Source organism: Cryptomeria japonica, chromosome 8 (genome assembly GCF_030272615.1).
Source record: "Cryptomeria japonica chromosome 8, Sugi_1.0, whole genome shotgun sequence".
Taxonomy (NCBI): Eukaryota; Viridiplantae; Streptophyta; class Pinopsida; order Cupressales; family Cupressaceae; genus Cryptomeria; species Cryptomeria japonica.
This window is the reverse complement of record NC_081412.1, coordinates 158,861,353-158,933,441: the sequence shown is the minus strand read 5'-3', so window position 1 is coordinate 158,933,441 and position 72,089 is coordinate 158,861,353.

Genomic DNA, 72,089 nt, shown 5'->3' with positions numbered 1-72,089 from the left:
TTAGTTTTATGCATTGGCTGGAAAGACAACTTGGCTTATGTACATTTCTTCTTTGAAGACATACACTTGTTTTAGTTTTTTTGATCACTCATTATTTAACTGCAATTAAATAATACAATAATATGATCAGGTGTGATCAACATATGATATTCTTAGTTCTTTTCGCACGGTTATCTTCTTGTTATTTGTTCAATATTTGGAAAATAATTTACATTTCGTTAAAGAATGTAGTGTAGCTGTATATTATGATTGAAGGTATTCAAATTATGCAAATTGATCATATTATATTATAGCGACCTCATTTAGGAAGAGCTATTGATGACCGTGAGCATCTTCATATTCCTTGGACTAACAATGTACAATTTTCTCTCATTGAGAAGTCAGTGGATATATTGGCTCAAACATTGAACTTATATCAAATTTATCAACCAGAGAGAGCCACCAATTTGAATTAAGGCAATTCATAGGATTATTTGCAAATTCATCTCCATGCACATAGAAAACTAATCCTAGACACATCAATTTATGTTTGACAATCAATAACTTTGATAATGGTGATTCTGATTTTAGAATTAACGATCTATGGCACAACCTGAGTTCAAATTGTATATAGTCACTCACCTTGAAGCTGTCAAGTTGTATGAAAAAACAACCACATATCAATGCAATTAGGATAAAATGCATGACTACTAGTAGACGATGTGTGATGGAAAGGGTCGAAGGCCACACTACCATCAGAGATCTATGGGCTTGAAAATGGAACAACTTAAGAATGTTGGTGGATTGTGTGGAAGACTAGCTAATAAAGAGATAATTTCTTTTATATTTGAATCATGCTCATGATTTTCATGTTATTATTAATTCATTATATTGGGATGTTGAATCATGTTTGATTCTAACATTGATGTTTCTCTTTGAGATAGTCTTGAACTATTATGCTTCAAGCTTCAGAGGGAGCTTGGGAATAGACATGAGAGCCTATACAATATTTCAGCTCATTCCTTCACTTGAGAAGATGGCTGAAGGTGTGCCATGTTCATAATGATTGTTCTATGGGTTCTTTTCATAGAAAGTGAAAGTAAGGGAAAAGGAAATTAGTATTTCTCATTTTGATTTATGAAAACTTATGATGGTTTCTTTCCTTAGTGGATTCTTATATTATGTAATCATCATAAGATTTTGTTGTCACAATTTATATTAAGGATTAAGAGGGAGTTATATGTTCCCTACAATCCTCAGTAAAATGCTTTGATGAAAGAATTGACAATATTTTATAAGCTTAGGATTTTGTAAGCATGATACTAATCCTAACGGTTTAATGTTGAAATCCTAAGTTAGTTTCAGAATTTGAAATAAAACTAGGCCTAATACATTACTCTCTAGAGTTAGAAGTATGCCAAGGATCCAATGAATTGATATCTTGAATGATGGATTGCAATGCTTCTACAACTAGCTCTAAATTTTACAGATCCAACAGAGTTCTGGTAATTGATGGGATTCTTAATGTATCTAGTTAAACTCTAGATAACTGTTATGCATTGGCTATGACTTGAAGTACCTCCTTAAAAGAAGGATCCACTATATGTAGTAACAGTCTTCAGTTGTATTGAGTACCAAAGAAGATTATGTTGCATCAAGGAAGGCTTCGAATGAAGCAGTATGGATTCTTGCAAGATAGATGCCACTTAGTTGAAGTACATCAACAAGCCTCTTTATTGAATGAGGTTAAATACTTTTGAAGTGTGCTTTGGCTGAGATGGATTCTTAGCTTCTATGATACATTGTGTTGTATCTTCCACCCTCTGCGGAAAATGCAAGGTGGAACCACCCTTTGCGAGCAATGCAAGGTGGTGTTGTATTCTTCTCTGGGAGAAGTTGAGGTGAAAGACCTCTTCCACCCTCTATAGGCAATGCGAGGTGGATCCATCCTCTGCGGGTATGCATGATGGGTATCATGGAAGGAGTCCATGATGTATATTGAATTCACCCTCTATGGGGATGCATGGTGAATATCATGGAAGGAATCCATGATGTATCTTGGAACCATCCTCTATGGGAATTCATGATGAATATCATGGAAAGAGTCCATGAAGCATGGTCACAGTGTAACTTGATTATTCAAGGAATCCTCCCTAGCTAAGAGGGAGTGTTGATTTATAGCTAGGTCGGATTCCTAGCTTGGGCCGACCTAGCTCTCTAAATTGGCCTTTTGGCCTTAGCAATTTGTCATCATGTTGACTGGGCCCTATTTGGGCATTTATGTTAAATACATATGTAATATGTTGTGACTTCCATGTATAACATGTACACATTATGTAAAGTATGGCTTGGCAACAAAATTATGTAACTTGTAAATAGGTCATGACCTATACTTGTAACTTGTAAAATGAAATTATTTGTTTATATTTTGGCAAGAATTTTCATATGGCTAACCTTGAAAAGTTAAGACATTGTAACTCATATAAAGTCAAGGCAAGTTGAAGCCTTTCACATAGATTTGAATTATCTTGAAGATCAGCGAGTCCTTTTGCAATATCAACAAATCTTTCTTGGAGGCCAGTGAATCTATCCAAGGCTCAACAAATACATAATGAAGGACAACAACCATATCTTGAGATCTGTGAAATCCTTAGGAAGATAAGTGACTAGCAGAGCAGCGATCAAACATTGGACATCAATGACGAATGTTATCTTAGTTGAGTGAGTTCATCCAATGTGCAACTTTGGAGACCTCTGATCAAGTATTTCCTACTTGGTGGTGAATTCTAAGTAATGGATATCTTCCCTAGACACTGCCCCATATGTGATTGGGATTTGGTCAAGTTCTGATCAAAACTTGTAATTCAGATAAGTTGATTTTCTCAAGACCTAGGTGGGTGTACTTGTAATTAGTTACATTTTGACATTAATATAATCAAATATGAATAGTGTTGTTGGGTTTTTCCTCCAAGAGGGAAGTTTTCCCAGGGTACTGTTATGTTCTTGTGTGTTGCTCTTATGCTATGATGTGTTGCATTCTCAGTTTTTGTTATTTACTCTCAGTCTGATTACTAAAATTAACATGGTATCAGAGCCTACTAAGGGGTGTGATATGACCCAAACTACTATTCAAATTGCAATTGTCATAAATAAACAACCTGTCATCATTGGTGTAATTTGATCTTTATTTCTATTTTTGTTGATTTCTTCATACTGTCATAAGAATGTGAAACTGCTATTAGTGATTTCTTAATGGTCAACTAGTTATCATATTGATTAGTAATTAGCTCTAAGATCTTCCAATAGTTATAGTGGCATTATTTATCACTAGATTTTTCTATTCTACTATCTTGATGACTAGATCTGGTATTGTCAATATTTTTCTGAGGGTTTCAAGACCTAATTGAGCATCATTAGTCAAACTAGTTTTTGCATCTATGCAATTCACTGTATGATTGTTTACTTTGATTTAATTTCATTCTGTCATAAACTTAATAAATTCAAGGTTATATTTGCTCTCAGCTACTTTTATATCATTGGAGTAGATTTTATGTCATATACATGTGTGTGTGTACGGACGTACCCGTACCCATACCCAAGGTTTTTTTTGCCGATTTCATGAATCTGTACCTGATTCCATATATGTATGCGTACTCGAATTAGTAACTTAGCTATTAAATTATATAAAATCCATCTTGTCTCATGGATGACCTATGAGGGGCTTCTAACTGATTTAGAACTGATGAAATTATCCTTAAAACTTCACCTTTTCAGGCCTCAAACTGATGATGAACTTAGAAATCCACATTTTCTCTAAAAAATAATGCCTGAACTGATGAATGATACTAAGAACTTGCATTCTAACTTGAAGTTCACTTAACTGAAACTCCCACCCTTTAGTCATTTCCATGTGCATTTTTATGATAGTCCAATCTACTAAAAAATACTATCATGACTGCACTTTCATTTCTCATAGAAGGAAATCATATCTCCATGTTGCAATGTCTAATCTCAAACTTACTATCACGTGTCTCTGTATTTAGAACTAGATTTTAATCACAATCCTTATTCTTCACTCCTCATGACTGGTCTGCAACACTGTATCACCACTGTACTGAGCCTCTGTGCATGCCTTATGACTATTACATCTTTGAATGCCTTTGAGTTCTTTTTTTTCTTTGATAGACTTGATCTTCTTATCTCTCTATGACTATACTTTATCTTTGATTTGCTTTGCGACAAGGCTTTTATGGACTACAATTGGCATTGATAGAATCTCCTTGTATTTCCCTTAAGTTTGGAGCCTTGAAATGGAGTGTATGCCTTATGATGGCATTGTCTACTTTGTGTTCTACAATATTCTCTTGTCTCCAACTCTGATGATTATCTTTTATGACTAGATATATCTTTGTAAGTTCTTTCTTTGTTAATCATTATCTCCTTGAGCTATGCATGCCTAAGATTTAAATATTGTTCTTGATAGTCTTGTTGCTCACTATTTTGTAGAGTTTTCCTTAGGCACGTCACTATCACATGTTTCCCTTTAAACAAGGTCTAGGACTATACCTAACCCTACACTGTTATCCATGACTGTATACTGAGTTCTAGGTCTCTATCTTTATAATATCCTCCTTTGATAGTATTTTTAAACAATATGACTATTTATGAATGCTTTACGTATTGGCTACAAGACATTTTTGGCATTTACTATTATGATTCCTTATGACAAGTCTTCTCATGCATTCTTGTAGTTATTTAATCTTCATCTTTCTGATAATGAAGTACCTACTGTGCTTAACCCTTTGTAAGCTCACTGATATTAATGCTATTGATATTAATCCTTTGTAATCAATAAAAGTCAACCCGATGGTAACACTGACAAGTAGAAGAACGTGATCGGGATATACACCGTTTAAGTCCATCGACAAAATACACACTAGTGGCAATGGAGAAATATTGTCTTGTTGATAGCCGATGAGGATATCAGTAAGACTTATCTCGATGGACATTGACAAAAAGTAAATACATCGGCAAAGGTTACGGTGATAAAGAGTAATCGATGTAGACAAAAGAAGTCAGGATTTTTTTTTTTAAATGTTGGGGAAGGTCAGAATTCTGATGAAAACCACAAGACAACCGACGATGTTGCCATACCTGCAATGACAAAAATGTCTCAAGATGTAGCCTTGTCTGTCATCGTAATTGTCAAAATTCCAACATCTCCTTGAAGATGGTCCATTGACAAAACACACACTAGTGGCAATGGAGAAATTGTGTCTTACTGATAGTCGATGAGGCTATTGGTAAGACTTATCCCGATGGACACTGGAAAAAGTAAAATGCATTGACAAAGGTTACGGTGATAAAGGGTCATCAACAAAGGTTACGATGATAAAGGATGCAACTAGGTCAGATTTTCGATGTCTCCTCGTCAAAAAAACATGTCGCAGGTGCATAGAAATTTCATACGTGGTAGCATCAAAATTTCGACATGAATTTCATCATCAAAATCACCACTAAAAAATAGCAATGAGGATTTTCTCCCCGATTACATTTGAATTTCGACATTTAGTTGTTTGAGTTCCGATGAACTGTCGTCGAAAAACCGCTCCAAATGTACTAGTGGCTCTTAATTGATGATTACTCTAGTATGACATGGGCTACTTTTTTAAAAGAGGAGTTAGAAGCATTAGAAAAAATTAAGATATTCAAGGCAAGAGTTGAGAATAAAGTTGATAGAAAAGTTAAGTGTTTGAGATCTAACAGAGGAGGAGACTTTATATCTGATGTGTTTAACATTTTTTGTGAGATATATGGAATTAGAAGATAGTATCTGCCCCTAAGACACCGCAACAAAATGGTGTAATGGAAAGAATGAATCAAACTATACAAGAGGCAGCCAAGACAATGATCAAGGGAGAAAGAATACCAAAGGTTTACTAGAGAGAGGCTATACACACAACAATCTACACTCTTACAGAGAAAATTTTAGGGGCGAATATTTGGTATCGAACATTTAAAAAATGGTGAATCAGTTGGACTGATCGAGGTGGCCAGATCGCATAGACTATAAATGTTTGGTCAAGTGCATTTCAATTCGCCTTCATTTTCATTAATTATTTGTAACGATTTAAAGATTTCGCCAACAGAGTCTACGTTTTCACAATGGTCTATTTAATATTTTTGCTTGAATTTTCAAAAGTGTGCCTTAATGCACCAACATAATTTGCCAATAGCCATCAATAGTTCAATTTGCATGAGGACCCAATTCGCCTAATATTTTTTGAAGAGTATCTTAATTCTCCCCAATATTCACCAATACCATTAATCGTTCAATGTTGTGGGAGGATTGATTTCACCAATTCTATTATATGTCCATCCTAATGGACAGTCCATAATCACCTAGTAGATTACAACGTATATATTTTGTCGATGTTTCATTCGCCCTATGTTTCCATAAGACATATCTGCATTAAGTGCGATTCGTTAATTTTTTTGTATACCGTTTGAAATTCCCGCAATATTCGCCAAATATGGATTGGTATAAGATTTTGTTAAAGATCAAATTTATTTTTACACAATTTGGTTGGTTCAGATCTCTCAAATCGGATCAATAGCCAAGTTATAGACATGAACAACCATTTTTGCATTATCGTCTATTAGGGCTCTGTGCTACTCTCTGAGAATATAAAGGTAAGTGATCATTTCTTTGAAGTGTTATAATATTATTCATCTCGATTTGTTAGCAATTTTTAGATCATTCTTATTGAGTAGGGAAACCTCAGAAATCTAGATTCTAGGCCTTAGGGGCAATGAATCTTATACTCTATTATTGCTTGTTAAACAAGTGGATAGTTTTTTTGCAGCCTTTATTTTTTTGGAGATGTCGAACAGGAAGAAGGGTAAGACTCCTAAATGTGGTGAAGGACAAGAGAGGGCAACAAAACATAGAAACTTAAATTCATACTTTAGCAATGTTTGTGGTCAGAAAGATGATCATGAAGGTACATCATCACAACTACCACAACCACATTCACAACTTACACCGAATATTGAAGAATGTGGTGAATGCAATATCTCATTTGACGATGAAGAAGAAGATTTGGTAGATACCCAAGGTAGTGGGAATGCGATAATCAACTTGGTTGACAATACCATAGATGGTGATGATGCAAGAAAGAGGAAAAGAAAATCCAAATAAAAACGGGTCGGGAGTGGGATATGGCGGGACATTTTGAAATTGATTGGGTGTCAAAGTATCCATTTATTGAACTAGTGGAGAATCCAAACAAAGGTGACCCTCCAAAACAATGCAGGTGTAAGATTTGTAGTTGGAAATATTAAAAGGAGAAGAGGTTGTAGTTGAAGCTTGACACCATTGAAAAACATATCGGCAAAGTTTATGAAAATCAAATCATAGATGGAATAAAAAAATCAATGATAAGATGGATAACAAAGGAGCAATGTCAGCATGCTATGTGTGTCTTAGAATATGATGCACATTTGAAAAGACGGGCAAAACTCACTGAATTTGGAGGTTCTCTTGAAACTATTTTTGGAAAGGCAATGACAATAGCACAACTAGGAAAACTTGTTCAGTTAAGTGTTGTTTTTTATATTTTGACCAGAGGGCGTCATATGACAAACTACCTAGAAATTAGTACTTCATTATACTTTTTGGGCATTTCTAAATTTCATAACAGTCATTGGTCAATACACAGTGGTTGGGAATGGGCAAGTTGTCTTGTTGAGGTTGAAAAACAAGATATAAAGGAAATAATTAGAGAGTCAAAATTTATTGTATTGTCTTTGGATTAAGTTACAACAATAGATAATATTTCTTGGGTATGTATGCATGTTTATACCGTAAAGAATCATGTCCGCCAACCTCATCTACTATGTGTTTCTAAATTGAAGGAGAGTGCGACAACAAAAATTCTATTTCAACTAGTTAAGAATTCATTAATTGAATATGGAGGTATGAATGACTTGACAATTACAAAAAAGTTTATATGTGTAGAAGCTGATGGAGCTTCAATAATGCAAGGTCATAAGATCGGTCTTTGTATAAAGCTACAAACTTCTTGTTTGCTCTACATGACTGCCATTCACTACATGACCCACAAAATGAATCTAACTTTTAAAATTATGAGCAAGTATCATGTAATAACAAATGTTGAAGATTTAATCAAAGATCTCTACTCATACTTCTATTGAAGTCCCAAATGGTTTTTGGAATTTCAAAATTTTGCCAATGGAATAACTAATGTAAACAAGATTCTTAAGGATGTCAATACCAAATGGATCTCCTTGCATGATCCAGCACATTGATTTTATTTAGAATAATGATCCTTGATTGGATTAATGTACGACCATCACCACACAGTATACAAATCTCCTGACCTACTTTGTAGGTTATATGATATAGAGACAATCCTAACTTTAGTAGGTATTCTCCCCATGCTAGAGGAAATAAACCAGCTTGTGAAATAAGCCCAAGAAAGAGCTATGTATATTGCAAAATATGCTAAGCTACATAAAATGACATGCATGACCCACGATAATCTCTATCAATTAGGACAAACATTTGTAGATTTGAAATTTTCCAGCTAGAAGATATTGACAGATTTGAATAGTCCTAACATTTTTTTTTGGTTTAATGCAAATTTGGAGTTATATGTCAGTGTACATGGATTTGAGATACCAATGCACCACCTTGTTGCGATCACGGTACTAGGAAAGCACTCTAAGAAGCAAGAAGTAAGTGTCACAAGGGAAGATTTTAGAAAGATTGTTGATTCTATGACTGCTAATCTGAAGAAAATCACCTCTTCTATGTCATCAGAAATTAGAAAATGATTCCCTCATGATGAGTTACTTGAAGCCATGTCTATTGTGTTTCTTCAATATTGGGAACTCAACAATCCAACTGATTTTCATCATAGGATAATGACTTTGATAAACCATTTTTGCAAATTTGTAGAAATCAATGAACAAACTATAGAAGGAATTTTAAATGAAACAATTCTTAGAGAGCAATCAACCTATTTTGCATTAACTATGAGGCATCATTTTGAAGAATCAAAAAAAGCAGAGAAACCCTTGGAAGAGAGATCAATAATAAAGGTTTGAAAAAAGATAGGTCAGAGTGCACAATTGGTTGATTCATTATCAAAGTTTCTCAAACTTGTTGATTTATGTCAAAAAACGATATTGGGTTCGATGGAGGATGAGAGAGTTTTCAGTGTTTTGTGGTTCTTAAAAGAACAAACTAGACAAGAATTTGGAAAATTTCTTGCTGCTGTATACATTGAGGTATAATGTCCAAATTTTTCCTTATGAAAGAGCATTGTGAATCTAGAAGTCCAAATCTGAAAGAAGAGGGTTGGGCAATACTTCAAACCAAAGTGGAATAACTGACAATGATAGAATGAATGCCAGTGACACATGTACTACTATTTTTGAGATGTGGTTAAGCAAAGGTATGCAGAGTGAAGAAAACATAGACAATAATCAAAGAAGCTCTCAATTTCATGATCAAGATGATGAGATGATTTGGAAAATTTAAGAGATTTAGCACTAGTAGTTACTAGGTATTTAGTAAACTTTTGGTTGCATATTGCATAATGTATTTCATTTGTCACATTATAAAATCCTAATTGGGATTGATGATAGTTTATGTTTCTATCAATGTCATTTAATATTGATATGCAATTGCATTTTTCAAATTTCTATTTACAAGTTAATAAATTAACATACTACTATCTTTTAGTGTTCAAGAATAAGGTTGTATTAGTAATTATTTCTTTGATAATTTTGATTCAACATTCAAGTATCAAAAAAGCGTAGTGTTGCATTAATAATTATATCATGATCATGGAGACTGTTAATTGCATTAGTATCAAAAAATATGATTAATATTTGATATCAACCATAGAATGAGATGAATTTTCCCAATTGCAACTTACTACTTGTTCTCTACATAGAATCCCTTTAAATAGAGTTAGAAATTTTAATCTTCTACTTTAGAAGAAGCTAAAATCCATTCAAACTCAACAACATAGTGTAGACACATGAACCAAAAAATCTTCAATTTCATTGATTTATATAAGATTTTGGATAACAACTGTGGACTTTTTGTATATTATCCACCCTTGGTGAATTGGTATATCTTCTTCTATTGGAATTTTGTAGTATATGTATAAGTTGAAGAAGGAGAAGGAAAAACAAGGCCTTGATTATCTTCTTATAAAACAATTGAGGATGCAACAAGCTTTGGGCCTTTTACAATATCAACACCTAGGCAACTGCCTGACATATTCAAAAAAGTGGGAAACCAAGAAATTGAAAATTAAAATTTTCAAAATTTGAAAACTCAGGAAAATAGAGGAAAAGGGATAAGAAGTGATGAAATCCATGTTGCTTGAACTACTTAAGCCTCTTGACATGTTCTTGGTAGCCTCTGTTTTCAATTTTTGTTTTTGCCAAATACAAATTTGAAAATTCAAAATTTCAAAATTTTGAAGAACTTAAAAAATAGAGAAGAAGAAGATTAGGAATCATCAAATCCATGTTGCTTGAGCTCTTGGAGTCCTTTGAGATGTTGTTGGTACTCTTTGGCTTCTATTTCTGATCTAACTGTCTCGATTCTGGTCATCCCACTGTTAATCCTTGACAATGCATCCATGTATGACCCCAACTTCTTCAGGAACTATGCATCATTGATAGTAACATATAGAAATATTTGGTTCTATATGGTTCTAAGGTCTGTCTTCCACTCTAATTTATATCTAAGGACCTTTCCACCCTCTACTCTTCTTCATTCTCTATCAAACATTGTAGGCATATGACTTGCTACCGAACATTGAAAACTTCTAAGCTCATCCCCAATTCTCTATGCATAAATTCTATGGATGATGTAGATCTTCTTGACCACCTCAAAATTTGCCCTGAAACTCATAGTAATGATATGCAACTAGTCGTGAAGAACTCTAATTGATAAAAGCTCCAATAATATAACTGTCTTTCTCATATAGGATAATGAGCATGCTTTGAAATGTTTCCATCTTAAATGCTCTTGAGAAAGTCTCAATAATTCTCTATGCTCATCCCAAGCTATATCTGCACACTCCAAAATCTCACTGATTTTTTACTCCAACAATTATTTAGCCATGTCCACCCTTACTCTTCCTTTTACTTGTGAAGTGTTTTCCCTTAATATATCAACTTCATTATTCAACCTTGTTACATGAAACCTGGCTTGGGCCAAATCATTCCTTAATCCTATCACCTCCTCAAATGAATACTCAATCATATCGGGTTGCTTATATGTAGGTCCTGCATACAACTTCTCTTGCAATGTTGTCACCCTTTCTCTTAGAATGACCACTTCCTCTTCCATCTTCAAAGCTACCTTGTGGGAAAATATTGCCACGTTCAAATTTAGGCTTGTTGCCTCTATGACGAAAGTATCAGATACTCTCTTAACAAGCAGAGTTCCAAATAACTGGTCAAAATCCTAACTCATTCTAGGCCTCTTTGTAACTCTATGAAGGCATTAAATTACCAACTGATCAAGGTGATCATCGAAGATCACTCCAGAAAGCACCTTTTCTCTATGTTCAGGATCCATTGCCCCCAAATTAATGTCACACCTCTTTCTAAGCTCATAAAAAACAATAATAGATGAGATATCCCATCCTTCCAATAGAAGCACTCCAATCCTCTTCACAATCTCCCTTCCCACCTTAGGGGTCATAGTTTTCAATATTTCATCCTTGAACTTAACTCTTTCATTATACTCAAGGCTGTCCAAATCAATACCCCTTTTTCTCTCTATTTCATTTCCAAATTCCTTATTATAAAATGTCTAAACTCTCTAGTATTCACAAACTGATCATCACTCATGAATTGTTCACAAGCATTTAGCCTTACATCCTCACTGAGATCACCGCCAACCTTAAATGCATCAAGGGCCCACTCCTTAGGAGGATCCTAAACTGTGACACCCAAACTTGTGTCAAACCTATGAGAGGGAAAAGACTCATCTCCTTGGAATTCAAAACCCTCTTAAGAATGGAATGGAATTTCTCTCCCCAGGGATAACATGTGTAGAGAGGTTACAACTCTTGGGATTTTTGGAATCTCTATAATAGGGCCACCTAAGGATGATACAACCATAGGATTTTTCATAGAAGCCTCTGCAAGAAATATCTATGAAGGGGAGGGGTCATAAGACATAGGAACCATAGTAGAGGTTAGAGGGGGATCATCATAACTTAGTGGAGGGGAGGCAGGACCAATAGGGGAACCAATTGACTGAGGAGATTCTGACTTTTCCTCCTCTACTCTTTGAACCTGTCACATAACTTCCAATTGAGGCCTCTCATGAGGAAAATTTATGCTATCAACATTGGGATAAGCACCAAAGATAGCCTTTACTCTAATTTTTGGAATTGTCAGCATTTGCCATGATGGAGAATATGTACTATCCTCCCTTTTCTTTTTGTGCTCCATGTACTAAATTTTGTACCACCTTTCATTCCTCTTTAAAACATCATTGTAGTCCTCAACATTTCTAATGATATCTTCTTCATCATCCCATTCATGTTCTTATACCTTTGCTTTCCCAAGCTTCTTGACAAACCATTAAGAGTCATAAATCTTGTACTTGACTCAGGGTAATCTATACTTATTTAATATGGAACCAATAATTTCACGTACTTTCCTATTTAGGAAATGATACATCCCAATTACAACTTATTATGGGATCATTGGTCCCTTCTTGTACGATCCACCAACCAAAGAATTGTTAGCTTCAACTAATTGATGCATAATCTCTAACAAGGCAACCCTATCTTGAACGGTAATAGGTAGCTTTTAAGGAGTGATAGAGCTACTAAATATCGTAATGACTATATGGTCCTTGAAATAGAACCATGATCCCCAATTATAAGGGATATCTAATTCAGGCTTAAGGTCCATGGGTATCAAAAACTCTTTGGCGATTTGGCTTAGACCCCACCTAACCTTCTTCTACAAATACTCAAAAGTTTTCTAACAAAAAAAGATTTTCAAAAACTAAGTAATTAGATTCATTCATATGAGAGTCTCAAATATAAGTCCATTCTTGGACTGGGAGTTGTTCTCCTCCAATTACATTTGTAATCTGCAAGTTTGTATGCCAAACCTTAAGGCCCTTGTACAAGAATATATGCATTAGAAAAGAGTAGTACCTAAAAATTGATGATTTTCCAATCTTGAAGTCATAGAGGGAATTGTAGAGGCCCTCACCCACCATGAAATAAAAGTCAAATGGCCTATTGATATCTCTTTTTTGGATATCCATACATATCACCAACATCCAACTAGGAATCAAGTCTCTTGCATCTACAACACATACATGGCAGAGGGCATGTTAAGTGTCTGTGAAATAACTGTTGGCCATTTGGTGGAATTGATTATGTGTTGCATTGATGTTTTATCATTCATGCCAACACTAGTTGTTTGAATGATTTACCGACACCCTTCTGGTCCCGGTCGGTTGAGTAGTTTTTGGTGAACTTGGATCCGGCATGATCTGGTAGGCTCCAGTATAGTCTGGATGGAATTGAATTGTTCATGATACTTATACTCATATTTGGTCAGTTAGTTTTGGTCTGGAGATTGGATTTTATCCTTCTTACTTAGAAGATTGGTTTATGGTTTTGGCGAGGGTTTCACCACCAGATCTTCTGATAGAGATATTTGATGAATTGCATAAGTGGTGTTGGTGCAGCTTCTAGTGGAGTGTCAGGATGTTGTTGGTGATCATGTTCAAGACTTAGTAGTTGAAGATCATTACTGAAGCGTGTGGACCTAGACTTAGTCCCAGTTGAGCTAGGTTATGGATTGACTTTAATGTAATGTGTGGATAGGACCTATTGATGTATTTTTGGGATGTCTTATGAGTTGATATTATTTGTTTGGTCTAAGGCCGACATGGTTTGTAATTATGTAATCAGTTTATTATCTGTTGGCCAACCTGATTGTTTATGGTCTAGGGTTTTGTATATAGATGTAAGATCTCATTGTAGATCATCATGGTTAATGTAAGAGGTCATGGTCAAGGAATGTAATGTGAGAATAATGTAATATCATTCAGGCAGAGGAGTTGGTCAATCATTGGAGATTGAATTGGGTTTATGTAAGAGGATTTAGTCCTTCGGTATTGAGCTTAATTGGAACTGTACTCAAACATAGGAGATGATATCTTTTGTAGTTCAACACTTCTCCGGATTGTAGTCTGGATTTATATGTAGTCAATGAGGCTCTTTTTGTGATGAGCAATATGCTCTAGGCTGTTGGCCTTCCTGCAAGTGCAGACCCCTCAATTGTAATTCACATACTTACTACAAAAGTATTATCTAACTTTGGGTAGGCTTCCCACCGTGGTTTTTTCTTTTACCGGGTTTTCCACGTATAAATCTTGGTGTTATGTGAATGGCTTCTATTTTGTGATTATTGTTTATGTTTAATTGGTTTATCTACTATTTTGGTATTAAAGTTTAAATTTCTAATGGTTCCTGTAACATGTGACAACTAATTCACTTCCCCCTCTCAGTTGTCTTCTGATTATCTAAATTGTCTAACAATTGGTATAAGAGCTCTGGTCCTCTCTGCAGAAAGCTTAACTGCTTGAGGAAGATCCTATGGTGACTAACAGCTCAAGTTCATCCAGTTCTTCTAGAGCTATCTTTCGAAGGGATATTCTGAGGCTTGATGGAACAAATTACATAGTATGGAAGATTCAGATAGAGACTCATCTGATATGTCTTGGCAAGGAGATTTGGGATATCACACAAAATGGTGTTACACCCTATAATCTAGGATCTGGCAATCGTCCTTTGACAAACCTAGACAAGGAGCTTGAGAATGATTGTAGAGCAAGAGAAGCCCTCTTGTGTGCACTTTTTGATCAACAAATAATGGGATTAACTGACAAATCATCTTGAAAGACTATATGGGATAAGTTGGAGGCTATTAATGAAGGTGACCTTATAGTGAAGATTGCTAAACTTGATGGTTACCAGGTAAGATATGAAAACCTGAAGATGGAAGAAGATGAAAGGATTACTGCATTCATGGAAAGAGTAAATGAGATTTATATGGGAATACAATGTTGTGGTGGAACTTTGAGCGGAGATGAAATTATTTCTAACGTGGTGGAACTGCTATTAATGAATTGAGAACAATGGCTAATACATCTGTCAACAAAGATACTTTGGTTGGGAAACTATCTGCTTTTGAGCTTGAGGAATTTTGACCTTCTGGAGCTGTGAAGACTGAACCTGCTTTTCATACATCTACATCTACAACTGGTAAGAAAGACTAGAAAGCTTTATATGAAAAGGAGTTGGAAGATATGAAGAGAGAAGATAATGAGTTTGAGCAACTTGAAGAACTATTTTCTAGAAGAGTACCTAAAGGACCGATAGGAAGTAAGTATGAAGGAAAAACACCTTTTAAATGTTTTGCATGTAATAAGATTGGTCATTTTGCATCTAGATGTCCTTAAAGGAATTCAAAATTTAAAGAAAGAGCTAGAAGATCATTTAATCCTAACCCTGGATATCAGAACAAGTATAAATTTAAGAAAAATAGAGACAAATCATGCTACATAGCAGATGAGGAAGGCATTATTGATTCAAATGATGAACCAACGGAAGACTCTGCTAGTGGATGAATGGATAATTGATAGTGGTTGTTCACATCATATTACTGGAGATAAAGGGAAGTTTTTGTCTTTGCAAGAATTTGATGGTGGTCTAGTTAGATTTGGAGATGACAATACATGTATGATCAAAGGAAAAGGAACTATATCATTGGATGGTAAGAACAATACTGACAATGTTTATTATGTTGAAGGTTTGAGGCATAATCTTTTGAGTGTAGGACAATTGCTAGACAAGGGATTTCAATTATAGTTCAAGGATGGAAAATGCAAAATCATTAACAGATCTGGCTTGGAGACTGCAACTAGTACACAGACAAAAGGTAATGTATTTCACTTAAACTCTGATGAGAAGACATGTTTGATTACATAGATTGATGAGAGTTGGCTATGGCATAAAAGGCTATGTCATGTGAATTTGATTGCATTGTGAAGATCAATTAAACCAAGGCAGTTAGGGATATACCTAAGATTATGAAGCCCTATAATCCGGTATGTAAAGAATGTCAAATGGGTAAAAAATGTCAGAACCTCTTTTAGGAGTATACAAGATAAATCAAATGATGTTCTTGATCTTCTTCATACTAATTTGTGTGGACCTGCTAGAGTTAAAAGTTTTCAAGGTGATAGATATTTCATGCTAATCATTGATGATTATTCTAGAATGATGTGGGTTACTTTTTAGAGAGAAAAATATGAAGCATTTGAAAAGTTTAAAATCTTTAAGGCTAAAGTGGAAACTGAGACATGATTGAAGATTAAATGTTTGAGATCAGATCATGGTGGAGAATTCACATCTAGTGAGTTTAATAAATTTTGTGACAAGAATGGTATAAGAAGACAATTTGCTCCCTGGACACCTCAGCAGAATGGAGTTGTGGAATAAAAGAACAAAACTATCTTGGATGCTGCTAGAACAATGATGATGGAAGCTAGTCTACCTCATATCTATTGGAGAGAAGCAGTGAGTACAAAAGTTTATACATTCAATAGAGTACATCAAAGGAGAAACTGGTAAGAAACCTTATGAATTATGGTTTGGCAATACACCTACAGTTAAGTATTTCAGAATTTTTGGTAGTAAATGTTATATCAGGAGAGATGATATTATTGGGAAATTTGATCCTAGATGTGATGAGGGCATATTTCTTGGCTATTCTAATGAAAGCAAAGCATATAGATGTTATAACAAGAGATTGCAGAGAATTATGGAGAGTGCTAATGTCAAAGTAGATGAGCTGAACATAAGTCAAATCAGAGTTTATGAGAAGGAACCAACACTGAAAATGATTATATCTAAACCGGTAGCACCTTTACCGGAACAAAGAGTTGAACCATTTACTCCAACAATATTAGAGAATTCTATAGTAACTGAAGAACAGGGAAATGGAACAGAAAGTTAGAAGACCCCTAGGTATGTGAGATTGAATCATTCAGAGGATCAAATCATTGGGGATAAGAGAAATGAAGTGATGACAAGAAGAAGACCAACAACTAATGAGGTATGTTTAATTTCACAAGTTGAACCAGAATCAGTAATTGAGGCATGTAAAGATGAACATTGGTTGAAAGCTATGGAAGAAGAATTAGATCAGATTGAGAAAAATAACACATGGACCTTTGTTCCTCGACCTAAAAATAAAAATGTTATTGGAACTAAATGAGTTTTTAGGAATAAATTGAATGAGGATGGTCAAGTTATAAGGAATAAGGCTAGATTGGTTTGTAAAGGATATTCTCAGAAGGAAGGAATTGATTATGGAGAGACTTTTGCACCTGTAGCTAGGATTGAAGCTGTAAGATTATTTCTTGCCTATGCTGCTTAGAAAAACTAGAAGGTTTATCAGATGGATGTTAAATGTGCATTTTTGAATGGGGATCTTGATGAGGAAGTTTATATTGAGCAACCTAATGGTTTTTCACTATCAGATGATATAGATATGGTTTGCAGGTTAAGGAAAGCTTTATATGGATTGAAACAAACACCTAGAGCTTGGTATGCAAGGTTGGATAAATATCTTTTGAAGCTTGGTTTTACTAAGGGCAGTGTTGACAACAATTTATATTATAAAATCATTGATGATGATAGATTGATTATTGAAGTATTTGTTGGTGACATTATTTTTGGAGGTGAAGATAAGTTATGCATAGAATCTTGTAAGAATATGGAGAAAGAAATTGAGATGTCTATGATTGGTGAGATGAAATTTTTCTTAGGTTTGCAGATTAATCAGACTGACAAAGGTATTTTTATCTGTCAAACTAAATATGCTAAGGAATTGTTGAATAAATTTGGTATGGGAGATTCTAAACCGGTAAGTACTCTTATGGTTACAAGTAAGAAATTGACAAGAAAAGATGTTTTTACACTAGTAAATCCTACAAGATACAAATCTATAATTGGAGGTCTTCTTTATTTGACTCAAACTAGGCCTGACATTATGAATGTTGTTTGTATTGTTTCAAGATTTCAGAGTGATCCTAGAGAGAATATGAGAGTGCGGTGAAAAGGATTTTTAGATAGTTGCAAGGTAAAGTAGTATATGGTTTGTGGTAGCCTAAGGATGATAACTTTACTTTATGTGCATATACAAATGCTAACTGGGATGGAGATGTTGATGACCGGAAAAGTACTTCCGTTGGAGCTTTCTTTCTTGGGAAGAAGTTGGTTTCATAGATCAGCAAGAAACAATCATGTACTTCTTTATCTACTACTAAAGTTGAGTATGTTGCTGCTATTACTAACTGTACACAAGTTTTATGGATGAAGTAAATGTTGAAGGATATAAAGGTGGATTGTGATGCAATGATAGTTATTCACTGTGATAACTCTGTTGCTATTGATATATAAAAGAATCCAGTATTTCATTCTAAAACAAAGCACATATCTATCAAGTATAAATTTTTGAAGGAGAAGGTGGAAGCAAATGAAGTTAGACTGATTTATGTGAACACTAAAAAGCAAATTGTAGATATTTTCACTAAACCTTTATCCAAGGAAGCATTTTAGTACCTGAGAGACAGATTGGGAGTTTCTACCCCTCCAGTAGAGACTTGATTGATGCGGCTTGGCATCATTCCGACATGCACTATCAGATATACTATTCATTTCGGCACTGATGTGGGATGCTACTGCTAAGAGGGAGTAGTCAACTTTGTGATTCAGAGACATGTTTTTTCTTTGATATTTTTGTCAGATTTATGGCATTGATGTCAAAGGGGGAGTGATACTGATGTGAAAATGAAAAATAAAGTGAAAAATAAAAAGAAAGGGGGAGTGATATTCAGAGCTATATGTGGAAGTTTGTTGGCTGTCTTCCACAGGGGGAGACTTGTTTGGCATTTCTTAGTACTTAGATGGTTTTCATATCTAGTGTTGCCATCAATGCCAAAGGGGGAGATTGTTGTCCATTTGGTGGAATTGATTGTGTTGCATTGATATTTTGTCATTGATGCCAACACTAGCTGTTTGGATGCTTTACCAACACCCTTTTGGTCCCGGTAGGTTGAGTGGTTTTTGCTTAACTTGGATCTAGCATGATCTGGTAGGCTTCAATATAGTATGGTGATGGAATTGACTTGTTCATGATACTTATACTCATATTTGGTCAGTTGGTTTTGGTCTAGAGATCGGATGCTATCTTGCTTGCTTAGAATATTGGTTTCTAGTTCCGGCGAGGGTTTCACAGGCAGAGCTTCTGATAGAGATCTTTGATGAATTACATAAGTGGTGTTGGTGCAGCTTCTGGTGGAGTGTTAGGATGCTGTTGGTGATCATGTTTGAGACTTGGCGGTTGGAGATCATTGCTGAAGCATGTGGACCTATACATGGTCCCGATTGATCTAGATTATGGACCAACATTAATGTAACATGTGGATAGGACCTATTGATGTATTTTTGGGATGTCTTATGTATTGATATTATTTGTTTGGTCTAAGGCAAACATGGTTTGTAATTATGTAATCGGTTTATTTTCTGGTGGCCGACCTGATTGTTTATGGTCTAGGGTTTTGTATATATAGATGTAAGATCTCATTGTAGATCATTAGGGTTAATGTAAGACGTCATGGTCAAGGAATGTAATGTGCGAATAATGTAATATTATTCAGGAAGAGGAGTTGGTCTATCATTGAGATCAAATTGGATTTATGTAAGAGGATTTAGTGCTCTGGTATTGAGCTTAACTGGAACTGTACTCAAGCATAGGAGATGCTATCTTTTGTAGTTCAACACTTCTTCAGATTGTAGTCTGGATTTATATGTAGTCAGTGAGGCTCCTTTTGTGATGAGAAGGGCACTCTAGGCTGTTGGCCTTCCTACAAGTGTGGGCCCCTCAATTTTAATTCACATACTGCATAAGTATTATCTAACTACGAGTAGGCTTCTCATCATGGTTTTTCCCTTTACCGAGTTTTCCACGTACAAATCTTGGTGTTATGTGGATGGCTTTTATTCTATGATTATTGTTTATGCTTAATTGGTTTATCTTCTATTCCAGTATCAATGTTTTGGGTTTCGGTATTAAAGTTTAAATTACTAATGGTTCCTGTAATCTGTGACAACTAATTCACCCCCCCTCTCAATTGTCTTCTAGTTATCTGAACTGTCTAATAATAACTAGCAAATAAATCAACATTATAGGGGGCAATTTATTGTGGATTAAGCAATGGCCCAATCCATATTGGGACTAAGCATGAAAACCTCATTGATAACATCCCTTGTGATTTCAGTGATCCTGCCATACTTACTTGCCATAATCTCTTTAGTGTCTGGCTTGTAATTTGCAGAAATGGTAGTGATCTATTCAATGTTTACATATACATTTGGAACCACCAATCTACCCAAATTTTAATTCCATATGTTTGAAACTAGAACCTTTTCCTTCTTCTTGTTATAACCTTTTCTCCAAAGGCTAAAACCCCATGGTGGAATTGTTGCATCCCTAATTCCTATTGAGTGATTAACAATAAATTCATTTGGCTTGGATCCCGGATTTGACCTCTTTTGTATTTCAGTTGAGCCATGGAGCTGAGCAATTAGCTCCTCTAAAAACTTTCTTTTTCCCAAGTTGGAAGATTATGCCATTGTTGGGGTTATGGTTTGCTTGAGCTTATGGAGACAATAACTCAAAACTTCAGAATTGAAGCTCAAATTTCAACCTGAATTCTCAAGGACTTATACACAATCAAGGGAATACATAGAAGACAATGGGTATGGTATAGAAAATGCAGGGAGAATATCATGACAACCCTTATCACATAAACCCTAACTGCAATAGCAAGAAATTACAGAGAGATTCAAAACATATCTAGAGCATGGTTAATGTAAAATTGTTACCAAAAGATGGCATTGATATAGCTAGGGAAGTCTGGATCATAATGGGTAATTGAGCTCATTAATTGGTGTGATGGTGGGAGATAACCGTCTCATTAACTACATGCACATAAACTGGTGTGATGGTCTTATTATTATTATTTTTTAATCCCTTTATAAATCTCCTCGGCATTTTAGGATTAGCTTGATCGTGCATCTTTATTCAATCGTACAATTGCACGTGCATCCAAGCCATTGATTTTATTTGAAGATACCACCTCTTAATTCTCCTAGACAGTGGGAAAGTGGGACCCTCATCCTTTCTGTGTGGCACAAATATCCCAGTGTCCACAACTTTATTGGTCCAGGCATTCTCTATCATCATCTATGTAGAGCCCACATGCCACATCCGTAGCGGAGTTGCGGAATTAACCTTTGGGCGCAACTTCGACAATCAATTGTGCAATCGCACGAGCATCTTGTCCATTGATCTCATACAAGTTGTCCACTCAATATAGTGCATAAGGTGTGAGAACATCGGGCCTACACTTCTGCCTTGTCATCCTGTCTTCCATCCATGACTTGCTTAATTGTGCAGACATATACAATCATCGTGAGTAGGTCCCACCCACCATGTAAGCGATGGGGTTGTAGAGTTAATACAAGGGAGAAACTTTGGTCAATCATGCAATTACGTGATGATATGAGTCATTGATCTTACCAAAGGTAAAACAAAGATAAAACAGAGTTAATTGAAGCCATGAAAAAACATTGATAGAATCATAAAGGAGAGATAGAAAAGAGTTAATTGAAGCCATGACAAAATATTCATAGAATCATAAAACAAAGATAGAACAGAGTTGATTGAAGCCGTGAAAAAACATTCTTAGAATTATAAAATAGAGTTAATTGAAGCCACAACAAAATATTCATAGAATCATAAAATAAAGATAAAATAGAGTTAATTCAAGACACGACAAATTACAATATTTTTGGAATTACAAACAAAGTAAATCAGAAAGCCTGAATGTATTTGGGAATAAAAATTATACAATCATTGTATGTGTTTCTGTAGAATGCTCCACTCTCCATCTGATGGAGCTCCAAATTGTTCTAACATATAGTAAGTGACTTGCAAATTTGTTAGCAATTCATAATTGTAAGTGGAAGTTGACATCTATGTTTTATCCAAAGTTGCATTCAAGGTTATCAATGGTTTGGTCATGGCCAGAAAGTTAGCCTCATTTATGTCCTTAGGAAACAGGTCCAAATCAATCTTCATTTTCTCCTCCATGTTACTTTTGAAAGCAACATCTCCAATGTATTGTTGTGTTGTATCAAAACCCATCAACAAACCAAGTTTTGTCAATCTCTACACCTTTCCATGCAGATTATTTATCTTTTTTTGCAGCCTTATCCTTACATTCATGTTAGTCTCATAGTTTCTTAAATTTTTGAATGATAGATGAAGCCTTTACTAGGGTATCAATGAGGTCGTGAATTCCCTTGGATGTCAAATATTTTTCATTGGATTTGTAGACTGTTTAAAAATTTTGATTTGCAATTTTCTCTTGAAATCAACATTCTACTCTAAGCAATGTATTCAGTTAGCTTCACATAATGTACACTGAGATTTCCAATCAATTCAAACAACTAACACAATTGGTCAGCCATCTGCATTATTTACTCCCAAATATTTTGTTTTATAAACCTCAATGTTTGTTTCCAAGACATGCTCAATTTGTCTTTGAGAGAGTTAATATCATTGTATGCCTTCTACAACTCTTGTGTCAGTCTTTTATTATTTTTTCTTTCTTTTCTTTTTCTTCCCACCAATTTTCTCTTTCCTTCTCTCTGTTCAACTGGTCTTGTAATTTTTTTGTTAAGGCTGTTGGCAATTTGGAGGAATTGATTATGTGTTACATTAATGTTTATCATTGATGGAAACATCGGCTTCTCTAGTTGCCTTGGTTGTTTACTGGTATCTAATTGGTCTGGGTAGGATGATTGGTTTCTATTTGGGAAGATCATGTTGACCCAGTATGCTCCGATATGCTTTGGTCTGTGGAATTGGTTTGGATTGGTTATTCATGTGTTCCTGATGTGTATCACATTCAGTTGGTTCAGGATTTGATGATCTGGAAGCTATCACTTGTTCTAGTAAGCCTTTTTGTCACCAGTAAGGGTTTTACCGGTAGAGCTTTGTTGAATATCTTTTGATATTATGCATAAGTGGTGTTGGTGCGGCTTATAGAAGGTTATCTAAATACTGATGGTTATCATGTTTGTATTCTAGTTGTTCGTATTCCAGTTTTTCGTGGTGTTTCATTTGGCTTATGGCGACCTATTATAGGTATGGTGGTTATTCTGCTAGGTTATGGACTGGTTTATGTAACGTGTGGGTTGATACTCCTGGTGCGTTACCGGTTGGATTCATTGATTGAATTATGTTGTTTTGGTCTTAGGTTGACTTGGTTGATCATTAGATTGCAGGTTTAAGTTATAAATTTATTGTATTATCTTTTAGGTGGCCGACCTAATTGTTTAGGTCCCAGATTGGTATAAATATGATGTAATATCTCTTAGTAGACTGTGGATGAGATCATGTATGGTATGGGTTATGGGATTATATGTATGCGAACAATGTTGTAATCATATGCAGAGGTTTTGGTTGATCATAGGTGATCAAATTGGGTTTTTGGAAGAGGTTTAAGGCCTCTCGTATTGAGCTTAACTAGAACTATACTCAGGCATGGGAGATGCTATTATTGTAGTTCAATCTTTACTCTGGATTGTTGTTTGATGTTTTTTGTAGTCAGTGAGACTCCTTTTGTGATGAGCAGTGTGCTCTAGGTTGTTGGCCTTCCTATATATGCAAACCCCTTATTGTAATATTTATTCATCTGACCAGTGGATAGATATTGTGGGTCTCCAATCCCACCGTGGTTTTTCCTCTTTGAGGTTTTCCATGTATAAATTTGTGGTGTTATGGGGTTCATCTTTGTTTTTGCATTATTGATTATTGTTATATGTATTGGCATTTGCATGAAGATTGCATTAATGATATGTTATGTTATTATTGATGACAATGAAGAAGTTGAACCTGAAGATAATAATCATGTTATTCCTAGATATTTGAGACTGAATCACAATCCTAAGCAAATTATTGGAGATAAGGATGTTGGAGTACTAACCAGAAGGAGAATCAGAGAGAATTATTGCATGATCTCCACCATTGAACCAAAAATTGCTAAGGAGGCATTTGGTGATGATCATTGGGTTAAAGCTATGGAGGAGGAATTGGATCAAATTGAGAAAGACAACACTTGGACCCTAGTACCCCGACTGGTAAATAAGAATGTTATAGGTACTAAATGGGTATACAGGAACAAGTTAAATGAAGATGGTGTTGTAATTCACAACAAGACAAGATTAGTTTGCAAGGGTTATGCAAAAGAAGAAGGAGAAGATTATGGTGAAACTTTTGCACCAGTAGCAAGACTAGAAGGTGTCAAAACTTTACTTGCATTTGCAGCCCATAAGAAGTTCAAGGTATATCAGATGGATGTTAAGTCTGCATTTTTTAATGGGATATTGGAAGAAGAAGTATACATAGAGAAACCAAATGGTTATTCTTTGATTGATGAGAAAGACATGGTATGCAGATTGCATAAGGCTTTATATGGATTAAAGCAGACACCCAGAGCATGGTATGAAAGGCTTCATACATATCTAATGAATATAGGCTTTCTGAGAACCAGTGATGATAGTAACATATATCTCAAGTCTAAAGGCGATGAAATACTAGTCATTGAAGTATTTATTGATGATATTACATTTGGAGGTAATGATGTCATGAGCAACAGTTTTGTAGATGAAATAAAAAATGAGTTTGAAATATCTTTAGTAGGGGTAATAAAAAATTTCATAGGCTTGTAGGTACAACAAATGAAGAATGGTATTTTCATTACACAGTCTAAGTATGTGAAAGAGGTTTTGAAGACATTTGGCATGAGTGACTGTAAACCAATTGGGATACTAATGGTTACAGGTTGTAAATTGTCCAAGGAAGATGAATCTAAGTTTTTTGATGAGAAGGAATACATGTCAATGATTGGCAAATTACAATATGTTATTCATGGCAGACCGAACATTGCCCATGTAGTTGGAATAGTTTCTATATTCTAGAAGAATCCTAAGGAAACACATCTGATAGAAACTAAGAGAATCTTTAGATACCTAAAAGGTACTGTTGACTATGGATTGTGGTATCCATATGGAGGAAACTTTGATTTGAAGGCATACACAAATGCTAATTGGGCAGGAAATGTTGACGACCGGAAAAGAACAACCGATGGAGCATTTTTTCTTGGAGGAAGGCTTGTTTCATGAAGTAGTAAAAATTAGAGTTGTACTTCACAATCTAATGCTGAAGCTGAGTATGTTGCAGCTTATATGAATTGCACATGGGCTATTTGGATGAGGCACATTTTGGAAGGTTTTAAGATGAAGATCTCAGAACCTATAAAGATTTTATGTGATAATACAAGTGCCATTAATATTTCTAAGAATCATGTTTTGCATGCACTAACCAAGCACATTGAATTGAAGCATCATTTCTTGAGGGAAAAATTTCAGAGTAAAGATGTTATCTGAGAGCATGTTTCTACTAAGGAGCAGCTTGCAGATATTTTTACCAAACCTCTGCCTAAGACCACTTTTGAGTATCTTAGAAGTTAGTTAGGGGTTGTCCCTCTTCATGAAGTTAGTTGAATATGATGTTGACTGCATCAGTACCTAAATTACTTGCAAAATTTTTACAAGGGTTGATGTAGAAGTGGATGGATTCCATAGGGGGAGCATCTAGTTGTAGAATGTTGTTGATGCACAGTAAAAATTTTATATTACATGTTTTACTTTCAATTTAGCTTTGCTGTCAAAGGGGGAGAAGAATTATTGTGATTATGTGAAGGAAAACCAGAATAGACTGAAGACAGAGAGAGCATGTGAATACTTGGTAATGTAAATCAAGATTCCTATTCACAATCACAACAGGAAGAAATGGTGTTGATATTTGTATTGCCATCAATGCCAAAGGGGGAGATTGTTGGCATTTTCATGAAGATTACATTAATGATATGTTATTTTGTCATTGATGTCAATTGAACCGGTAATGATATTATTGATATTGTTTATATTACTGATATTGCTGGTGTTGTTGATATTGTCTTGCAACCGGTATGAAAAAATTTGTGAAGGATATTGTAAACCGTTATGTAAGTTTGTGAGTTGAGCTGGTAAATCGGAGTATAAGGTTAAACCCTTTCTATGTTATGTAATTGGTAAACCCTATCAGTTGTTTTTGCTAAACCCTAATCAATTAAGGTTGTCGAATTGGTTATGTTGGTTTATGATTTGAAGCGGTAATGATGGTGACACGTAAGGTCATTGTATGAAGACAAGTTCAAAGTGTTTTGTCACATTTGTTTGTCTAGGGAAGGAGAAAAGTGTATTGCATCTAATGCAAAGCGTGTGATGAGTTACTAAGCTCGATGAAGCGGTAATCAAGGAGCGGTTGAGGTTTTCTTGCTTGATGTGAAGAGACTGCTATGAAATCCAATTGTCATGCTTGTACCGACTTGTTTGTAATCTCGATGATGAGAGGATTAGATTTTTGTTGTGTTACCGACCTAATTGATTTGTATTTAAGATCGATGGAGTTGTTTTTGTTTTGGTATTGGCATAAATCAGTTGAGTGTGTGGTTGCCTAACTGGAGAATGATTCTGCAGTTTGAGTAAAGGCAGATAGAATCTTAAATGGATCTGATCAAGCAAATGTAGTGCTATTTAGATAGATCAAGAAACTCCTATTGTTTTCTAACAATTACAATAGAATTGAAATCCCCTAACTAGGTAAGCTCTAACAAGCTCGGTTACTTATTAAATCCTCTAACAAGGTGGTCCAGTAGATTGGATTCTCAAATCCTCTATTAAGGTTACTCCTTACAGGTCATTTTCTTCTAACAAGGCATTTGTAGTCAATCCCTTTACCAGGTGATTCCTAATAGGATCAGTTCTTAACAGGACTTTTGTAAAAGCTTTACAGGCTAGGCTCCTAACAGGGCAAACTTCAGAAGAGTTCAAACATTTTCTTGTGAGTCCCATCTCACCGTGGTTTTTACCTATTTGAGTTTTCCACGTATAAATGCTTGTGTCATTTGGTGAATGTTTTGATTATTTTTTATAAGACATGAAAACCGGAAGCATTGAGAAATGAAGCATTTGGATGTTTACAAGTTTGATGTTGTTTACTATTAAGTTGCCATAACAGTCAACCGATATTCTTATGAGTATTGATCTTGATAGTGGTATTTCATTGACAAGTTTACTTTGAGTGATTGAGTTTGAGTTTGGGAAGTTTGTATCAGTTTTCCTATTTATTGATTCACCCCCCCTCTTAGTAATCTATCAGATACTTATTCTTTCATCATACCATCAATATGCTTTTATGTTTATCAGTTGTTGAGTTGTTATATTAATAAGGTTAAATTTCTCTATTCCGGTAGAACACTAATTCACCCCCCCTCTCAGTGTTCTTGGATCCCAACAATTGGTATCAAAGCCTGGTGCCTCAGAGTAAGTCTAACAGCTTGAGGAAGATCATGTATCTAGAATCTATGGAGATAAGTTTAAGGAAGGAACTTAAAGTAGCACTTGAAGACTATGATGTTGAAAGATTGAGGAACATGAAGATGCAAGATGAGTTGAGATCTACAAAGGAATTCATTCTTATCCTACAGGAGAGGCTATCATCTATTCAATCTAAATGGAAGGAACTTTTACAAAATTAGGACGATGAAGAGAAGGATTCCCTTAAGGAACAATGTTAGAAGCTAAGTCAAAAGAATATTGTCATGAAGAATAAAATGCAAGCCCTAACTATGAGGATGTCCAAGGAGATTGAAGAATGGAAGAAGAATGAAGAAAATCTTGCTATATCTTAGAAAGACATATTTGAGGAATGAATTAGGTTGGCACGTGAGAATGATGTGTTGAGAATTGAATTGGTGCAATCACAGAACAATGAACAAGAATTGGAAAGAATGGTAACAGTCCTAAGAGGAGATTTGGATGCTGAAAAGGAATACAAAGACAAGTTCAAGGTTAGTTCTGCTAAGCTTGATGAATTATTGAAGGATGAAAGGGACACCAGAGACACTAGAGGTCTTGGATTTGAGCATGGAGAAAGCTCCGGTACTACAAATCAGGATAATATATCCAGTCAGAAGGTCAACCGGAATAAAAGGTCACCGATAAGGAAACCCAATGCACATAAATTTAATGGTAGATTCTTTGTTGGTAATAAATTTGGTCATATGGCTAGACATTGTAGAAATAGAGCAAATCAAAATAATAATGCAGTTCTCGGTTAGTGTTCAAATTGTAAGAAGTATAGTCATAGGACAAAAGATTGTAGAATGAACGTGAAATGTCATGCATGTGGAAAGTTTGAATATATGGTTAATCAATGCAAGTCAAGGAATGGTCAAGGTTACAGTAACGCAATTGAGAAGAATAATGTCACTTATTATGCATGCAACAAAGTAGGACATATTGCTAAATTTTGCAGAAGCAAGAACCTACCGGCAAGAAGTGATAAATCTAATGAGAAGGGAAAGTAGAAGGTCAATGACATTCAAAAGGAGCATGAGAAGAAGTGGGTTATGAACTCTGAGGGTCAACTAGAAGAATCAATTGACCCAGATGTTCATTTGGCTGAAGGATATACCCTAGTTACTCAACCAATAGAGCAGAATGTTCTTGCACCGACAGGAAACTCATCCGGTAACTAAGGCACTCACGTTAGGGGGAGGAAAATTGATGTCAGATCTTGCATTGCCCCTGGTAGTGGTCTAAAAGCTTGTTTCAGATATTTGGATGAGTCAGTTTGAAGGTTAACCGAAAAAGATTTTTTGGATCTTGGATCTAGTTTGGTTTACTAGTAAGTCACTTTATGAGTTATGGTTTGTCATACATCTACAGTTAAGTACTTCAGAATCTTTGGTAGTAAATGTTATATCAAAAGAGATGATTTCATTGGCAAGTTGGATCCTAGATGTGATGAAGGAATATTTCCTGGTTACTCTAATGAAAGCAAAGCATATAGATGTTATAACAAAAGATTGCAGAGAATTGTGGAGAGCTCTAATGTCAAGGTGGATGAGTGGTATAGAGGTCAAATCAGAACGAGAACCGATAGTGGAAATGGTCATAATTGAACTAGTAACACGTTTATCGGAATAGAATGTTGAACCAGTTACCCTAACAATATTAAAAAATTCAATAGTAACTGAAGATCAAGGAAGAGGAACAAAAAGTCAGAAGACTCCTAGGTATGTAAGGTTGAATCATTCAATATTTAGGTAATTAGACAAGAAGAAGGTTGGTAGTTGATGAGGTATGCTTAATTGTACCGACATTAGTTATTGAAGATTGTAAAGATGAATGTTGGATGAAAGCCATGGAAGAGGAATTGGATCAATTCAAAAAGGACAACACATGGACCTGGATGCTATTGGAACTAGGCTTGATTGGTTTGCAATGGATATTCGCAGAAGGAAGGAATTGATTATGTTGAATCCTTGCTCCTGTAGCTAGGATTTTAAAATATTTTCAAGGACTTTCTCGTATGGTTTTTTTTTTATGATGACTTTACACTTTGAGCATGTTCAGATGCACATTGGGCTAGAGATATAGGTAACCGGATAGGCTCATTCGGTGAAGCTTTCTTTTTTGGAAAGAAACTTGTATCATGGACCAACAAGAAGCAGTCATGTAATTCTTTATCTACTATTGAGTATGTTGTTGTTGCTACAAATTGTACACAAGTTCTATGGATGAAGTAAATGTTGAAGGATATAAAGTTGGATTGTAATGTACTGGTAGTTATTCACTGTGATAACTCTGCTACTATTGACATATCAAAGAATCCGGTATTCTATCAAGTATAATTTTCTGAAGGAGTAGGTGGAAGCAAATGAAGTCAAATTGGTTTGAGGAATCATTTGAGCATTTGAGAGATAGGTTGAGGGTTTTTTGCCCCTTTGGTAGAGAACTAATTGATGTTGATTGGCATCAGTCCAGTATGCATTATCAGAGCTATTATTCATTTTGGATTGATGTGGTGATGCTACTAATCAGGGGGAGTAGTTAGTCTTGTGATTCAGTGGTTTATGATTTTGCTTTGATATTTATGTTAGATTTTTGGCATTGATGACAAAGGGGGAGAGATATTTATGTGAAAAACTTAAGGAGTTATAAGCATTAGGAGGATAGATATTTATGTGTAAAACAGAGCTTAATAGAGATACCAGTCTAAGGGGGAGATTATTGGCACACAAAGGAGGAACTAAATTTTAGATTGGTTGTATTCCATTGGGGGAGTTTGGTTCTGAACCTCATTGTCATATCATTTTGTGGGAGATTGTTGGTTGTCTTCCATTGAGGGATATTTGTTCAGCATTTCTTAGCACTTGGATGTTTTTCACATCTAGTGTTGCCATCAATGCCAAAGGGGGAGATTGTTGGCAGTTTGGAGGAACTAATTATGTGTTGCATTGATGTTTGTCATTGATGGCAACACCGACTTCTCTAGCTGCTTTGGTTGTTAACCAATATCCAATTGGTCCCGATAGGATGATTGGTTTCTAGTCGGGAAGATCATGTTGATCCTGTATGCTTTAGTATGCTTTGGTCTATGGAATTGGTTTGGATTGGTTATTCATGTGTTCTTGATGTGTAGCACATTTAGTTGGTTTAGGATTTGATGATTCGAAAGCTATCACTTGTTCTAGTAAGCCCTTTTGTCACTGGTAAGGGTTTTACCAACAAAGCTTTGTTGAAGATCTTTTCATATTATGCATAAGTGGTGTTGGTGCGGCTTCTAGAAGGTTACCCAGATGCTGATGGTTATCATGTTCGTATTCGAGTTGTTTGTGGTGTTTCATTTATGTCGACCTATTATAGGTCCGGTGGTTATTCTTCTAGGTTATGGACCAGTTTATGTAACATGTGAGTTGATACTCCCGATGCGATGCCAGTTGGATTCATTGATTGGATTATGTTGTTTCGGTCTTCGGATGACTTGGTTGATCATTAGATTGTGGGTTTAAGCTATGAATTTATTGTATTATCTTTTAGGTGATCGACCTATTTGCTTTGGACTTGGGTTGGTACAAATATGATGTAAGATCTCTTTGTAGAGTGTGGATGAGATCATGTATGGTATGGGTTATGGTATTATCTATATGCGAACAATGTTGTAATCATATGCAGAGGTTTTGGTCAATCATAGGTGATCAAATTGGGTTTGTGGAAGAGGTTTAAGGCCTTGGTATTGAATTTAACCAAAACTGTACTCAGGCATGGGAGATGTTATTCTTGTAGTTCAATCTTCATTCTGGATTATTGTCTGATGTTTTCTGTAGTCAGTGAGACTCCTTTTGTGATGAGAAATGTGGTCTAGGTTGTTGGCTTTCCTGCATGTGCAGGCCCCTTATTGCAATATTTATTCATCTGATCAATGGGTAGATATTGTGGGTCTCCAATCATTTTTCCTCTTTGAGGTTTTCCACATATAAATTTGTGGTGTTATGGTGTCTATCTTTGTGGTTACATTATTGATTATTGTTATATGCTTTTATGTTTACTGGTTGTTGATTTGTTGTATTAATAAGGTCAAATTTCTCCATTCTGGTACAACACTGACTCACCCCCCCTCTCAGTGTTCTTGGATCCCAACAATTTTTATCAGAGCTTGGTGGCTCGGAGTAATTCTAATAGCTTGAGGAAGATCCTATGTCTGGAATCTATGGAGATAAGTTTAAGGAAGGAAATTCAAGTAGCACTTAAAGACTATGATACTGAAAGATTGAGGAATGTGAAGATGCAAGATGAGTTGAGATCTATGAAGGAATTCATTCTTATCCTACATGAGAGATTGTCATTTGCTCAAGCTAAAAGGACAGAACTTTTACAAAATCAGGATGATGAAGAGAAGGATGCCCTTAAGGAACAATATCAGAAGCTGAGTCAGGAGAATATTATAATGAAGAATTAAATGCAAGCCCTAACTATGAGGATGTCCAAGGAGATTGAAGACTGAAAGAAGAATGAAGAAAATCTTGCTATATCTCTGAAAGACAGATCTAAGGAATGCATTAGGTTGGCACATGAGAATGATGTGTTGAGAACTGAATTGGTGCAATCACAGAATAATGATCAAGAATTGGAAAGAATGGTAATAGTCCTAAGAGGAGACCTTGATGCTGTAAATGAATACAAAGATAAGTTCAAGGTTAGTTTTGCTAAGCTTGATGAAATTGAAGGATCAAAGGGATACCAGAGACACTAGAGGTCTTGGATTTGAGCATGGAGAAAGCTCTAGTACTACAAATCAGGATAACACATTTAGTCAGAAGGTCAAACGGAATCAGAGGTCACCGGTAAGGCAACCTAATGCACATTAATTTAATGGTAGATGAGTTGTTGGCAATAAATTTGGTCATATGGCAAGACATTGTAGAAATAGAGCAAATTGAAATAATAATGCAGTTCTTGGTCAGTGTTCCAATTGTAAAAAGTATGGTCATAGGACAAAATATTGTAGAATGAATGTGAAATATCATGCATGTGGAAAGTTTGGACATATGGCTAATCAATGCAGGTCAAGGTTACAGTAAGGAAATTCAGAAGAACAATGTCACTAGTTATGCATGCAACAAAGTAGGACACATTGCTAAATTTTGCAGAAGCAAGAACCTACCAGTAGGAAGTGATAAATCTAATGAGAAGGGAAAGTAGAAGGTTGGTGACATTCATAAGGAGCATGAGAAGAAGTGGGTTATGAAGTCTGAGGGTCAACTAGTAGAATCAATTGCCCCAGATGTTCATTGATTGAAGGATATACCACGGTTACTCAACCAATAGAGCAAAATATTCCTGCACCGACAGGATACTCATTCGATAACTAAGGCATTCACCTTAGGGGGAAGCAAATTGATGTTAGATCTTGCATTTCCCTTGGTAGTGGTCTGAAAGACCATTTCAGATCTTTGGAGAAGTCAGTTTGAAGGTTAATCGACAAAGATTTGTTGGATCTTGGATCTCATTTGGTTTACCGGTAAGTCACTATATGAGATATGGTTTGGTCATACATCTATAGTTAAGTACTTCAAAGTCTTTGGTAGTAAATGTTATATCAAAAGAGATGATTTCATTGGCAAGTTTGATCCTAGATGTGATGAAGGAATATTTCCTGGTTACTCTAATGAAAGCAAAGTATATAGATGTTATAAAAAATTTTTGCAGAGAATTATGGAGAGCTCTAATGTCAAGGTGGATGAGCGGTATAGAGGTCAAATCAGAGCGAGAATCGGTAGTGAAAATGGTCATAACTGAACTGGTAAAACCTTTACCAAAATAGAATGTTGAACCAATTACCCCGACAGTATCATAAAATTCAACAGTAAATGAAGATCAAGGAAGAGGAACATAAAGTCAGAAGACTCCTAGGTATGTAAGGATGAATAATTCAGAAGATCAAGTAATTGGACAAGAAGAAGGTTGACAGCTGATGAGGTATGCTTAATTATACCAACATCAGTTATTGAAGCTTGTAAAGATGAATATTAGACGAAAGCTATGGAAGAGGAATTGGATTAGTTAGAAAAGGACAACACATGGACTTGGATGTTATTGGAACTAGGTTTGATTGGTTTGCAATGGATATTCTCAAAAGGAAGGAATTGATTATGTTGAATCCTTGTTCCTGTAGCTAGGATTTTTCAGATATTTTCAAGGACTTTCTGGTATGGTTTTTGTTTTATGATGACTTTACACTTTGAGCATGTTCAGATGCAGATTGGGCTAGAGATATAGGTAGCTAGATAAGCTCATCCGGTGAAGATTTCTTTCTTGGAAAGAGACTTGTTTCATGGATCAACAATAAGCAGTCATGTACTTCTTTATCTACTACTAAGCATGTTGTTGTTGCTACTAACTGTACACAAGTTCTATGGATGAAGCAAATGTTGAAGCATATAAAGTTTGATTGTAATGTACCGGTAGTTATTCACTGTGATAACTCTGTTGCTATGGATGAACTAATTGATGTTGATTAGCATCAATCCAATATGCATTATTAGAGCTATTATTCATTCTGGATTGATGTGGTGATGCTGCTACTCAGGGGGAGTAGTTAGTCTTGTGATTTAGTGGTTTATGAATTTGCTTTGATATTTATATCAGATTTCTGGCATTGATGACAAAGGGGGAGAGATATTTATGTGAAAAACTTAAGGAGTTATATACATTAGGAGGAGAGATATTTATGTGTAAAACAAAGCTTAATAGAGATATCAGTCTAAGGGGGGGATTATTGGCACAAGGAGGAGGAACTGAATTTCAGAATGGTTGTATCCCATTGAGGAGTTTGGTTCTGAACCTCATTGTCATATCATTTTGTGGGAGATTGTTGGTTGTCTTGCATTGGGGGAGATTTGTTTGGCATTTCTTGGCACTTGGATGTTTTTCACTTCTAGTGCTGTCATCAATGCCAAAGGGGGAGATTGTTGGCATTTTGGAGGAATTGATTATGTGTTGCATTGATGTTTGTCATTGATGGCAACACCAACTTCTCTGGTTTCTTTGGCTATTAACCATTATCCGATTGGTCCCGATAGGATGATTAGTTTTTGGTTGGGAAGATCATGTTGATCTAGTATGCTCTGGTATGCTTTGGTCTATGGAATTGGTTTGGATTGGTTATTCATGTTTTCTTAATGTGTATCACATTCAGCTGGTTCAGGATTTGATGATCCGGAAGCTATCACTTATTCTAGTAAGCCTTTTTGTAAGCGGTAAGGGTTGTACCAATAGAGCTTTGTTGAATATCTTTTGATACTATGCATAGGTGGTGTTGGTGCAGCTTCTAGAAGGTTATCTAGATCCTAATGGTTATCATGTTTGTATTCTAGATGTTCGTGGTGTTTCATTTGGCTTATAGCAACCTATTATAGGTCTGGTGGTTATTCTACTAGGTTATGGACTAGTCTATGTAACATGTTGGTTGATACTCCCGATGTGTTACCAGTTGGATTCATTGATTGAATTATGTTGTTTCAGTCTTAGGCCAACTTGGTTGATCATTAGATTATGGGTTTAAGTGGCCGACATAATTATTTAGGTCCCAGGTTGGTATACATATGATGTAAGATCTCTTAGTAGAGTGTGGATGAGATCATGTATGGTATAGGTTATGGGATTATGATCTGTATACAAACAATGTTGTAATCATATGCAGGGGTTTTGGTTGATCATAGGTGATCAAATTGGGTTTGTGGAAGATGTTTAAGGCCTCTGGTATTGAGCTTAACCGAAACTGTACTCAGGCATGGGAGATGTTATTCTTGCTATTCAATCTTTATTCTAGATTATTGTCTTATGTTTTCTATAGTCAGTGAGACTCATTTTGTGATGAGCAGTGTGCTCTAGGTTGTTGGCCTTCCTACATGTGCAGGCCCCTTATTGTAATATTTATTCATCTGATCAGTGGATAGATATTGTGGGTCTCCAATCCCACCATGGTTTTTCCTCTTTGGGGTTTTCCAAAAATAAATCTGTGGTGTTATGGTGTTCATCTTTGTGGTTGCATTATTGATTATTTTTATATGCTTTTATGTTTACCAGTTGCTGAGTTGTTGTATTAATAAGGTTAAATTTCTCCATTTTAGTAGAACACTAATTCACCCCCCCTCTCAGTCTTCTTGGATCCCAACATAGGCAACAATGTTCTCCAGACTTTTGTATAATTGTACTGAAGATGCTCTTTCACTTTCAAATTTTTGATGCTTTCAGCTAAGATTTTCTTTAGTTCATTTAGTTCCACCTTTGACTATTCGTTCTCTGCAATTGTAAATGGAGAGGCAGATTTTTTATCCTTTTTTGTAATTCACTGCTATTGTTCTCTGCATCTTTCCTCTTTGCTTTCTCATTTGCTAGGTCTCTCTGTAAATTTTGTATTTTTCTTTCCAACTTATCTCTCTCTCTCTCTCTCTCTCTCTCTCTCTCTCTCTCTCTCTCTCTCTCTCTCTCTCTCTCTCTCTCTCTCTCTCTCTCTCTCTCTCTCTCTCTCTCTCTCTCTCAATGATGTGTACACCACTTTCTTGGTCTTTCTTGACACATTAATTTTGTCCACATTCTTAACTCCTAAAAAATTGATTTGGATGGTGCTAACGCGAAATAGGGAGGGATCAATCTGATTCTCTACTTTATTTGATTTGGAATTGGGGGCATAACAACCATGTACTCCATCATTTCTTTATTTGGGTCATATGAGGGAAATACCCTATTCATTACAGGTTGTTCCTCTATAGCTATAGTACTTGCAACCTTCATCATTAGCTTCCTTTTTTCTTTTCTTTTTTATGTTGTCTCTTTAAATTGATCAATGAAATTATTGTAATTAAAATCTGGGGTTTTTGACGCAATTGAATGTTTGAATGGTGAAATAGCACTTGCAGTGATGTAGGCACCTCCACCTATGCCTTTGGCTCTAACCAATTCATTGTGAGGTCTAGAAAAAGATGCAAAAACCATTCCTAATCATGTCCCACTCTGACTTACAGTTGGGGTTATCAAACTCATTTGAGGGCCATGGGATTGTTCTAGAGCTGGAAACAATACTTTCATGGTGGAACTTGATGTAGTTGTTGTACTCGTCATTGTTGTCATAAGATTTTGCTTCTTCAACATGCCTTGATCACCAGGATTCTTTATATTATCTTCTACTATTGGTCTCTTCTAAGCGTCTTTTTTTCCTTGCATTGTTGACCACAACTAGTAATAGTACCCATACCATCCCCACCATCCCCACTAGTGGCAAGAACACTTGATTCTCCACCATGTTCTGGTTGTGATTGAATCTGAGTGTCAAGATTTGAAGCTAAAACAAAACAAGGTTCAGTTTTATAATTATCACCTTTCCTTGTTGATTCAACTCCAATGCCTCGACAATATGTACCTTTTCTTGGTAACTCTACCTCTAGTGGCATCCAAGGGCCTTGTCCTTTGGACCCAAGACCACAACCTCGATAACCCAATTTTTCCATTATGACTGCCCCTGAAGAATATTTTTCTAACAGGGTCTCACTCAAAATAGATGATTTTGCAAATTCTATAATAATTGTTGGATTTTGATATGAGGGTATCTCATTATCACTATCATGATCTCTATCATTATCACTATCATCATATGCTTCAGAGGGATTCTCTATATTCCATAATTTTCTAAACTTAGAATCCTCTAGGATATCTTCAAAATCTGCAATAGTCTTTGGCTCACCTAGATTCTTCCTCATAGACCAAAAATATTTGATTTTGTTTTGTGTCTAGTTTTCCTCTACATAAGCCTTTGATAGAGATTTTGGGATACTATTTATAGTAGATGGAACATCATCTCTTTTATAAAAATTGTTGGACCTCCTGGTTTGGATCTCTTGCTCTATTGTTCTTTGTGGGTGCAATGCCATAATTTCTGCAGACAATTGTTCTAGAGAAATACTTTTCTCAGCAGCTGTTTCCTCCATCACTTTTTTGACCTCATCTCAAGAATATTTATTTTTCAAGATTTATAACAAGGGTTTACTTTTATGTTGAATTTTACTTGAAGGTTTCTTATTTGCCACAACCATTTCTTTAATGATGTTGCATGGACCATACTGCCAATAACTGTCAACATCAAAATTCAAAAAATTCAAAGTTTCATATACCACACTTAATGCTTTTCTCTCAAATGTGTACCCTCCACATGAAAAAGGTATGAAGTAAATATGCTCTTCTTTTGCAGACCATAGAAGTAGAGCTTTTCTATACTTTGCATCTACCATACATATTCCAATGCAAAAACCCTATCTGGCACATGTATTGGAAGTTTGTAGGGTTCTATTCCTTGTCCATAAAACCTCAACACGGTATATTCTTCCATGAGGTACTAGTCAGCCAATTGTATTTCAGGTCCTAGTTGAATGCAATCTCTACAAGACTCAGGCAATCTAGGCATTGGAGTGTGTTTAATTGCATGATACATTAGAGCCAAAAAGAAATCTACAAAATGGTTGTAGTTTTCTCTCTTATCATGCATCCTTATCTTAGTGGTCCATTCATACATTGGACGCATTGTTCTCACCTCATCATCCTTGTACACTTGAATCTGAAGCTTTTTGGACTCTAACGTTCCACTATATTTCACTAGAAGAAGATGGCACAAGTAGGTTGTAAACCTAAATTTCTTAGAGGAACCTCTTTTAATATTTACAAATTGTTCATGCATGGATCGAACAATGTGCTCAAAAAAATTATAACTAACATGTTGATTAACACAACATATATTAAATACTATTTCAAGGAGGATTGCACCCACTTCTATATTATTTTCCAATCCCAGGCAAAATGTTAGCATGGCAATAGCATCCTGAAGCCATTACACAAAAATATCTTTGTTATAAGGAGGCTTATATGTTTTGATCCAATTGTTTACCATCCATTATTATCACTTTGAGATTATTATTTCTCCCCTCTTCATCGATTGCTTCATAATCACAGGCAATCTTTTCTAGGTCAATATGGACGTTTGATCCAAAATCTCCTGCTCCAAGCCTTGAGTCCAACAAACTTTTAAATTCTTCCTCGGTAATGTTAGAAAAAATGGTATCTCAACCTTGCATTTACATGAGGTTACTATTTATAATAAGTTTTCATTTGAGTACAAAATGGTGTGAAATTGTCCTTGAAGCTTCTGGTTGGCTAGATAAGCATTCCGGTAAAGTTACATCACAAGATCACATCTAGTTTTGAAGATATCAAATTTTTCATTTTGGAGGGGTGCAATGAAAGGTTTAAATTTAATTTTAAGGACTTTAGAGGCCTCTAAACACCTTTAAAAGTGGACATAAGTGGCATAGCAGCTTACGAGGCAATAGAGCACTCTGTGAGCTTTTCGACACTTCAAACTATTCGTCAATAGGACACACGATTCTCATGTTATGGCCTCTAAAAGTTTGTACTCCAGATATTGCAAATATAAAATACATCAGACACATAAATGAGTTGTAAAAGGGAGGGACACATGTTGATGTGTGTTTTAATACATCATAGGGTATCTAGAATGGAGATAAGGTCGGCTACACCTTATTGGGTGGTTTTAGCCCATGGTTTTGTAATACCATTTGACGGTTTCTTGTATTGTATCTCCTATATATGAGGTGTGTGAGATAGAGGTTGTGTGTAAGAGTCTTATAGCAATTGAGTTACCTCTGAGTCTCTGATTAGTGGTACTCCTGTAAAGAGCTTGTTCTGCAAGTATATTGTAATTTGTTATTGAATGCTGAATAATATATTGAGCTACTTTTGGAGTGTGGGGTTTTTCTCCCAAAAGAGTTTTCCCCACGTAAATCATTGTGTTTCTATGTTGTGGTATGGATGATATTTTGATTATTTCTGTTAAGTTTCTATAACTATTGTAACAATCTGTAAATTTTTTTGCATTATCCTCCTCTCAAGGTTAGTGTAGGTATTTGTTCCGCTACTTAACTTCCTTACAATTAATGGATAAAATTTCCTTTTGAATATTTTTATTAACAATTGCTCATCTATTTTCATCATAATTTTGGGCATAGACCATGACAATTTTCGAGCAAGGGAAAACCTCAGGTAGCATCATGCGTCCCAATCCAATATCCCACACTGCAGTTTTATTTATGTTTTGGCCTAATATTTTATTATACACAATCTTTCATGTCTTGCCAGACATGCCCTCTATGGCCTTATTCTCACATGAAAATCTAAGTTTTGTGGTTAGCCTACCATGGATTACAAGATCATAAATATCATGAAATTCATCAGTGAAACCCGAGGTTTTAACCAATTGGGCATAGTCTATTTTTGTATCTCTTTGGATTTCCCCATCGCTGACATTGATGGTAGACAAGCTTGAAAATGTAAACCTTCAACGCCCACCGCCCGGTCCCCTAATTCTACAATCTAAACTGCAAGATTGAAAAAATAAAAAATGTGGGATGTAGGTGTTCTGTATTTCTCTTAGAAACTTACCCAAAAATTTGAATTTGAAACTATGAAGAAACAAACTTTGTTGCATCCCTGAATTTGGATTCTAATTTCTATATCTCCCTAGTTAACTGGTTACTTCAAAGTCCAATCTCCCTTAATTTCAAAAGCTTCCTCAAGGGGCAAAACAATGGTTAAAATTCATTTCTTTTTCTTTCTTTCTTTTATAAAAAATATTCAATCATTCATTTATTAAAACATTTCATTCCTAATAGTGCTCACACTTGTCTCTATTCTGGGGACTTTTTGAAGAAACTTGTGTCCTTCACAACTTTGGCCCAAAATAGAGCTTATGCCATTGATCTACGATCATTCAACGGTCATTAAATTGATTAAAATTATTTATGTATAGACATAGAGTTAATTAAGTATACAATTTATAATAGTTAATTAGACAATTCTCACACGTCTCTATTCCGAAGACTTTTTGAAGAAACCTTTGTCCTTCAGAACTTCGACCTGAAATTGAGCTTCTGTCGTTGATCCGTGATCATCCAACGATCATTAAATTGATTGATTAATTAATTGTAGACTTATAGTTAACTAGCACTTGCACCTTGCTGATAGTAAATTAAAGATAAAATTTAATATAGTTTAATATTATAAGTGAATAAATTAATCTAATATTTAAATCGAAGTAATGAATAAATTTATAAATAATAAAATATAATAAAAATTAAAGTCATGACTTTCATATTTTATCACTTCAATTTATAAATTGTAATAAAAACTTTTAACTATATTTGAAAGTTTAGATATGAGCAAGATATCACTAGTTTTATTTGAATGCATCATTCACATTTTACAAGTGAATTAAATAAATTATTAAAAATTTAAAATATACCAAAAAATGAAAAAGAAAATTATAAAGATAAAATTTAAATGTAGTTTGATATTACAAAATTAACATATATATGTGAATGAAATAACCTAATATTTAAATTTAAATAATGAATAAATTTATAAACAATTAAATATAATAAAATTTAAATTCACAATTTACCACTTCAATTTATAAATTATAATCTAAACTTTTAACTATATTTAAAAGTTAAAATATAAGAAAAATATTACGAGCTTTATTTGATAAAAATCAAGAATACATCCTTGCAAATTAAATAAATTATTAAAAAATTAAAATGTACAAAACATTGAAAGAGGAAATGTAGTTTAATATTACAAAAATAATATATATATATATATATATATATATATATATATATATATATATATATATATATATATATATATATATCTGTGTGTGTGTGTGTGTGTGTGTGTGTGTGAATCAATTAACTCAATATTTAAATTTAAGTACTAAATAAATTTATAAGCACTTGAATACAATAAAAATTAAAAGTAATAACTTACCTTTTTTTTTGTATTAAGTATCATAGAACAATTACAAACTTATTACAAATACTAGCTCCTTTCGAGCACCAAATTAGAAACAACAATTGGAAGACCAAGGGTCGCAATTTAGAAATCCACTTTAAACAATGTGACAAATACAACCAATGGAAAACCAAGAGTCACAACTTAGAATTCCACAAAGATGTCCCTCTTGAGAGTTGAACTTGGGTCTCCACACATTGAGAACTCAATGCTTTAACCAACTAAGCTCAACCCCCTGGACAATAACTTACCTTCATAATTATGGATTCAATTTATAAATTATAATCAAATCTTTTAACTATATTTAAAATTTAAATTACAAGCAAAATATCACTACCTTTATTTGATAAAAATCAAGAATAGATCCTTGCAAATTAAATAAATTAATAAAAATTGAAATGCACCATAAACTAAAACTTACCTAATTTGCTAATGTAACAATTTTTTTTTTCAATTTTTTTTATTGACTATTAATTTTATGTAATACAATATATAAAATATTCCATTAACAAGACTCTACATCTAAATAGATTAAACATATCATAATTTATAGAGTATTATTTAGTTATATGATAAGAATTTCAAATTTTTCTTTCAATTTCTAAAACAAATGTAAGTGAATTTACAATAGAAGTTTGATATAACTTGATTATCCTCAATGGTATTATTTCTTTATATTTTATAAATTACTATTAAAATATAAATAATATATTAAATTTCAAATATTACACCACAACACCAGACAAATATTGTTAAAAATTAATTTTTAAATATTATTTTGACTAATAAATTAAAAATTAATTAAAAATATTAGAAATATTCAAAAGTAGAAATATTTATCCTACTTGAGTCTCCTTCATCGTCATCGTAACTAGCCCCTTTTATTAGCCACCCGGTCGCTCTGATTTTTCAAGCTTTAATCTCGTTGTGCACTTTCTTTGAGATCAATGGTCTAGATCACCGCGCGACTACACAGTTAGATCAAGATGCTCATTCACCTTAACTCTGCAGCCCTACCTGCACACATGGCACATGGGCCCTACTGATGTCAATCTCTTATTAAGTGGACCAATAATATTCTACATGCTGGAGGTCAAAGGACACGTCAGAAAGGGTTGGCCCAATCTATCCTCCTTGTAAGCCACAATATTGAGTGGTCACCTCCTATTTATCCGATGACCCAAATCATTACACAATTGCATAATTAATCAAAGCTACTCACCAAAACTAACTCTACAACTCCGCCCACACATGCCCTACCAATAGTGATGACATATACTTGGAACACTAAATGAATGACATGTGGAAAGCCATGTAACATGGCTAGGACGTGGGTCTAGCATGTTCGTCTCCTAAGTGTGATAATGTGGGGTTGTCTTTTGTAAGATCGATGGCCAGGATTTTCACATGAATGGAAAGTTAGCCAGAAGTGCTCAATGAAGCTAACTCCGTAGTGCCAAAGGTTTTTATAAACTATGGTGTAAATAAAAAATAATAAAATTAAAGACATTAAACCAGTACATGTGCCTGTAATTTGAATTTACCACTATAAGGGTTTATGCTCTAGGGTTTTCTATGTGGGCTATAGTTGCATTTGTTACATTAATCATTGCTTTCTCTGTGTCTTTCAATTTCAAGAGCCTAATTGATCATCTACAGTAACAAAGTTGCAGAGTGAATTGTTTTAATAGTGTAGTAGGGCAACATCTAATAGCAAAATGAAAATTGAAACCCATCTCATACAAATACAACTTCACCAACGTTAACACATTGACAAGGATCACACCTTGATAAGAAAATTGCCAAGACAACAAAATATCCTTAATATTATGATTCATCATTCATCTAACATTTGAAAGTACAAATAGAGACAATCTTAGCAACAATATAGTAGTCTATTCATTAAGTAATTGAAAAACTACTGAGAGAAAGTGTACATTCTAATTTCCTTCACCATGAAACCACCCTACACAAGTAGACAAGACAAATCCTTGTTTTTACTCTCCCTGGAGATAAGAAAATTTTAGAGTCCTTCTTTACAGCCTTGGTATTCCTTTTATAATCATAAGGAATGCAAAAAGCTACCGCTCATTTACAAGAATGTGTAACATGTATTGCATGTATAGGATGTCGTAAAACCACCAGGTCAGTATACATGAAAGCTTTGGTGCCAAGATACATAAATCTTCCATGAATGAAGGCTACCTTATGAGCCATGCCACCATCACACAATTGTGGTTATTGATGTAGAGGATACTAGGATACAAGATTCTCATTATATTTCCTGGTAGGGGATAACTTTGATAGTTTTGATCAAGTAGGAATGCTTGACTGCAAAACTGCATCTACCATGTCCTTTTTCACCTCTAAGGCATTTTGTTGGCATTAGTGTCAAATATGATAGTCTTAAAGTGGTCACATGGAAATAGAAAGGTGATAATTAAAGTGACTAAGTCACTAAGGAAAAGCTAAGGATTTAAAACACCTAAGTATCATACTAAAGTTAAGTCACTAGGTAATGTGACTTGGTGTGTCCCCACTGACAAGGCATTTGTGAAGTAAAAAAAATCCTATCTTATTCATGTCTGATGATATTTGTGGATTTGAATAAAACAATTGAAACCTATCTTTTGTGGAGCTCATTTTATGTTTCATTTGCTCAATTTGAGCCCTCAAACTAGGGCACACCTCATAGCTCTTAGGGTTTTGGTAAGATGCAAAATGGTTTATAGTGGCAAGGAGGTTATAGTAGAGCATGACAGTTGAAATATTTTCAGTGAGATGCACAATGGTTGTAAGAGTTTCAGTGAGATGCACAGTGTGGTTACAATAGCAAGGAAGTTACTGTTTGTCGACATGGACAGTTTTTCATCTCCCCTATTTTCCAAGTGTTTCAATGAATCTCTATGTGTTTTACTTCCTTAATCCCCCATTGTTTGTTAAATTTGAAAAAGGTTCTTTATCAGTTAAATCCATTCTTTTGTGTGTTAAGCTTAGTTTTTCTTAAGCTTCTGCTAAACATTTTGTCTTGGGTTGTTAAATTCATTAAGGGTTTGAATGCTGCATTTAGTTTAACTCACACTCTTATTTTTACTTGATTTGTAAAGGGTTTTTGTGTTTGCAAATGGTGATTTAGTCTAAACCCTAGTTAAGTTTTTTATTTAAAATCTTCCAATCACTCTTTAGTTCCTGGTTTATTTTTGGGTTTGAACTCTTGTCAAGGGTTTGTCATATGTTGATCTTTCTTTGTGGCAATATGTGTGTAAGGTTGTTAAAACAACGGTTTTGGGGATTAATCTCTTTTTGTCAAAATTTTTGTTATTGTAGTGTGTCAAATGTAACTACTATTTTCATCTCGATAGAACTTCCTTTTAGTTACATTCAAGATGTAATTAATGCCAATTATTATTAAAAGAAAAATTATTGTTTTGTCTTTCAAAAGATTGTGATCTTTAGAATGTAGATATTTGAAGTTTTGTGATGGTGTGAGAAGTGAAAAAGAAGGCATCTCTTGAGTACTCTCAGTGATTTTCGAAGGCATACAATATCACTATTATATCATGATCTGTTTATGAAGATTCTCGAGTAATAATGTGCAAAAGCTTCTACATTGGGATTCACTGTAATATATTTTTGTTGTACTCATCATATGCACAATTCTATTGTATATTTGAGCAACTGAGCTCTTTATACGACAGAACCGTGTATGTTTTTCATACACATTAGTGTATTGCATGTGAATTAAAAGAACTATTGTTTCTAAGTCTCAATGTTGTGAGATTAGAATCTGTAAAAGAAGTGAAACAAAGATAAAACTTTGTATGTGATTTCAGTCAAACTTGTTGAAAAGCTTTTTTAAGCCAGTGAGGCATTGAAAAGCCTATCAGTGAGATAGCATTGTTAGTGACACATATAAAATAGTTAGTGAGGAATTGTAAGAGAAATTTTTTATAAGCTAGTGAGGCATTTCAAGTGGTTTTGTTCCCTGGGAGGGTTTCCACTCAAGACATATTCTGTGTCATCTTTTTATGTGTGTTGTACTTATTCTATTATCAATTCTGATTGCATTTTATTGTATCTTATAGATCAAGCTTCAAAGAGCAGTTAAAAATGAAAAATTGACCATGAACACTAATTCACCACCTCCCCCCCCCCCTCTTAGTGTTTATAGTACTCCAACAGTCTTCACCCAACTTTCTCTTTGCATTCTACCCATTATAAGGGGGAAATTGTAGTTGGTAGAGAGATTGGAATTATTTGCAATTGCAGCCAAAGCCTGTAGTTCCACTCAAGCCTTTTAAAATTGTTGGTGTAATTATTTGTTCATGTTAGATATAATTAAACTTTACTTAAGTTCACTTAGGTAAATGCATAATATAATAGTTTGCATATGAGACACTTAGGGAGATGTGCATACATTGGGAGTGTGTATGTAGGAGATTTCCACCTTTTATGGTGTGATATTGTTATTACTTTATCATATCCACTTATTGTGGAGTGATAATTCCACCTTCGATGGGTGATCCACCTCATGTGGAATATTTTACTATTTCTCGTACTTGCCCTTGCATCTCATTGAGCCACATGTCATCATTGTGTGATCTATTGTCTCTTATCCTTGCCTTTATAAGCAAGCTCATCTACATTATATGTAACTTTTGATAATCCAGTTGATCAGTATTTAGCATCCTGATTAGAATACAGTTTATTCTTATCAATATATTTTGTCTCTTTATTGTACTATTCATTGAGCTCTTGATCTTGGCTATTTTCAATAAATTCTCACATGGTATCAGAGCCTATAGGGCTTCATTAATTAGTCATTTTGGAGAGCTTTTAGAGGTTTCTATTTTTGGATCTGGGGAGCTTCTCATTTTAGGTGCGTCCTATGGAAATTTTGACCTCACCGTTGCATCTAGGAGGCTATTTCCATGAATTTTGAGTATAAATTGAACCTATTTTGGAGGAAAAATTCCGCCTATTAGACTATATGGTACAATCTTTCAAAAAAATATATATATTTTTTATTTTTGCAAAAAATGATTATATTTTCAATTTTTTAAAAATTTTCACAGAATTTTTTTTTTAATTTGTAAAAGTTATTTTATGCATCAAAAATAAAAAAAATATTATATATTTTCTTAGGGGGTTTCAACCCCCCGACCACCATACCCTATAGCATTATTGTCTTTGCAAGGCCCATACTGAAAGTTTCATTGGGCAACATTATTCTCCCTGCCCAGCCACCTGCAAACTCATCGACACCTCCACCCAGCTAGCCCCACTTGTGGCCCCTGCCAGTGGCTTGTCCCGACATCAAGGCACCTCCACCCACCGGCCACCACTCACCACTACTCCTCCAGCTGGCCACCATTCTCCGCCACCCGTGAAGTGCCCCCTTGCTCCCTCCTCCTACTTTGTCAGTACTTATGGTGTAACTGCATCCACCATGTGGCAGGTGGCCACTGGCCCATGGAAAATTGACTTAGACACACATCAGTGACATGCACCATCTCTAGATTTGTCTGCATCTACCACATCTTTGTCCACATAGCACCCAATTGGCATCTATTCAGCAGGCCACACAAGCGTATGGTGTCGTGTCACTGTGACCAGTCAGTAGTCCACATCAGTGACTATACATCTAGTTGGAATTTATATCATTCCCGTATGGGCCATGTGTATATCCACGTCACTTGCCAAGCCATCCGACTATACGACCGTACAACCACGTGTCAGATTTTTATTCATCTATGTCATCAATTCATACAGTACGAACATCCATGCAAGTTGGGTGGTGAAGTTCTCATGATGGCTAGATGGGAATCAAACTTAAGCCCCTCTAATGCTGATGTTAGCACTACGTCGACATGTTTTTTAAAATTTTGGATCCCCCTCTCATTTCGTTTTTTGATTTTGCAATCCGACTTCAAGAGGCCATAACATGCTCATTTTAACTCCTTTTTGGGTGCAATTTTTTTTATTTGTGCTAATTTTTTGTGCTCTTCACAATGGTGGGGGAATTTTCTAATTTTTATGGATAGATTTTTCATAATTTTTAGTTTTTGATGATTGTACCTATCCAATCCTCAATTTTACAACTTCAAAGGCTTCATTTGGAGTCACACGACCTCCTTTTCAGGTGTCATTTTTTTTTAAAGTGCATGATGTTTTGTCTACTTTCATAATCTGCCATCATTTTGTAGTGATTTTAAGTAGAAATTGTACTTCTAGTATTTGGTCATTTTTGGCCTATTTGGTACTTGTATTTTGCTTGGATCTTAGTTTAGATCACTTGCAGTATTTTTGGGGGTTATAGCCTGTTTGAGGCAGTTGTAAAGTTGAAATTAGAAGTTCACCTTGCCTTATTTTTCAAGTGGCCTATTGTACACGTACTAAGTAAAAAGTGCCAAATCATCATTTTATTTTTTTTTTTGGGGGGGGGGGGGTGTCTTGTGTGATTTTGCCTCTCTCTATCTTGTGTTTTTTCATTTTGGTGCTATGGGTTCTCCTAAATTTCCACTTTTAACTCCACATAATTATGCATCATGGAAGATTAAGGTATGGAGTAAACTAATGAAAAAAGGACCCATTCATTATGTAAATGGAATAATAACAACACCACCTGATCCTAAGGTTGATCCTAATGCTCAAATTGAATGGCTCACTAAAAATTCTATGAAACTTGGAACATTGAGAAAGTATGTATCAGATGACCTCATTTTTCACATTGAGAAGTGTACAACAACTAAAGAGGCTTGGGATATTTATGTGAAATTGGATGGTCTAGTTGATGAGATTAAGGGCTACATTTTTTATAGTGAACTCACAACATTGGATCCCAAGGATTTTGATACAATCCAAGATTTTGTCATGAAAGAAAATGAGCTAAGAGCAAAGATAAAGGATTGTGGCATTGACAAAAAGGATGCTCAATTAGTTTACAACTTGTTGGACAAGCTTCAATGAGAGTATGCAACCTTTGTTTCTAGCTTTCACACTCATCGATTGGCTCAAGGTGCCTCATACACTCTACCATCATTTGATGCATTCACAGAGATGTTAATTCTTGAGCAATCTAAGCTGACTAAGATGGGGATTCTTAAATATTCAAAGTCACAAGATTTGGTGGCTAATAAAGGGAATCAAAGCAATCAAGGAAAAGGCAAGAACCAAAAGCAATCTAAGCCAAAGTCACAACAAGATGGAGCATAATCATCCTCTCCACAACAAGATAATTCTCCATCCTCACCTAAGAGGAAATCATATAAGGGCAATCTTTTTTGTGCATATTGTAAGAGGTCGAGACATGATGAACATCATTGTTACAAGAAGAATATTGATGAATTGAAACATCTTCTTGAGAAGAACAAAATCAGTTTGCCTTCTAGAATGTCTACATCAGCTTCTTCTTCCAAAGAAAAGGATAAAGGGAAGGATAAAACTTTTGAGTCAAAAGGAAAGGGACAAGCTCTTTGTGCTACTACAAGTCATGATTCAGGGAGATGGCTTCTAGATTTAGGGGCTTCTCATCATATGGAATCTTTACAGTCTATGTTCTCTTCATTTGAGCCTTGCACCATGCCACAGATTTTGATGGGAAATCATACATACATGGATGTGATTGGGAAAGGATCTATTGCCATTGGGGATAACTCCTTGAATGATGTGTTGTGTGTACCCCATTTGACAAACTATCTTCTTTCCATCTATCAAATCACATGTGGGGCAACAAGGAAAACTATGGAGTTCACATCTGATTCAGATATTATTGTGACAAGGGTGGTTGATCATGCATCTCAGTTGTCCTCCTTTTCACATTTTGGTACTATTGATGAGGTTGATTCTTCACATGATGATCATACTTATGTTGATGATTCTTATTTTGAGGAGAAATTTGGGTACTAATTGAACTTGGGGATTCTCATATGTGATCCCATTCTTGAGCCCTACATTTCATCTCCTCCTATTGATATCACATCTCCTATTGCACCTGATGATGTAGATGTTGCGACAGTTTTGCCTTCTAGTGATTCAGTGTAGCAGGATATTCCTTGTCTTCTAGCTTTAGTTCATTGGGATGACTACTTGACAGACATTCCAGGTTTATTTACGGAGTCCTACATTGCAGATTTGGGAGACATCATTGATAACATTCATCTTCTCTTTGATGAAGATACTCCTTCTTTGATTGTTGTAAGGGAACACTCTAACCCTCTTGTGCATTCTCTACATGATCATTCTTTCGAGGTTGACATGATTGTTGATTCTTATGTACAACATTTGGAGGAGGTTTGTTTATCTTTAGAGGAGACATGTGAGTATTTGGATATTGTTCTACATTAATCTCCACTAAATCTCAGACAACCTTTTTCAACAGTGTGGATCAGTACACCACCTTTGGAGGGGGTAACTTTCAACATCAACATGGAAACACTTGAGTAGTTTTCAGAGAATCCATTCATCATGAGTTAAAATCCCTTTGGCTACAAGGTAAGTCATCGATCTTCTTTACTTCATGGCATCTACAGACCTTCAGCCATATCTCCTTATGCCAGAATTCAATTGCACCTTCTATGAACTTCATTTTAAAACCTCCCCAAGCAAGGCAACAACACTACTTCCTAAAAACTTATCTCTAGAAATATGTATATATTTTACATTTTTAAATGCAGCATGTGAATGATATAACTTCTATCTTCTACATTCTAAAATGCAACATGCAAATAATGACCCTATTTCTCAATTTGCGAAGTGGCTCCAACTAACTGCCAGGTTTATACTTTGGATTATTCCACATACTGTATTAATCTATGTGAGATGTACTTTTTTGTCATTTCCTAATATTAAATATACTGCAAGCAAGATTTCATTTCAATAGTCCTGACACCTGTACATGATTCACTGACCTCAACATAGATTAATATTGGCATCTTCTCATTGAATATTAAATCTGTACTATCCTCCGTATTTTTCTTCCTCTGACAGGCGCAATATTTTCTATGCAAAAAGGATAGTAGAGAATCTTCAATCAAGATTTCATACGTGCAAAAAAGAAGCTTTCTAAAAGATTTCATACGGATATGCATGACACTTATAGCTAAGATGTGATGTGTTTTCTATATTATTTTTTTTCTCCAATAAGTAATGGAAGATTCGCCTTAATTATTCTACAATTTTTTTGTGATTGAAAAACATTCCCCAATGTAATTATTTTATTTCCCAAAAATAAATGAAATATTCGCCTTAATTTTTCAAAAAAAATCACTCAATAGAAAATAATTTGCTAATAAAATTAATTTTTTCCCAAAAAGAATGAAAAATTTGCCTTAATTTTTGTATAATTCTTACACAACTGAGAAAAATTTGCCAACGAAATTTAATATTTTTTTCTTATTAAAAAAAAATTTGCCAAAAAAAAAAAAGATTCCCTTAAAATAATGAAAGTTTCACTAGGATTTTACACCTTTACCCAAGGGGGGTTTCTTAAAGTTATCCTTGCAATCTTAATAAAATTTTATACCGAAAATGATATGGGAAGACATCATATGAACTATGGCATGTAAACATTCCAACAGTAATATATTTCAAGGTATTTGGAAGCAGATATATTTAGACAGATGAGGATAATCTTGGAAAATTTGACAGCAAAGCAGATGAAGGCATATTCCTAGGATACTCTACAAGGAGCAAGACTTATCGGTGTTACAACAAAAGAATAAAAAAAATTGTTGAAAGTGCAAATGTGAAGGTTGATGAAGATATTTCTAAAGACTCTAATAAATTAGCAGGATATGAATCGAATGAGTCCTTTGGAAAAAGAAAGGAAGAGGAAAATAAAGAAGAGGAAAAACTCAGGATGCTCCGACAACTACATCAAAAACCCTGAGGTATGTATAGAGGAATCACTCTAAGGATCAAATTATTGGAAACATGAACAGAGTTGTTACAAGAAGTAAGAGAGCTCAAGGACAAGTTTTGTTATGTTTACTTTCAAAGACTGAACCAAGGATAGTAGAAGAAGCTTGAAATGAACAAAATTAGATAAAGGCAATGAGAGAAGAACTAGACTAGATTGAGAAAAATCGGACATGGGAACTTGTACACACATCGGCAGATAAAAATGTAATAGGAACAAAGTGGGTATTCTGAAACAAGCTGGATAAAGATGGAAAGGTTGTAAGAAACAAAGCAAGATTGGTTTGCAAGGGTTACACTTAGGTTGAAGGAATTGAATTTGAGGAAACGTCTACTCCAATTTCTCAAATGGAAGCTATTATGATGTTTTTGGATTTTGCAACTTATAAGGATTTCAAAGTATATCAAATAGATGTAAAGTTAGCAGTTTTAAATGATGAACTGAAAGAAGAAGTTTACATTGAACAATCAGAAGGATTCAAGTTGAGAGATGATCTGGATATTGTTTGTAGGTTAAAGAAGGATTTGTGTGTATTGAAACAAGCTCCTAGAGCTTGGTATGGAAGGCTAGATAAGTATTTGATTGGTCAAGGTTTTCAAAAGGAATATGCTGACAGTAATCTTTATTTCAAAGTTGATTCAGGTAAAATCTTAATTATTGTAGTATATGTTGATGACATAATTGTATACAGTGAAAAATGATGATGATAAACTATTATAAAACCACAAAGATCCAACCACAATAAAAACCTAGTTCTACAACCAAACATTCACCATACACCAATGAAGATACCTAAGAACATGAAAATCACCAAATGAGAAATAATACCATTCACATGCCAAGTAGGGTTTCAATCTCCATTGTCTCCTATCTCCATTCATCTTGTTTGATATATTTTCTCTTAGAGTTTGTATATGTACAAGAGCTCAACAAAGAATGGATTGTGGTTGAAGTCGCTTGATCGCAAGAACACTTGATTGCATAAGGTAGACACATTGATTAGGATTGATAATGATGAAAGCATCCTCTTATATAGAAGATGCCTTAGAAAATGGAGGGATAAGATTAAGAGGTGAAAGAAATAAATGGTCGGCTAGGATTAAACGGTAGGTAGAAGAAATAATAAAATAATGAAGGGGGTAGGTAAAGGAGGATTAAGAGATAAGTGACATGTATCATAGAGGAAAAAGCTAATAAATTAATTAAATAAATAAAGATTTATTTAATTAATAGATGAAGTGAGGCCAATTAAATAAATAAAAGTATTTATTTAATTTAGGGAAAAGATAATTTAAATAAATAAAAATATATATTTAAATGGGAAAAGCGATAGAAGAGGATAAACAAATTAATTAAACAAATAAAGATTTATTTAATTAATAGAAGACTTAGGATAAAATAATTAAATAAATAAAAATATTTATTTAATTTATGAGGACAATTTTAGGTGTCTACAATAATATTTGGAGGAAATGATGGTATGTATAGAAGGTTTTCTGATGAGATGTAGAAGGAATTTGAGTTGTCCATGATCGGTGAGTTGAATTTATTTCTTGGATTGCAAGTAAATTAGAATAGAAAAGGAATTTTCATTTCTCAGTCTAAATATGTCAAAGAGCTATTAAAGAAGTTTGGGTTGGATAATTCTAAACTAGTGTGTACACCTATGACCACTGAATGCAAGTTAACAAAAGATGATAAATCTCTTAAGGGCAATGCAAGTAAGTACAAATCAATGATTGGAGGGTTGTTATATCTGATTGCAACTAGACCAGATATCATATATGTTGTTTTTTTAGCAACTCGAGTTCAACAAGAACCAAAAGAATCACATGTTATAGTGAAAATCATTTCCAGACACTTGAAGGGAACATAAGAGTTCGGAATATGGTATCCTAGAGATTCAAATTTCACTTTGATAGCTTATATAGATGTAGATTGGGCAAGAAGTGTTGATGACAGAAAAAGTACAAGTGGTGGAGCATTTTTTCTTGGCTCTCAGTTAGTTTCTTGGTCAAGTAAGAAGCATGATTCTATGTCCCTATCCACTACTGAAGCTAAATATATTGCATCATCTTCTTGTTGCACACAAGTACTTTGGATGAAACAAATTTTGAAATATATTGGTGTGTTATTTGATGAGCCTATCTCAATTATTTGTGATAACACAATGCAATAAACATTTCTAACAATCTGGTACAACATTCCAAAACAAAGCATATATCTATTTGGTATCACTTCTTGAGGGAAAATGTGTTAGATAATGAAGTAAGGCTTGAATATGTACCTATAAAAGAGAAGATTGTAGATATATTCACCAAGGCATTGTGTAAAGATACTTTTGAGTATCTCTGAAAGAAGTTAGGGGTAATACCCCCTCCTAGTTTGAACTAATATGCATTTGGATGTGTATTGGTTCAATGACTTGCATGATTATTCTTTTTTGGACTAATGCTTGAGGACATCCTCTTAGGGAGAGCATAGTAAGTTTCATAGGGGGAGTTGTGCCCACATTTGTCCTTGATGTCAAAGGGGGAGAGATGTTGAGTATGATGATGTAGAGTTGCAGATGCAAGATTTTATGTTTGTTGTTGATGGATATTGCCATCAATGGCAAAGGGGGAGATTGTTGCAAATGTGATGTTGATGGTGTTGATATGTTTTTCATGGTTGTCATTGATGTCAACATATGGTTTTCGATATGGCTTTCTGTGTTGAGTATCTGGAATATAATTCCCAAACTGTTTGGTGCTCTAGATGATGATCAGTGATGACTAGTAATTGGTAGTGTTGTTTGTGGTCTGGATTTCTTTGTTCTTTGGTTATGGTGTTGATTACTTGGATTCATTTTTATCTTGGTTTCATTATTATTTTGATAATATGAAACAAACTTTGAAAGATATTATTGTTTTATTTGATGAGCCTATCTTAATTATGTGTGATAACACTAGTGCAATAAACATTTCTAAGAATATGGTACAACATTCCAGAACAAAGTTTATATCTATTTGGTATCACTTCTTGAGGTACAAGGTGTTGGATAATGAAGTAAGGCTTGAATATGTACCTACAAAAGAGTATATTGTAGATATATTCACTAAGGCATTGTGTAAAGATACTTTTGAGTATCTCTGACAGAAATTAGGGGTATTATCCCCTCCTAGTTTAAACTAATGTGCATTTGGATGTGTATTGGTCCAATGACTTGCATGATTATTCTTTTCTGGACTAATGATTGAGGGCTTCCTCTTAGGGAGAGAAAAGTAAGTTTCATAGGGGGATTTGTGCCCACCTTTGTCCTTGATATCAAAGTGGGAGAGATGTTGAGTATGATGGTGTAGAGTTGCAGAGTTGAGGATGCTAGTTTTTATCTTTGTTGTTGATGGATGTTGTCATTAATGACAAAGGGGGATATTTTTGCAAATGTGATGTTGATGGTGCTAATATATTTATCATGGTTGTCATTGATGTTAACATATGTTTTTTTGTATGGCTTTATGTGTTGAGGAATTGGAATATAATTCCTAAACTATTTGGTGCTCCGGATGATGATCAGTGGTGACTAGTAATTGGTAGTGTTGCTTGTGGTATGGGTTTCTTTGTTCTTTTGTTATGGTGTTGATTGCTTGGATTCATGTTTATCTTGGTTTCATTGTTATTTTTTAAATAGAGAAGTGTTATTTGGGTCTAGTCTGATCCAAAATTGGAGACTTTGTAGTGGCATTTGTGTAGCGTATGAGTTTTATTTTGGTCTCAGTAATTGTGATGTATGTGTACTGTGTTGATCTGGCCAATGAAGTGTGTTGTGTTGTGGTCCACTTCTCATTCCTTTCCACCATAGGAGTGCTTAGTGTAGACCTATTTCAAATTATGTTTGGTTGACTTGGAAGGTTATGTAGTCAGGAGGATAGTATAAGTAAAGGATAATCATAATGAATGAAAGATGGAAGACATGCGAGATTGAAAAGCTAAATCTAACTGATGATTGATGTGAGAAGTTGTGTAGTATTCTATTGGGTACCCAAGTTAGTTCCATATTTATTGTTTGTGGTGGTTGTATCACAGTGGTAAACTTCCTTTCTTTCTTTCTCTTCTAACAGTGAGTCTTTCTAGGCAATGAGCCCTCCCATAGTGAACATTCTAGCAGTGAGCCAACTTTGTAAAAATCATCTTAACCAATGTCACACTAACATGTGTTATATATTGAGAAATAAAATTCTCTATGGTTTTCCCCTTCTAGGGTTTTCCACATCATTTATGGTGTTCTTTGTGTCTATATGCATGTGCTTTCATGATTATATCTATTCAGATTAAAAATTAATTAGTTGGTTATTCTGGATGTGTGAAAGAAATATAAAGGATTAATTAACAACTGATTCACCCCCTCTCAATTGTTGAGGCATTCAACAAGTGTATCTTCTTGATCCTGTATAAGCTAAGAGGTAATTTTCAAGTATTTGTCTCTACTTTTTATTCTACTATGGATTCTATTAGAGAAGATCATAAGATTCCTTCTTTTGAGGTGTTTTACAATCATCTAACTAGGGAGTAGGTCAAATTGATTTAGATGGATTCTCTTCCTAAGAGTCATGCTTTGATGACTCAATCTTCCAAGGTAAAGGGTAAGAATAAGAGGAAGCACAAGAAACATTCTCCTAGATGTGGTGATCCTCCCTCCAAGCCTAAGGCATAGAATGATTAGATGACTAATCCTCCGCCACCTCCTCCTTTTTATTTAGGGGAGTCAAAGACCAATAAGAAGAATGAATTTTTTCCTTTTTTTATAGAAAATTGGGGCAAAATAATGCACATTGTTTTGTGATGTTAGAAGTATTGGAGGAAGCTATGAGAAAGAAAAATATTACCATGTTTAAGTCTTCTTTATTGGGAAAATGGCAAGCTCTTTCAACTAGGTCTTTGTCCTCTACCAATGGCAATTGGATTCTTCCAATAGTAGTACTTCTCATATTGTTGTTGGGAACTCTTTTCGTATTCTAGTTCTTGGGACAGGCTCAATTCATATGCAAGATGTTTGCATTCATGATGTTCTTCTTATTCTTAATATTTCATAGAATCTGCTTTCCATTTATCAAATGTGCAATCACGGTGATGGGTAGCTTGTTGAGTTCCCTCCTAATGATGTGACTATTCAAGAGCTATAGGATCATAAGAAGGTTGTTGCTACGTAATAGTTTATCATGTGGCCTACTTGTATGGTTACGATGGATTTGAGTCTTCGTTAGGCTCATCCTTTATTGCTCATACATATTCAACGAGCAAGCTTTGGCATGAGTAGTTTGCACACTTGAATTACAAATATCTTCAACATATAAGCACATTTAACTTGGAAATTAATCTACCTTAGATCTCTTTATTCGGAGGGAGTTTTTCAAGGTTGTGTACTTGGAAAATATCATAGGGATCCCTTTCCTAAGGTTATGGTCACATGTGCTTCAACACCCCTTGAGTTGGTGCATAGTGACCTCATGTCATTTTTGACTCCTTTATTTTTAGTGGCTAAGTATGTTCTCACCTTTATTGTTGACTTCTCCTGGTGCACATGGGTGCACTTTCTAAAGTACAAGGCTGAGGTTCTTCAATTTTTCACATGTCCTCACTTGCATTTATGGAGAATTAATAAAGTCTTTCTATTTGAGATATTTGCATTGATAATGGGAGGTAATATGTTAATGAGTCATTTCAATACTTTTTTCAATGATCAAGGTATTCTTCATCAGCACACAGTCCCATAGACTCTTCAGTAGAATGGTGTGGCCGAGAAAAAGAATAGGACATTGTGGGAGATGGCCAATTGTATTCTTCAGTCTAGGTCCATGGCTCTAGAATTCTGGGTAGATCATATCCCTTGCACCAACTACATTCAAAACCGTATGCCTCACAAGGTAGTGTGAACTATGACTTCTGAGGAGGCTTGGTCTCATGTCAAGCCTAAGGTTGTTTAACCCATGATAGGACTGAGAAGAGGGGTGAATAAGTCTACAACACTTCAAATGTGATCTAACTAATATTGAATAATATTTAACAGCACTAAAAACATCAATCATCAACACATAAACACCATATTAATGTTGAAAAAAACCCAGAGAACTGGAAGAATAGAAGAACTGGTATGAGAAGATTCTCCTGATCATGAAATTATCCTTGAAGCTCTGTGTCAAGGAACCAACATCATAGTAAAAATCTCTTATAATCATTGTTGTCACAACACACTGTCTTGCTGAATGTATCCCCTTCAAAGCTCTTCACAAACTAACTTTCACACATCCACAATCTCAAATTTACTTGCATATCATTTACATTTGCTTCTCATCAATTCATGCTCTATCCCATCCATCACACACTCAACTCATACATATACACTTTTTAAATATACGATAGATTATCAAAAATCCTAAATGAGGGTCGACCACAATCAGAATAAACAATATTGCACAAAATAATCCACCCAAACCAAAAATACTCAAAGTGATCCACTCTAAGAGAAGGGGACCCAAAAACATCACAATACATCCTTCTAAGTTGAATCCAACTAACCACACACATTAACATGTCCTCCAAAGTTTCCACCAAGCGTAATGTGTGGATAAACCATAAGGCTTAGCACTCAATCAACCAAAACACATATTTCTATGCAAATTACCTAATGTGGATCTCCACACACCATGGTGAGACCCATAGCAATATTCTAGCTCAATATCCAATGCATATCTGGACCAAAAATTATGATCCAAACAAGATAATCCATAACTGAATATACTAAGCACAAACCAACATAGCTCACTTGCAGAATAGAAACACTACTAGATAATTGAACTAAAACACTGCACAAACTACATTAACATGTCACAAAACCACAACATAAGATTCAACATATTCAGAGGCCATCAAATACTTTTTAGACTAGTTTGACAAATGTCATTCTATTAGAGAATAGTAACAACCAACTTATGCAATCCATAAACCAGAAAACTAGTTGATGCAACATCCATAAAACATAATTTTTACCATCTAGAGGAATGAAAAGCATTCTACCAATGGGCATTAAATATTGTTTCCTACATAATTCCCTATTTTCCAAAATTTTAGGAAATTGAATCCTATTTTGGGTGGCTTCCTCCCAAAATGGACATGTGTCTTTTAGGACTAATGTCAAGCCCATTCTTGACATAATTTGTCCCTCTAAAGGACACATGTCCTCCCTTGTTGAGCCACAAGTGTGGAATCTTATTCCACATGGCATCCTTAGGATTTCCACTTGTCCTCCTTTAGGACAACTATTGCATTCTCCTAATCCCTTCCTCTCCTTCCTTTCTATTTAATCCCTCCTCTTTCTCCTTCATTCCATCCACTTTCTCACTGCCATATCATTATCATGCATAATTCCACCCATTATTAGCACATCCATATCATCATCATGTCAAATTTCATCCTCTCATTCAATCCTCATATCATGAATACAATCTACCTATTCACACATCATGGAGAAATATTGAGTAAAAGCTACATCATGAGCACACATCTTACCATGGGATAATCAAATCAAAGATCAAAAATGGATTTTGCATTCTCTTGTTTATGTTTTAATGCTTCATTTTCTTTCTTTTCAACATCCTAATCTTGAGGTGTTTGAGCTAATTGTCTTTTCTAGATTGCTTAGCTTTATATTTTAATTATTTACATGTGAAAAATGATTTTCCCTCACACATTTTCTGGCACGTCGGGTGGGACCTACTTCATGGGTCGATCTAATCATTTGATGTTGTTTGAGTGATCATTTTTGTAGGTATTTTGGTGCTAGAAGGTGAGAAATTGAGCTCCCATAACTTCTTTTTACAGGTTTCCATATGGATTTGCACTCTGTTGAAATAATTTCACATTCATGTTGACAGAAATTCGCAATCGTCAATATAATATTTTGCATTAGAGTTCAGATAAATTCGCATGTGTCCTTTAACCTTTGCACAATCATCATGTTGCATTCATGCTTTTAGTCTGTCACGTTCCTCTGGCTAAAATTGACACTTTTTTGTTTTTGTGACGTTTTTACTATTTTCTGTGTCGCATCTATGTTTCTGGCCTCTATGCATTTCCAAATTTTTGAAATTTTTATCAGGGTAGAATATTGGATTTTAAGATGTGCTAACCATGGCTTGCAAAGTTAAATGCAAAGTTGCATGTTCCCAAGAGCGAGAAGAGCGCAGAAAGAGCAGGATCGAATCATAAAGGCAGAATTAGACATTCATGAAATGAAGGAGAAATCAAGAATTTTGAACACGAGCTACTGGTTGTTGAATATATATTGAAATACAACATGACAACACCCTGATGATCTTAACCTTAATCTCTCAAAATTTTATCATTTTGTTTGCAGAAGTTTTTTTTAATTTCAATTATGTTCTGCCCAGTTAACTGTTGTGCAATTGTTCAAATTTCATGTGACATTAGTTCAAATAGAAATTCGCATTAGTTCAGACATAAATTTGCATTAGTTGTTGTAGAACTTTGCATGTGTTGATATCATGTTGCATTCATTCTGTAACTGTGTCGCATTTGTTTAGGCAAATTGATGCATTTCTATTTCTGCTTTATCTTTGTTTGCACATTTTTCTCTGAGTTATTAACTCTCTGTCTACAACATGTGGAAAAACAAGGTGCTCTCACAGGTGTTTCGAATGGTCAAAGACAATATAAAAACATAAATTGCTAACCCAATTTGCTTGTAGGGACGTTTCGATCGATCAAAGACAAAATTTGAAAACTTCTAACTATTTGTTTTGCAGAGGTAACTCAGGAGTGTGTTTTCTTTTTAGAGTAAGCAACATTATACTTTGGGATTAAAATGAATCATTTGTCTTTTGTGTTTGGCACACTTGTGCAAACGTAGGGTGGACCAACAGTTACACCAATTGTCCTCTCCCCTCGCCTTCTCGGACCTTGGGTGAAGAGAAAGGTGGTTAACGATGCCCATTTTTATTTTTAGTAGCGAATCACCTGTTGGAGGCCTCATCACCTCAAGGGATTTTTTCAAAATAGGGGCACATTGGGGATATCATCTCTCCCAGCACAACCTCGAGCGGTGTTTTTTGAGCCGCTATATAAATACCTGGTCAAACAACCAGAGTGTTGAGTGAATTCGACGTATGTGGGGCCTTCTCTGCACTGATAAGCTCAATTAGAGCCTTAAGTGGCTTGCTTCGTAGATTCATTGTTGGACTGGAACTGTCAAAAAATTACTACGAACCATTGTTATAGTGACCCCAATCCTTCTACTTGTTGGCTCAGGCATTGTGATACACATGTTGCCTATTTTATACTTCCAGGTCAAAAATAGCCTTATGATATGTCTTAGATCTTATTAAAAGGATTTTAGAGGAATAAAGAGGAAAAACAATAATCAAAAGGCTATTATTATTTAAAAATGTCAAATAAAAAAATTATTGATAAGTTTTATTAAGGTCTCTTTAAAGCCTTATTCCATGTGAAAGGTCAAGTTTGGGAAGGAAGGAGTGAAAAGAAAGGTTTAAAATTATTTTTTCTCTTCCATTTCTCACGTTATTTTAGGGATTTTTCTTTAAAAGTCTTTGTTGTGCCTGTTTTCTCATACATCCACTATGGGAAATGGAGCTTTTTGAGTAAAAAATTACATGCAGATCCTTTGTGCCTTTGTTACATCAGCAATCATCCACTAAAGACTGGTTCTAAGGATAGATCATGCACCATCTTCAAGAGGTTTTATAGGTAAAAGGTGACTCAAAACTAAGAAGGGAGCTGGCAAGGGAAGTTACAGATCATAAAGACAATCTTGATCAATATAATAAAGTCATGCAAGGCTCATGCACAAGAATTAAACAAATGATAGGCCAGTGTATTCTACATTTATACCTTATCATATTAAATAAAATGTTGAGTAAAGTGTGGATGAATCCTTTTGTTTCAAACTAGCATGTGTTACATGGAAAAAACATAGTAAAGAGAGTATTATATCATATTTGTGAGGGGTTTAGGTTAATTTCTTGCATATTGATGAAGGGGGTTTCCAACCCTAGAGTGTACTATGAAGATTAGTATCAAATCCTAAGAGGAATGATTCAAGGTTTGGAGAAGACTTTAGAATAACAACATCAAAGATGATGATATGCAATGAGATTATAAGAACAAAGAGCCAAAAATATCAATAAAAGAGAGTTGTAGTCAAAGGAGTTCATCATATGAAAGAGTTTGCAAACATAGCATAGTTCAAACAAGGTAGCAGTATGATAAAGGTTTTAGTCAAGAGCAATGCTGACAATCATCATTGTGAACCAATGCAAGCCATGATTGTATTGTTCAAAAATAGTGACCATTTACTATCACAAAGGGTATTAAAGTGAAGGTACAATAACTTTAAAGAACCCAAAGACATCAAGAAAAGTTCCTTGACATCGACAAAGATAGCTCAAATTATTAATGATGAGATCTAGTAATTTTATGGAAATGGTGTTCAAAGGAGAACAAAATGACCATAAGTCTACAAAGATTGCATCTTTGAAAGGAGCAGAACAATATTTACTGATCAATGTTATTTTTTTAGTCCAAAATCACAGTCTACCCACAGAGATAACATTGTTTTTTAGCAAATAAAGATTGTCTTAGCCATTAGAGAATTATAAAGGATACTAGGAAAGTCAACAGGAAATAGATGAAATGATACATAGAGAATATACAGTCAAAAGAACTATCACAAAGCTATGGAAATATGGTTGTTTTGATTAAGTAAAAATAGGTATTTGAAAGGTACCCAAACCTTTTACAAGCCAGGACAACAGAAAAGCTTAAAAAAGTGCCTGATCACTTCAAAAAGTCAAAATGAACCCACCGGAAGGGCACAGCTTAAAACATCATTACATAAAACTTGGAACAGACAACAAAAGGAAAGCAAAAGAAAACAAAGAGACAAAACTAAGGACAACAACTAGAACTAAATACTATTCAGGATCTCCTCAGTGTGAACAACCATTAGTTTCATGTTGTTCGCTAACGTCTTCATATCCTCCAGCTCACGACCTTCAATGTCAACCTTATTCTTTGTGTTGGCTCTGGTCCTCCTTTCATGACCCTTCTTGTTCACCTACTCTTTATCACCATCCTTCTCTACATTATTCTCATACATGTTTATAAAGATGTTCATGTTGTCCACTGAAGATTTGAGGATTTGGAAATTTTGATCAGCAAGTTGCTTGACATTGTGCTCCAACTTGTCAATTCTGCTACCAAAATCTTTCAGTTTGTTGTCCATTTCCTTTCTATCTCCCATCTCAATGACCTTTTTCTCCATGGCTAATATTTTTCCAACCATACATTCAATAGCTTGTGCATTATGTAGAACGACCACTAACTCTTTAACATGCTCCGCCAAGGGCTTCTCACCAACTATAATTCTTGCCATTGCCTGTGTATCAGTTTTCAAACTGTTAATATCCTTCACCAAAGTAGTAATGGTCTCACAAAAAGCCTTAATGGTATCTTTTTCACCACTATCACTTTGACCCCCTTTTTCCTCGTTATGTAGATTAGTGGTATTCACGGTCTCCATGATTTCCAAATTATCCTTAACTGGGTTACCCTCCCCTTCTTTGTCTTGACTATCAATCCTCTTATTATCATCATCCTCCTCCTCAGACTCAACCAAAACATAATTGAGATCAGAATTGATACCCTTTTTAGTGTTCTTTTTTTGAGCCTTCTTTCTAGAGGCTTTCCCTTTCCTCTTTTTAACAGGTTTTTCCTCAAGGGAATCAGTTTCAGAGTCTGACATTTTAGATTCCACAATAATCCTCCTCTTCTTGGCCCTAATCCTCCCTTTTTTGCTAGTTTTTTCCAACTCTCCCTCAGTCTCAGAATCAAAGTTGAAACCACTATCCTTACTTTCGATAGTCTCATCTCTGGCATTTTTTCCTTTAATAGGCTTTTCAATGCACTTCCCCTTTAGCATTTTATAAACCAGGACCATAAGCCCCTGGTGGAGGGCATGATCTCCTTTAGGGTCCTTCTGGATCTCCTTTATAGTATGAGCCATTGAATAGGCCAGATAATAGGGAAGGCTAACCCTTTCTCCATGACAGAAATTGTTAAGAAGGACGAAGTGATGCCCATAAGCCCTGGTAAACCTACCGTCTAAGGTAATATATTCAATAGAAGCAAATAAGACAAACCTCCATGGCCTGCAAATTCTTTTCGAGGAATGGTAGGAGTTTTCAATTTTGATCATCTTTCTTCTCTCACCATCTGTAATAGGAAACTTGTCTATAGCTTTATCTGATATCCCTTTGTCCCTGTAAAATTTCATACCCTCGGTAGTTATCCCTGTGGCCTCAGCGATAACCTCTTCATCTACATTCATCATATGTGATCCAATCAGAACTTTTTCCATTTTTCCAGTTCTTGATGAAGTAGCTGGTAATTGTGGGGTCCTTCCCATTCAGTCGTTCCATGAAAACATTGAGACCCCCCTGCTGAAGGATACTCTAGACTTCTTCATTCTTTCTCCATTCAGAGCAGGATGCAGGTTCAAATCTCTTCTTGTTTCCTCCCATTTTTCCAGCACCTTCCTTGCAATGCCTTCTCTCATTTTGATAACTTTTCCTCTAGTTTCTGTGGTTATTCTATAAGAGTTCCCATAATCCATGCCAAATAATGATGATATGACACCTGTTTAATAGCTCATTATCTTCAAGCAAGCCCTGCATCGAAAAAGGTGGAAAGGTCATGAGAAATAATGATTAAAATTACCACGTTGCCTTGTATAGCTTCAGTCCTGATTGAGCAAGGATTTCATTTCACTTGCAATCTCCATTTCATCATAACTAGTGATGATGTCTCCTGATTGGCAAGCCAGGTTGGTTGCCCAATCAGCACAAGAGTTGGCCTCCCTATAAACAAGTGTAAAAACACACATTTCAAACTCTTCACTGATTTTCCTTGTTTCTTTAATAGCATTACTAATCAACCATGACAGCAAGAATTTCATATTTAAACAATTGATAATGTTTAAGGAGTCTCCTTCACACAAAACTTTAGTGCATTTGGCATCTTTGGCAAGGATAATCCCATGATAAGCCGCCATGGCTTTGGCAACATGGTTGGTTTCTTTTCCTATAGGAATACATTTTATGATTTTACATATTCCCCATTCATCCCTTAGGACCACTCCACATCCTATAGCCCTCGGGTTTCCCTTAGAGGCCCCATCAAAATTGATTTTCATCCATCCCCTAGGTGGGCTGGTCCATATCACTCCCTCTCTAGGGTTACTCTAGATACTCTCTTGAGCTTTTAATCTCCATTTTTTATAGACAAATTGATCCTCCTTAGTGTTAGGATTATCAATACCACCTATAATATTCATATTTTCCACTATGCTTCTTCTTATTTTTTCAAACACAATGTTAGCCTTAGTATTTATTTCTCTGAAAATCCTATCATTTCTCTCTTTCCATATACCCCAGCACATGTGAGGTAAAGCAATTCTCCATAGTAAGGTAGTGGTTCTATTTTTTGAAGGATGATGCCATGACTTGAAAATCTTCTGAATCGAGTTGGGGAAGCTCCAACTGATATTGAATTGACCCACACAACTTCCCCAAACATCAACTAAGAAGGGGCAATGAAAGAGCATATGATTTATTGTCTCCTCATTCTGCTTACAGAGTGTATAGAAACTTGGTATGCTGATACCTCTTTTTCTTATATTCTCTATAGTAAGAATTTTGTCTTGGAGGGCTATCCAAAAGAAAATGTTGATCTTGGGGGTAAGGCCTTTCACCCATGCTTTAGCCCAACAAGGACTTTCCATGTTATTGTACTGTTGATGATAAAGAGATGCCATAGTAAAAGTACCACTAGCAATGAGTTTCCAAATTAACTGGTCTTGTTCTTCAATCCTCACCATTGAGTTCATGACTTTGTTCAAACTACCCAAAGATTGATTCACTTGAGATAAGTCTTTCCACTGTCCATCTTTCCAATAATCCTCCACCTTGGTTCAAAATCTTTCCTTGCATTGGTTCTAATATATGTTCCACTCAGGGTTTTCATTTAAAGGGATCTCCATAAGCCAAGGGTCCTCCCAGAACTAAATAAGATTCCCTTTCCCCAACTTCCATTTTGTACCTTTGATAATTAAGTCTCTAGTCCTAGAGATATTTTTCCAAATATTGGATGCAATTGGGATAATCTCCGCTTTGAGGAAACTTTGAAGATTTGGACTTTGGCTTTTATATTTGTTGTCCCATATTTTTTTCCACTCTCCTTGATTTCTATATCCTCTCCAAATCTGCTTGGCCATAAGGTATTCATTTATGTCTCTTATTCTTCTAAGGCCTAGACCACCTTTATTCATAGGCTTATAGACCTTCTCCCAAGCAATTAAGTTCATTCTCTTCTTCTCCTCAACCCCAGTCCATAAAAGGATCTTTGTATTTTTTCAATGGCCTCAACATACTTAGTAGGAATCCTAAACAGACTGATGGCATAGAGAGGGATACTTTGAAGAGTGGTTTTTAGCATTTGAACCTTACCTGCTTGACTAAGTAGAGCTCCCTTCCATCCAGATGGCTTTTTATGGAATTTATCCACCAAAGCTCCCCAAAAGGTATCTGGGGGATCTTGACCTAAAGGGAGCCCCAAATAGGAGGTAGGCAAGCTACCAATTTGGCCACCCAAAATGTTACTAATTTTAATCCTCCTTCTCTCTGGGGTATTGATAAAATAAACAAAGCTTTTAGACCAGTTTATAAGCTAACTAGTAGCCTCTCCATAGATATCCAAAGCCTTTTTTAGTCTTCTAGCATCCTTCACAGTGGCTTTTCCCATTATTATAGATTCATCAACAAACTGCTGATGAGAGCATATTTGATCTACCGAAGAAGGATTCAGACCACAAAACTCCCTTTTCTCAACCAGTTTTCCGATACATCTCCCCAAACATTCTGCCAAGATGATAAAGATCACTGGAGATAGGGGGTCCCCCTGCCTGAGACCTCTTGAGGCTTTAAAGAAAGGAGAGGGGGAGCCATTCATTAACACAAAGAAAGTAGCCGAAGAAACAAGTTGCTTGATAAGGCCAACACTCCTAAGATTAAAACCAAAAGCAGAAAGAACATCCATCATAAAATCCCAATCCACTCTATCATAGGCTTTAGAAAGGTCAAGTTTCAGAAAAAGACCTCTTTGTTAGAAAAGGCTAGAGAATGGATGTTTTCATGAACAGAGATGATAGAGTCTAAAATTTGCCTTCCCGAGACAAAACCACTTTGCTGAGGTGATATAATGGAAGGAAGCAATTTGAGAATTCTAGAGGTAAGAACCTTAGAGATAATCTTGTAGAGAGAGTTGCATAAGCTTATAGGTCTGAAAAGATCCACTGAATCCGCCCCCATCTTTTTGGGTATAAGAGCTATAAAAGTACCATTAACTTCTTTCAAAAGTTTTCTGGCACCAAAAAAATCTTTCACAGCTCTGGTAACATCATCTCCAATAATATGCCAGTACATTTGGAAGAAGAACATGGGAAAGTCATCTGGACTTGGGGCTTTGCTGCCCTCAAAGGACTTAACAGTTGTCAGAATTTCATCATGGGAGGGAATGGCAGTTAAACGGTCATTGTGATCTTCCCCCATAATGGTAGGTATACTATCCAGAGGTTCCCTTTGGGCTTGTTTATTCAAATTCTGATCCTTAGCAAGTAGATTAGAGAAAAAATCCATTGCAGCCTTGCTCATGGAATCACCATCTTCAACACATCTGCCATTCACTTTAATCTGTACAATTCTATTTATGGCCTTATGTCTAAGTGTGGACATATGGAATTATTTAGTGTTCCTATCCCCCTCCTTTAACCAGACATTTCTCGATCTTTGTTTCTAGTAGGTTTCCTCTTTAGCTATTATTTCATGATATCTCATCAGAATAGCATCTTCAGTGTTTCTAGACATATAGGTATAACCATTGTGTTGTATCTCAACCTAGATTTCCTTGAGTTCTAAGAGGGTTGATGCTTTTGAGGTAAAGATGTTCCCAAAGAAATCCTTATTCCACTTCTTGACATTATCTTTAACATTCTTCAGCTTTTTGACCACTTTATACTTGGCATTGCCTTCAATACTGATATGCCACCAGTCCTTAATCTTACTTTCTAGATCTAGGTGTCTAGTCCACATTTTTTCAAATCTATAAGGGAAATGTCTCCTTCTATTTTTTACTTCAGCCATTAAGGTTATAGGGTAATGATCTGATCCTGCCCTTATGTGAGAAGATAAAGAACATTCATGAAGATTAAACCAATCTAAGGAAAGAAGAGCTCTATCCAGTCTGACCTGAATCAAATTCTCACCACTTCTTCGATTAGTCTAGGTGTATTTGACTCCTTGCAACTCCAAATCATGAATGTCATTATTGTTTATAAAGTCCATTAGGTCCAGTCTGCTAGCTAGATTAGCATGACTCCCTTCCTTTTTCTCATTTTCCTTCAAGGGAGTGTTGAAATCTCCCATTATTATCCAGCTGTCCTCAACAAATCTTCTTCTCAGCCCAGTAAGATATCTCAACATCTCGCTTCGTCCAGTCTTAGTGTTAGGAGCATAAACATTTGTTAGGACCCATGTAGTGCAATTATTAATGTGCTTAAATCTAATATAGTCCAGATTATTGTCCTGAATTAACACCTCTCCTTCTATATTTTTTTTGTTCCAGAATGTAACAATTCCTCCCGAGGCACCTTCTGAACTACCTCCGTTGACTCCTTCGTTTTTGAAAATATTCAAACTTTCAACTTTATTTTTCACCATCTTAGTTTCTTGAATCAAAAAAATGTCAGGGTTTTTGTCTCTAATCATGTTTCTAACTAAATTATGTTTGTGAGGACTATTAAGTCCCCTAATATTCCAGGAGATGATTTTCATGGATTTTTAGAAATACCTACCTCAAAGATGGTTCTTTGGGTACCATCTGCTAAATTCTTTCTTGTTTCCAATGTTCTTTTTTTGGCATTTGAGTGTCTTCCTGGAGAAGTGTGTTGCGCTCCCACATCACCAAGCTTGCTTCTGGTGTTTCTAGTCAGCGTACTATTTACTGGGTTATTGTTATTCTTTTTCTTTTGCTTGTTCTTTCTTTTATCCTCTGCAGCTTCTTCCTCCCCTTGTTTTGATTCATTCTTCTCCAGTGCCTTTTTTATATCCTCTTCATCTCCCCATTTTGGATCGTGTTCCTCCGAATAGGCCAACTTTCCCTTTGCTGGGGTGGTTAATAAGATTTCTGATAGCCCTTGGCCCAAAATGGTATCAGGTTGGGCCTCTTGGAACCAATCTATTTCTTTATCTTGATCTTGAGATTTTGAGACAAGGTTGAAGTTATCTCCTTCCTCTTTATTATCTGTGGGTTGTTTATCTACTTTCTCTACCTCTGTCTTGTCCTCTTTCTGATCCTCTTGCCAAGTGTTGTCTTTTTCTTTGTGTACTGAGTCCTTAACACCCTGTTCCAACATCTGAATCTTTGGTTCATTACCCACTTCACTAGTGATTTCTTCCTCCACCCTTGCTATTTGGGACTGCTTCTCTTGATTAGGATCATTGGAATCCTGAACTTTTAGTGACTTGTCCACTTTTTTCCAAACCTTAGTTTGGATATGGGGTTTATCCTCTTTAGATGGACATTTTTTAGCCCAGTGTCCGACTTTTTTACAATGAAAACAAGCGAAGGGGATTGTTTCATAAACAATATTCTGCTTCCACTTCCCTAGTTTTGATTCTATCTCTATTTCCTCTAGCAAGTTTGTATCAGGTCCAACTCCAACACAAATCCTTGCATAGAGCATCCTTCTTCTAGAAGCTGTGATCTGATCAATGGCGATAAGCTCCCCAAAGGTATTGGCAATTCCTACAAAAATGTCTTCCTCCCATAATTCCATTGGGAGCCCAAGGAATTTGACCCACACCGGGACTTGGGCCAAAAAATTGTTTCCTTTCGCTATATTAGGGTACCACTTCTGGATGTACATGATGTATTTGCCTATTTCCCAAGACCCACTACATAGAATGTTTATTCTATCCTCATCACAAGAAAAGGAGAAGGATAGACAACCTTTGTTCATTGCTACCACATCAACCTGACCTTTCAGGTTCCACTTTCTTTTGACAAATCCATGAACTATTTCTATATTAGGTCTAGATCCAAAGAAATAACCAATCAAAGTGTTTTCCATTCTAGTGATGTTTTGATCAATGATTTGGTTAGGAACAACGATAGAAAACTTGCCTTGAGACACATTCGAGGAGTTTTTAACAAGAGGTGATGAGGACTTACCTTTGGGCTTGACCCCAAACAATGAGGACCACTTACGTGTTTGTCCATTGGGTCCCCCTTTAGGGTCCGTCGACAAAAGAACCTTTTCTGGATGATCTTTACCTTCCACCATGTTCTCTGAAACACAAGTCGTTTGTTGTCCTTGGGCTCCTTCCAAGTTGCCATCTTCTGTTTTTGAAGTTTGAACTTGCCCTTTCCCACTCTCTATTGCTAACTGCTCTTCACATGGTGTTGTTCCTCCCCCTGGGTCCCCCAAGTTCACGAGATCATCGGGGTCCTTACCATCTGAACCTTCTCCTTCCGCAGGAATCTCTGAATCATCTATCGCATGCTATCCTAATGCTGATCCAAAATTCCTGCTCGAATTTGAATCCTGGAACTGCCCACCTTCCATCTCTACACAACTAAACTATTGAGATATTTGGCAATATGGTTGTTTTAGTAGGGCTTCCTCATGATTGTAGCATTGATAAAGCAGGAACAGTAAAAGTAAATGTCTCAGAAGTCACTATTCATTGAAGGCTTGATGATGTTCAAAGAAGAGATTTATCATAGTATCAAAGCACCACAAAATCCAAAGATATCAAAGAAACCCCTAAAAATAATAGCTCAGAATGGTATTCTCCAGTCAAGAGAAAATACAGTCTTCTTTGAGAAGACAATGACTTTTTAGAGAAATCTCTTCAAATGTAGTCAAATGGAGGATCAAATTCTATCACAAAAGAAATGAACAAGAAGGCCTTCATACCAGTAGAAAGCAATGCATAGTAAGAGACACAAGATGAGGATGCAGAGGATAGTGGAAAACCCTAGTTAGGGACTATATGATTGCCCTAGGGTGTAATAGAGAAGAAGATTATTATAGTTTCAACATGGATCAAATCAAGAGGGTCTAGGACAATGAGGTTTGAGATTTCAAATTGATTTATAACATTCAAGTATGACTATCACAATAAAACCCTCTTAAAATCCACGCGACAGTCCATTATAGATGAAGGTACTAAATTCATGATAGAACAACCAGATGGAAGGAACCCATGATTAGGGTCACAGTGAAAGGTTATTTCAAGAACCCTATGGTAGGTCTAAGGATTCAATGGTTGCAGCATAATAATCCTAAATCTTCAAAGTTACTGTCTTTTCTCATATATATATCCAAGGTCAAAGCATAAAAGAAGAATGCATTCAGGGTTGATAGCTAAGAGCAATGGTAGAGAAATGATAGTGATAGTTTTAAGCAACCCGTTGTAGAGGCATGAATGAAAGACAATTTTCTTTAAAAAGCTATCAATGTGCCTAAACAAAGATGAAGAATAGGTTGTTAATTAGAACACATAGTTTTATTTTACTAATGGTTAAATATTTTGACAAAAACCCTAAGAAAACAGTCATAGTGAATAACAAAGGAGTTTTAGACCAAGAGAAAATGAAAAGTCAAGCCAAGGGTCATGACAGATCTCAAGAAGAAACGGGATTGGGTTTCAGAACTTTCAAGCAAGCATAAAGAGGATGCAGTTTCAAGAAGCTAAAGTTGCAGTCATAAGCACAAAGTACAAATAACATAGACTGTCTTTTCTAGACAGAGATCACAAAGGTGGAATGATAGTTTAGGAAATGGCAAAAATATCAAACAAAGAGAACATAATGCCTATTCACTATCAAAATAAGGATAGATCACATTCCCAGTTCATTGTAAAAAAGCCAAAAGATAGTTAGGACAAATTCATCGAAGAAAAGGCAAATACTTTTCACAGTAAAAAGGATCTGAAATATAAAGAACAATAATGGAGAGAAAAACCTATCAAATATATCAATGCTCCATTCATGGCTCATTCAAGAGAAAATTTAAGGCTCAAACCAAAAGAAGAGCATGAGCAATTCTTGATACTCCAAAGTTATGAGAGAAAGTAGTTCACAAGAACAAATATAAAGGTAGAATTTATTATAGTTGTCTCATTAATGAATGCATTAAGAGTAAGGGTACATATGTTTTGGTTGCAATTAAAGATTGAAATAGAACTGCAAACCTTAAGGTTATTGTTGTAGCTACAGGCAAGGTTGTCAAAAACACAACAAAGAACAAAGGTTCATTTTAGAACAACAAGAGAAACAAAGATGATTGTATCATTCAAAGCAGTGCTAAGTCATTTATTAACAGAGAAGTATGTGGAGATATTCATTGACAGAGGCATTCATTTGATCAATAGCCATTACACACAGAAAAAAAAATC